Source organism: Neovison vison, chromosome X (assembly GCF_020171115.1).
Source record: "Neovison vison isolate M4711 chromosome X, ASM_NN_V1, whole genome shotgun sequence".
In the NCBI taxonomy this organism is placed as follows: Eukaryota; Metazoa; Chordata; class Mammalia; order Carnivora; family Mustelidae; genus Neogale; species Neogale vison.
The window spans coordinates 85,937,321-86,009,409 of record NC_058105.1 but is presented as its reverse complement, the minus strand read 5'-3'; the positions used below and the strand labels follow the sequence as shown (position 1 = coordinate 86,009,409).

Sequence of the window (72,089 nt, the reverse complement as noted above, 5' to 3'; positions counted from 1 at the left end):
CTTGCATGGATCACTGGGTGTGTTGAAAAAATAATGAATAATGTATTTCTGAATATAAATAAATTGAAAAAAAAAGAAAAAAAAAGGAAAAAAAAAACAATTGACACCCACGAATTAAACTAAATCTTTTCTAGAAAAAAAAAAAAAAAAGAAATGAGAATCCGCCTGAAGCAGATTCCCTGAAAGAGAACGTTGTCTGGTCAAGGGGATGGACGTCTGAGACTAGACTCCTATTCGCGCCTATTCAAGGTTTACCACAGAGTAAGTCCAAAAAGCTTTCTTGTTTGACAGACTCAACACTGCCACGAATCTCTCCTAAGGCACACTTCCCTCCCAATGTTTGAAGCGTTTTTGACACAGAAAGACAGTGTGGATGACCACAGGTCGTGCTCATCCAATATGTGTTTTGGATGCCTAAGCACCATAACCCTCACTTCACTCACAGTACCAAAAGTGCCCATAGTCGATCCTTGTTCTATCTTTATTTCTCAAAGAGGAAGACACTGTTATGAATGAGTATCCACCTAAAGTAGTTTCCCTGAACAGATCCCCATGTATGAATCACCTGTTAGGGCCTAGTTGCGTCACTTCTAGATTTCAACAAAGACAGGTGGCACAGAATCCAGCATTCCACAGACTCAACCCTGTCATGAGTATGTTGTATAGCACAGGTTCCTCACGACATTTGATGTGTTTTGAGCAGAGGTTGACACTGAGGAACATCACACATGCTATACCTGTAGTATGTGTCTTAAAGGCCTCGCTGCCTCACCCTGCCTTTCACTCACAATAGGCAACCTGCCCTACGCCCCTCCTTGCTCTATCTTCTTTCCTCTGAGGGACAGACCTTCTCAGAATTGAGAATCCGCTTGAAGGATTTTCCCAGAAACAGAATTTACTCTGTTCAAGGGATGGATGTCTGAGACTAGACTCCTATATGGCCTAATCCAGGTTACCACACAGTGAGTCCCAACAGCCTCCTTCTTTGACAGACTCAACACTGACACGAATCCCCTCTAACGCACCCTTCCCTCACAATGTTTGAAGCGATTTCCATACAGAATGACAGAGTGGATGACCACAGGTCATGCTCATCCAATATGTGTTTTGGATGCCAAAGCGCCATAACCTTCACTTCACATAGAGTACCTAAAGTGCCCATAGTCGGTCCTTGTTCTATCTTCATTTCTCAATGAGGAAGTCCCTGTTATGAATGAGTATCCACCTGAAGTAGTTTCCCTGAACAGATCCCCTTGTATGAATCACCTGTTAGGGCCCAGTTGCATCACTTCTTGATTTCAACACAGACAGGTTGCACAGAATCCAACATTCCACAGACTCAACCCTGTCGTGAGTATGTTGTATATCACAGTCTCCTCACGACATATGAAGTGTTTTGAGCAGAGGTAGACACGGAACATCACAGGTGTTGTAGTTGCAGAATGTGTCATAGAGGACTAAGTGCTCACCCTGCCCTTCACTCACAGTATGCAACCTGCCCTATGTCTGACCTTGTTCTATCTTCTTTCCTCCACTGGAAAGACACTGTCAGAAATGATATTCCGCCTGAAGCAGTTTCCCTGAAATAGAACTTCCTCTGTTCAATGGGATGGATGTCTGAGACTAGACTCCTATATGCGCCTATTCCAGTTTATCACACAGTCCCAACAGCTTCCTTTTTGACAAAGTCAACACTGCCACGAATCCCTCCTAAAGCCCACTTCCTTCACAAAGTTTGAAGCGTTTTCGAATTACACAGTGTGGATGACCAGAGGTCGTGCTCCTCCAATAGGTGTTTTCGATGCCTAAGAGCCATATCCTGCACTTCCCTCACAGTACCTAAAATGCCCATAGTCAGTCCTTGTGCTATCTTCATTTCTTAATGAGGAAGACACTGTTAGGAATGAGTATCCACCTGAAGTAGTTTCCCTGAAGAGATCCCCTTGTATGAATCACCTGTTCAGGCCCAGTTGCGTCACTTCTTGATTTCAACAAAGACAGGTTGCACAGAATCCAACATTGCGCAGATTCAACCCTGTCATGAGTATGTTGTATAGCACAGTTTCCTCACGACATATGAAGTGTTTTGAGCAGAGGTAGACACTGAGGAATATCACAGGTGTTGTACTTGCAGTATGTGTCTTAGAGGCCTAAGTGCCTCACCCTGCCCTTCACTCACAGTATGGAAACTGCCCTATGTACGAACTTGTTCTATCTTCATTTCTCCACTGGAAAGACACTGTCAGAAATGAGAATCAGCCTGGAGGAGTTTGCCTGAAATAGAACTTCCTCTGTTCAAGGGGATGGACGTCTGCGAATAGACTCCTGTATGCGCCTATTCCAGTATACCACCCAGTCCCAACTGCTTCCTTCTTTGACAGACTCAACACTGCCATGAATCCCTCCTAAGGCCACTTCCGTCACAAAGTTTGAAGCGTTTTCGACTTAGACAGTGTGGATGACCAGAGGTCGTGCTCTTCCAATAGGTGTTTTGGATGCCTAAGCGTTATATCCTGCACGTCACTCACAGCACTTAAAGATCCCATAGTCCGTACTTGTTCTATCTTCATTTCTCAACAGAGAAAACACGGTTTTGAATGGGTATCCACCTGAAGCTATCCGTGAACAGATCCATTTCTATGAATCACCTGTTAAGGCCCTGTTGCGTCACTTCTTGATTTCCACACAGACAGGTTCCACCGATCCAACATTGCACAGACTCAACACTGTTGTGAGTATGTTCTATAGCACAGTTTCCTCACGACATATGAAGTGTTTTGAGCAGAGGGAGATGCTGTGGAACATCACAGGTGCTGTACTTGCAGTATGTTTCTTAGAGGCCTAAGTGCCTCACCATGCCCTTCACTCACAGTATGGAACCTGCCCTATGTCCGTCTTTGTTCTATCTTCTTTCCTCCACTGGAAAGACACGGTCTAAAATGGGAATCCGCCTGAAGCAGTTTCCCTGAATTGGAACGTCATTTGGCCAAGGGGATGGACATCTACGACTAGACTCCTATTCGCGCCTATTCCAGGTTACCACACAGTCAGTCCCAATAGCTTCCTTGTTTGACAGACTCAACATTGCCATGAATCTCCTCTAAGGCAAACTTCCCTCCCAATGTTTGAAGCATTTTCGACACAGAAAAACAGTGTGGATGACCACCGGTCGTGCTCATCCAATATGTGTTTTGGATGCCTAAGCACCATAACCTGCACTTCACTCACGGTACTTAAAAGGCCCATAGTCGGACCTAGTGCTATCTTCATTTCTCAAAGAGGAAGACACTGTTATGAATGAGTATCCACATGAAGTAGTTTCCCTGAGCAGATCCCCTTGTATGAATCACCAGTTGGGGCCAAGTTGTGTCACTTCTTGATTTCAACAAAGAGAGGTAGCACAGAATACAACATTCCACAGACTCAACCCTGTCATGAGTATGTTGTATAGCACAGTTTCCTCACAACATATGATGTGTTTTGAGCAATGGTTGATCCTGAGGAACATCAAAGGTGCTGTACATGTAGCATGTTTCTTAGAGGCCTAAGAGCCACACCCTGCCCTTCACTCACAGTAGGCAACCTGCCCTATGTTCGTCCTTGCTCTATCTTCTTTCCTCCGCGGGACAGACCTTCACAGAATTGAGAACCCGCTTGAATGAGTTTCCCTGAAACAGAACTTACTCTGTTCAAGGGGATGGACGTTGAGACTAGACTCCTATACGGCCTAATCCAGGTTACCACACAGTGAGTCTCAACAGCCTCCTTCTTTGACAGAATCAACAGTGCCATGAATACCTCCTAACACACACTTCCCTCACATTGTTTGAAGCATTTTCCATACAGAATGACAGTGTGGATGACCACAGGTCGTGCTCATCCAATATGTGTTTTGGATGCCAAAGCGCCATAACCTGTGCTTCACTTACAGTACCTAAAGTGCCCATAGTCGGTCCTCGTTCTATCTTCATTTCTCAATGAGTAAGACACTGTTATGAATGAGTATCAACCTGAAGTAGTTTCCCTGAACAGATCCCCTTGTATGAATCACATGTTAGGGCCCAATTGCGTCACTTCTTGATTTCAACAAAGGCAGGTTGCACAGAATCCAACATTCCACAGACTCTACCCTGTCGTGAGCATATTCTATAGCACAGTTTCCCCACGACATATGAAGCGCTTTGAGCAGAGGTATACACTGAGGAATATCATAGGTGTTGTACTTGCAGTATGTTCCTTAGAGGCCTAAATGCCTCACCCTGCCCATAACTCACAGTATGCATACTGCCCTATGTCCGACTTTGTTCTATCTTCTTTCCTCCACTGGAAAGACACTGTCAGAAATGAGAATCCGCCTGAAGGAATTTCCCTGAAATAGAACTTCCTCTGTTCAACGGGATGACTTCTGAGCGTAGACTCCTATACGCGCCTATTCCAGTACACCACACAGTCCCAACAGCTTCCTTCTTTGACAGACTCAACACTGCCACGAATCCCTCCTAAGGCCACTTCCGTCACAAGGTTTGAAGCATTTTCAACTTAGACAGTGTGGATGACCAGAGATCGTGCTCTTCCAATAGGTGTTTTGGATGCTTAAGTGCTATATCCTGCACATCACTCACAGCACTTAAAGAGCCCATAGTCCTTCCTTGTTCTATCTTCATTCCTCAACGGAGAAGACACGGTTTTGAATGGGTATCCACCTGAAGAAGTTTCCCTGAACAGATCCATTTTTTTGAATCACCTGTTAAGGCCCTGTTGCATCAGTTTGATTTCCACACAGACAGGTTCCACCGATCCAACATTGCACAGACTCAACCATGTCGTGAGTATGTTCTATAGCACAGTTTCCTCACGACATATGAAGTGCTTTGAGCAGAGGGAGATGCTGTGGAACATCACAGGTGCTGTACTTGCAGTATGTGTCTTAGAGGCCCAAGTGCCTCACCATGCCGTTCACTCACAGTATGCAACCAGCCCTATGTCTGTGTTTGTTCTATCTTCTTTCCTCCACTGGAAAGACACGGTCAGAAATGAGAATCCGACTGAAGCACTTTCCCTGAAACAGAACGTTGTCTGGTCAAGGGGATGGACGTCTGTGACTAGACACCTATTCGCGCCTATTCCAGGTTACCACACAGTCAGTCCCAATAGCTTCCTTTTTTGACAGACTCAACATTGCTACGAATCTCTCCTAAGGCACACTTCCCTCACAATGTTTGAAGCGTTTTTGACACAGAAAGACAGTGTGGATGAACACAGTCGTGCTCATCCAGTATGTGTTTTGGATGCCAAAGCGCCATAACCTGAACTTCCCTCACAGTACCTAAATTGCCTATAGTCGGTCCTTGTTCTATCTTCATTTCTCAACGAGGAAGACACTGTTATGAATGAGTATCCACCTGAAGTAGTTTCCCTGAACAGATCGCCTTGTATGAATCACCTGTTAGGGCCCAGTGGCGTCACTTCTTGATTTCCACACGAAAGGTTTCACAGATACCAACATTCCACAGACTCAACCCTGTCGTGAGTATGGTGTATAGCACAGTTTCCTCACGACATATGAAGTGTTTTGAGCAGAGAGAGTTGCTGTGGAACGTCACAGGTGCTGTAATTGCAGTATGTGTCTTAGAGGCCTAAGTGCCTCACCATGCCCTTCACTCACAGTATGCAACCTGCCCTATGTCCGTCTTTGTTCTATCTTCTTTCCTCTACTAGAAAGACACTGTCACAAATGAGAATCTGCCTGAAGCAGTTTCCCTGAAACAGAACATCGTCTGGTCAAGGGGATGGACGTCTGCGACTAGACTCCTATGCACGCCTATTCCAGTTTACCAAACAGTCAGTCCCAACAGTTTCCTTGTTTGACAGACTCAACATTGCCACGAATCTCTCCTAAGGCACACTTCCCTCATGATGTTTGAAGCATTTTGGACACAGAAAGACAGTGTGAATGAACACAGGTCGTGCTCATCCAATATGTGTTTTGGATGCTTAAGCACCATAACGTACACTTCACTCACAGTACCTAAAGGTCCCATAGTCGGTCCTTGTTCTATCTTCATTTCTCAAAAAGGAAGACACTGTTATGAATGAGTATCCACCTGAAGTAGTTTCCCTGAACAGATTCCCTTGTATGAATTACCTGTTAGGGCCAGTTGCATCACTTCTTGATTTCAACAAAGACAGGTTGCACAGAATCCAACATTCCACAGACTCAACCCTGTCATGAGTATGTTGTATAGCACAGTTTCCTCACGACATATAACGTGTTTTGCGCATAGGTAGACACTGAGGTACATCTCAGGTGTTGTACTTGCAGTATTTCTCATAGAGGCCTAAGTGCCTCACCCTGCCCTTCACTCACAGTAGGCAACCTGCCCTATGTCCGTCCTTGCTATATCTTCGTTCCTCCGCAGGACAGACCCTCTCAGAATTGAGAATCCGCTTGAAGGAGTTTCCCTGAAACAGAATTTACTCTGTTCAAGGGGATGGACGTCTGAGACTAGACTCCTATACGGCCTAATCCAGGTTACCACACAGTGAGTCCCAACAGCCTCCATCTTTGACAGACTCAACACTGCCACGAATACCTCCTAATGCACACTTCCCTCACAATGTTTGAAGCATTTTCCATACAGTATGACAGTGTGAATGACCACAGGTCGTGCTCATCCAATATGTGTTTTGGATGCCAAAGCGCCATAACCTGCACTTCACTCACAGTACCTAAAGTGCCCATAGTCGGTCCTTGTGCTATCTTCATTTCTCAACAAGGAAGACACTGTTATGAATGGGTATCGACCTGAAGTAGTTTCCCTGAACGGATCGCCTTGCATGAATCAGCTGTTAGGGAACAGTTGTGTCACTTCTTGATTTCAATAAAGACAGATTCCACAGAATCCAACATTGCACACACTCAACCCTGTCGTGAGTATGTTCTATAGCAGTTTCCTCACGACATATGAAGAGTTTTGAGCAGAGGGAGATTCTGTGGAACATCACAGGTGCTGTACTTGCACTTTGTGTCATAGAGGCCAAAGTGCCTCACCCTGCCCTTCACTCACAGTATGCAACCTGCCCTATGTCCGTCTTTGTTCTATCTTATTTCCTCCACTGTAAAGACACTCTCAGAATGGAGAATCTGCCTGAAGCTGTTTTCCTGAAACATAACGTCGTCTGGTCAAGGGGATGGACGTCTGCGACTAGACTCCTATTTGCGCCTATTCCAGTTTACCACACAGACAGTCCCAACAGCTTCCTTGTTTGACAGACCCAACACAGCCACGAATCTCTCCTAAGGCACACTTCCCTCACAATGTTTGAAGTTTTTTCGACACAGAAAAACAGTGTGGATGACCACATGTCTTGCTCATCCAATATGTGTTTTGTATGCCTAAGCACCGTAACCTGCACTTAACTCACAGTACCTAAAGGTCCCATAGTCGGTCCTTTTTCTATCTTCATTACTCAAAGAGGAAGACACTGGTATGAATGAGTATCCACCTGAAGTAGTTTCCCTGAGCAGATAGATCCCCTTGTATGAATCATCAGTTTGGGCCCAGTTGCGTCACTTCTTGATTTCAACAAAGACAGGTGGCACAGAATCCAACATTCCAAGACTCAACCCTGTCATGAGTATGTTGTATAGCACATCTCCTCACGACATATAATGTGTTTTGAGCAATGGTTGACACTGAAGAACATCAAAGGTGCTGTATATGTAGTATGTTTCTTAGAGACCTAAGAGCCTCACCCTGCCCTTCACTCACAGTAGGCAACCTGCGCTATGTCCGTCCTTGCTCTATCTTCTTTCCTCCGCGGGACAGATCCTCGCAGATTTGAGAATCCGCTTGAAGGAGTTTCTCTCAAACAGAACTAATTCTGTTCAAGGGGATAGACATCTGAGACTAGACCCTATACGGCCTAATCCAGGTTATCACACAGTTAGTCCCAACAGCCTCCATCTTTGACAGACTCAACACTGCCACGAATACCTCCTAATGCACACTTCCCTCACAATATATGAAGCATTTTCCATAGAGAATGACAGGGTGGATTACCACAGGTCGTGCTCATCCAATATGTGTTTTGGATACCAAAGTGCCATAACCTGCACTTCCCTCACAGTTCCTAAAGTGCCCATAGGCCATCCTCGTTCTATCTTCATTTCTCAACGAGGTAGACACTGTTATGAATGAGTATCCACCTGAATTAATTTCCCTGAACAGATCCCCTTGTATGAATCACCTGTTAGGGCTCAGTGGCGTCACTTCTTGATTTCAACAAAGACAGGTTGCACAGAACCCAACATTCCACAGACTCTACCCTGTCGTGAGTATGTTCTATAGCACAGTTTCCTCACGACATATGAAGAGTTTTGAGCAGAGGTAGACACTGAGAACCATCACAGGTGCTGTACTGGCAGTATGTTCCTTGGAGGCCTAAGTGCCTCACCCTGCCCATAACTCACAGTATGCATACTGCCGTATGTCCGACCTTGTTCTATCTTCTTTCCTCCACTGGAAAGACACTGTCAGAAATGAGAATCCACCTGAAGGAGTTTCCCAGAAATAGAACTTCCTAGTTCAAGGGGATGGACGTCTGAGACTAGACTCCTATATGCCTCTATTACGGCTTACAACACAGTGAGTCCCAACAGCCTCCTTCTTGACAGATTCAACACTGCAACGAATCCCACCTAATGCACACTACCCACACAATGTTTGCAACGTTTTCCACACAGAATGACAGTGTGGATGACCACAGGTCGTGCTCATCCAATATGTGTTTTGGTTGCCAAAACGCAATAACCTGCACTTCCCTCTCAGTACCTAAGGTGCCCATAGTAGGTGATTGTTCTATCTTCATTTCTCAACGAGGAAGACACTGTTATGAATGAGTATCCACCTGAATACTTTCCATGAACAGATCCCTTCGTATGAATCACCTGTTAGGGCCCTGTTGCGTTACTTCTTAATTTCAACACGGACAGCATGCACAGAATCCAACATTCCCCAGACTCAACCCGGTCATGAGTATGTTCTATAGCACAGTTTCCTCACGACATATGAAGTGTTTTGAGCATAGGGAGATGCTGTGGAACATCACAGGGGCTCTACTTACAGTATGTGTCTTAGAGAGTTGAGTCTGTCAAAGAAGGAAGTTGTTGGGACTGTGTGGTAAACTGGAATAGGCGCGTATAGGAGTCTGTATATATATTCTGTATGGAAAACGCTTCAAACATTGTGAGGGAAGTGTGCGTTAGGAGGTATTCGTGGCAGTGTTGATTCTTTCAAAGAAGGAGGCTGTTGGGACTCACTGTGTGGTAACCTGGATTAGGCCGTATAGGAGTCTAGTCTGAACGTCCATCCCCTTGAACAGAGTATGTTTTGTTTCAGGGAAACTCCTTCAAGGGGGTTCTCAATTCTGAGAGGGTCTGTCCCATGGAGGAAAGAAGATAGAGCAAGGAAGGACATAGGGCAGGTTGCCTACTGTGAGTGAAGGGCAGGGTGAGGCTCTCAGGCCTTTAAGAAACATACTACATGTACATCACCTGTGATTTTCCTCAGAGTCATCCATTGCTCAAAACACACCATATGTCGTGAGGAAACTGTGCTATACAACATACTGACGACAGGGTTGAGTCTGTGGAATGTTGGATTCTGTGCAATCTGTCTTTGTTGAAATCAAGAAGTGACGCAACTGGGCCCTAACAGCTCATTCATACGAGGGGATCTGCTCAGGGAAACTACATCAGGTGGATACTCATTCATAACAGTGTCTTCCTCTTTGAGAAATGAAGATTGAACAAGGACCGACTATGGGCCCTTTGGGTACTGTGAGTGAAGTGCAGGTTATGGTGCTTAGGCATCCAAAACACATATTGGATGAGCACGACCTGTGGTCATCCACACTGTCTTTCTGTGTCGAAACTTTCAAACATTGTGAGGGAACTGTGCCTTAGTAGAGATTCGTGGCAGTGTTGAGTCTGTCAAACAAGGAAGCTGTTGGGACTGACTGTGTGGTAAACTGGAATAGGCGCGAACAGGAGTGTAGTCACAGACGTCCATCCACTTGACTAGATGACGTTTGTTTCAGGGAAACTGCTTCAGGCGATTCTCATTTCTGACAGTGTCTTTCCAGTGGAGGAAAGAAGATAGAACAAAGAACAGACATAGGACAGGTTGCATACTGTGAGTGAAGGGCATGGTGAGGACCTTAGGCCTCTAAGACACATACTGCAAGTACAGCACCTGTGATGTTCCACAGCATCTCCCTCTGCTCAAAACACTTCATATGTTGTGAGGAAACTGTGATATAGAACATACTCACGACAGAGTTGAGTCTGTGCAATGTTGGATTCTGTGGAACCTGTCTGTGTGGAAATCAAGAAGTGATGCAACCGTGCCCTAAAAGGTGATTCATAGAAATGGATCTGTTCAGGGAAACTTCTTCAGGTGGATACCCATTCAAAACTGTGTCTTCTCCATTGAGGAAGGAAGATAGAACAGGGACGGACTATGGGCTCTTTAAGTGCTGTGAGTGATGTGCAGGATATGGCGCTTAAGCATCCAAAACACCTATTGCAAGAGCACGACCTCTGGTCATCCACACTGTCTAAGTCGAAAATGCTTCAAACTTTGTGAAGGAAGTGGCCTTAGGAGGGATTCGTGGCAGTGTTGAGTCTGTCAAAGAAGGAAGCTGTTGGAACTGTGTGGTATACTGGAATAGGCACGTATAGGAGTCTAGTCTCAGATGTCCATCCACTTGAAAGAGGAAGTTCTATTTCAGGGAAAATCTTTCAGGCAGATTCTCCTTTCTGACAGTGTCTTTCCAGTGGAGAAAAGAAGATAGAACAAGTTCAGACATAGGGCAGGTTGCATACTGTGAGTGAAGGGCAGGGTAGGAACTTTGGCCTCTATGACACAAAGTGCTAGTACAGCACCTGTGATATTCCACAGCATCTCCCTCTGCTCAAAACACTTCATATGTCATGAGGAAACTGTGCTATACAACATACTCACGACAGGGTTGAGTCTGTGGAATGTTGGATTCTGTGCAACCTGTCTTTGTTGAAATCAAGAAGTGACGCAACTGGGCCCTAACAGCTGATTCATACAAGGCGATCTGTTCAAGGAAACTTCTTCAGGTGGATACTCACTCATAACAGTGTCTTCCTTGTTGAGAAATGAAGATAGCACAAGGACCAACTATGGGCACTTTAGGTACCGTGCGTGAAGTGCAGGTTATGGAGCTTTGGCATCCAAAACACATATTGGATGAGCACGACCTGTGGTCATCCACACTGTCATACTGTATGGAAAATGCTTCAAACATTGTGAGGGAAGTGTGCATTAGGAGGTATTCGTGGCAGTGTTGAGTCTGTCAAAGATGGAGGCTGTTGGGACTCACTGTGTGGTAACCTGGATTAGGCCGTATAGGAGTCTAGTATCAGACGTCCATCCCCTTGAACAGAGTTAGTTCTGTTTCAGGGAAACTCCTTCAAGTGGATTCCCAATTCTGAGAGGGTCTGTCCCATGGAGGAACGAAGATAGAGCAAGGACGGACATAGGGCAGGTTGCATACTGTGAGTGAAGGGCAGGGTGAGGCACTTAGGCCTCTATGAGAAATACTGCAAGTACAACACCTGTTATGTACCTCATTGTCTACCTCTGCACAAAACACTTTATATGTCGTGAGGAAACTGTGCTATACAACATACTCATGACAGGGTTGAGTCTGTGCAATGTTGGATTCTATGGAATCTGTCTTTGTTGAAATCAAGAAGTGATGCAACTGGGCTCTAACAGGTGATTCATACAAGGGGATCTGTTCAGGGAAACTACTTCAGGTGGATACTCATTCATAACAGTGTCTTCCGCGTTGAGAAATGAAGATAGAAAAAGGACCGACTAAGGGCACTTTAGTTCCTGTGAGTGAAGTGCAGGTTATGGTGCTTAGGCTTCCAAAACACATATTGGAAGATCAGTTCCTGTTCTCATCCACACTGTCTTTCCAAGTCAAAAACGCTTCAAACATTGTGAGGGAAGTGTGCGTTAAAAGGGATTCGTGTCAGTGTTGAGTCTGTCAAGGAAGGAGGCTCTTGGGACTCACTGTGTGGTAAACTGGAATAGGCACATATAGGAGGCTAGTATCAGACGTCCATCCCCTTGACCAGAGCAAGTTCTGTTTAGGGAAACTCCTTCAGGCGGATTCTCAATTCTGACACCGTCAGTCCAGGGGAGGAAAGAAGATAGAAGAAGGACGGACATAGGGCAGGATGCATACTGTGAGTTATGGGCAGGGTGAGGCACTTAGGCCTCTAAGGAATATACTGCTAGTACAGCACCCATGATGTTCCTCAGTGTCTACCTCTGCTCAATACATTTCATATGTCTTGAGGAAACTGTGCTATAGAACATACTCACGAGAGGTTTGAGTCTGTGGAATGTTGGATTCTGTGCAGCCTGTCTGTTGAAATCAAGAAGTGACGCAACTGGATGCTAACAGGTGATTCATACAAAGGGATCTGTTCAGGGAAACTACTTCAGGTGGATACTCATTCATAGCAGTTTCTTCCTCGTTGAGAAATGAAGATAGAACAAGGACCTACTATGGGCAATTTGGTACTGTGAGTGAAGTGCAGGTTATGGCACTTTGGCATCCAAAACACATATTGGATGAGCACGACCTGTGGACATCCACACTGTCATACTGTATGGAAAATGCTTCAAACATTGTGAGGGAAGTGTGCGTTAGGAGGTATTCGTGGCAGTGTTGAGTCTGTCAAAGATGGAGGCTGTTGGGACTCACTGTGTGGTAACCTGGATCAGGCCCTGTAGGAGTCTAGTCTCAGACGTCCATCCCCTTGAACAGAGTTAGTTCTGTTTCAGGGAAACTCCTTCAAGTGGATTCTCTATTCTGAGAGGGTCTGTCCCGGGGAGGAACGAAGATAGAGCAAGGACGGACATAGGGCAGGTTGCCTACTATGAGTGAAGGGCAGGGTGAGGCACTTAGGCCTCTATGAGAAATACTGCAAGTACAACACCTGAGATGTACCTCGGTGTCTACCTCTGCTCAAAACATTGTATATGTCGTGAGGAAACTGTGCTATACAACATAGTCACGACAGGGTTGAGTCTTTGCAATGTTGGATTCTGTGCAACCTGTCTTTGTTGAAATCAGGAAGTGACGCAACCGGGCCGGATCAGGTGATTCATACCAGGGGATCTGTTCAGGGAAACTACTTCAGGTGGATACTCATTCATAACAGTGTCTTCCTCGTTGAGAAATGAAGATAGAACAAGGACCGACTATGGGCACTTTAGGTACTGTGAGGGAAGTTCAGGTTATGGCGCTTTGGCATCCAAAACACATATTGGATGAGCACGACCTGTGGTCATCCACACTGTCTTTCTGTGTCGAAAATGCTTCAAACATTGTGAGGGAAGTGTGCCTTAGGAGAGATTCGTGGCAGTGTTAAGTCTGACAAAAAAGGAAACTGTTGGGACTGACTGTGTGGTAAACTGGAATAGGTGTGAATAGGAGTCGCAGACGTCCATCCCCTTGACCAGACGACGTTCTGTTTCAGGGAAACTGCTTCAGGAGGATTCTCATTTCTGAAAGTGTTTTTCGAGTGGAGGAAAGAAGATAGAACAAAGACAGACATAGCGCAGGTTGAATACTCTGATTGAAGGGCATGGTAAGGCACTTGGGCCTCTAAGACACATACTGCAAGTACAGCACCTGTGATGTTCCACAGTATCTCCCTCTGTTCAAAGCTCTTCATATGTCGTGAGGAAACTGTGCTATAGAACATACTCACGACAGGTTTGAGTCTGCAATGTTGGATTCTGTGTAACCTGTCTGTGTGGAAATCAGACGTGACGCAACATGGCCCTAACAGGTGATTCAAAAAAATGGATCTGTTCAGGGAAACTTCTTCAGGTGGATACCCATTCAAAACCGTGTCTTTTCCGTTGAGGAATGAAGATAGAACAAGGAAGGACTATGGGCTCTTTAAGTGCTGTGAGTGATGTGCAGGATATGACGTTTAAGCATCCAAAACACCTATTGGAAGAGCACGACCTCTGGTCATCCACACTGTCTAAGTCGAAAACTTTTCACACCTTGTGTCGGAAGTGGTCTTAGGAGGGATTCGTGGTAGTGTTGAGTCTGTCAAAGAAGGAAGCTGTTGGGACTGTGTGGTGTACTGGAATAGGCGCGTATAGGAGTCTAGTCTCAGAAGTTCATCCCCTTGAACAGAGGAAGTTCTATTTCAGGAAAACTCCTTCAGGCGGATTCTCATTTCTGATAGTGACTTTTCAGTGGAGGAAAGAAGATAGAACAAAGTCGGACATAGGGCAGTATGCATACTGTGATTTATGGGCAGGGTGAGGTACTTAGACCTCTAAGGAACATAGTGCAAGTACAGCACCTGTGATGTTCCTCAGTGTCTACCTCTGCTCAAAACTCTTCATATGTCGTAAGGAAACTGTGCTATAGAACATACTCACGACAGGGTAGAGTCTGTGGAATATTGGATTCTGTGCAACCTGTCTTTGTTGAAATCAAGAAGTGACGCCACTGAGCCCTAACAGGTGATTCATACAAGGGGATCTGTTCAGGGAAATTAATTCAGGTGGATACTCATTCATAACAGTGTCTACCTCGTTGAAAAAGGAAGATAGAACAAGGACCGACTATGGGCACTTTAGGTACTGTAAATGAAGCGCAGGTTATGGCGCTTTGGCATCCAAAACACATATTGGATGAGCACGACCTGTGGTCATCGACACTGTCATTCTGTATGGAAAATGCTTCAAACACTGTGAGGGAAGTGTGTGTTAGGAGGTATTCGTGGCACTGTTGATTCTGTCAAAGAAGGAGGCTGTTGCGACTCACGTGTGGTAACCTGGATTAGGCCGTATAGGAGTCTAGTCTCAAAGTCCATCCCCTTGAACAGAGTAAGTTCTGTTTCAGGGAAACTCATTCAAGCTGGTTCTCAATTCTGCGAGGGTCTGTCCCGCGGAGGAAGAAGATAGAGCAAGGACAGACATAGGGCATGTTGCCTACTGTGAATGAAGGGCAGGGTGAGGCTCTTAGGCCTCTAAGAAACATACTACATGTACAGCACCTTTGAAGTTCCTCAGTGTCAACCATTGCTCAAAACACATTATATGTCGCAAGGAAACTGTGCTATACAACATACTCATGACAGGGTTGAGTCTGTGCAATGTTGGATTCTGTGGAATCTGTCTTTTTTGAAATCAAGAAGAGATACAACTGGGCCCTACAGCTGATTCATACAAGGCGATCTGTTCAGGGAAACTACTTCAGGTGGATACTCATTCATAACAGTGTCTTCCTCTTTGAGAAATGAAGATAGCACAAGGACCGACTATGGGCACATTTGGTAATGTGAGTGAAGTGCAGATTATGGCACTTTGGCATCCAAAACTCATATTGGATGAGCACGACCTGTGGTCATCCACACTGTCATACTGTATGGAAAATGCTTCAAACATTGTGAGGGAAGTGTGCGTTAGAAGGTATTCATGGCAGTGTTGAGTCTGTCAAAGATGGAGGCTGTTGGGTCTCACTGTGTGGTAACCTGCATTACGTTGTATAGGAGTCTAGTCTCAGACGTCCATCCCCTTGAACACAGTTAGTTCTGTTTCAGGGAAACTCCTTCAAGTGGATTCTCAATTCTGAGAGGGTCTCTCCCACGGAGGAACGAAGATAGAGCAAGGACGGACATAGGGCAGGTTGCCTACTGTGAGTGAAGGGCAGGGTGTGACACTTAGGCCTCTATGAGAAATACTGCAAGTACAACACCTCTGATGTACTTCAGTGTCTACCTCTGCTCAAAACACTTTATATGTCATGAGGAAACTGTGCTATACGACATAGTCACGACAGGGTTGAGTCTTGGAATGTTGGATTCTTTGCAACCTGTCTTTGTTGAAATCAAGAAGTGACGCAACTGGGCCCGAACAGGTGATCATACAAGGGGATCTGCTCAGGGAAACTACTTCAGGTGGATACTCATTCATAACAGTGTCTTCCTTTTTGAGTAATGAAGATAGAAAAAGGACCGACTATGGGACCTTTAGGTACTGTGAGTTAAGTGCAGGTTACGGTGCTTAGGCATATAAAACACATATTGGATGAGCACAACCTGTGGTCATCCACACTGTTTTTCTGTGTCGAAAACACTTCAAACATTGTGAGGGAAGTGTGCCTTAGGAGAGATTCGTGGCTGTGTTGGGTCTGACAAACAAGGAAGCTGTTGGGACTGACTGTGTGGTAAACAGGAATAGGCGCGAATAGGAGTGTAGACGCAGTCGTCCATCTTCTTGACCATACGACCTTATGTTTCAGGAAAACTGCTTCAGGCAGATTCTCTATTCTGAGAGTGTCTTTCAGTGGAGGAAAGAAGACAGAACAAAGATGGTCATAGGACAGGTTGAATACTGTGAGTGAAGGGCATGGTGAGGCCCTTAGGTCTCTAAGACACATACTGCATGTACAGCACCTGTGATGTTCCACATCATCTCCCTCTGCTCAAAACACTTCATATGTCGTGAGGAAACTGTGCTATAGAACATACTAACGACAGGGTTGAGTCTGTGCAATATTGGATTCTGTGGAACCTGTGTGGAAATCAAGAAGTGATGCAACATGGCCCTAACAGGTGATTCATAGAAATGGATCTGTTCAGGGAAACTTCTTCAGGTGGATACCCATTGAAAACCATGTCTTCTCTGTTGAGGAATGAAGATAAAACAAGGACAGACTATGGGCTCTTTAAGTGCTGTGAGTGATGTGCAGGATATGGCGCCTAAGCATCCAAAACACCTATTGGAAGAGCACGACCTCCTGTCATCCACACTGTCTAAGTCGAAAACGCTTCAACCTTTGTGAAGGAAGTGGCCTTAGGAGGGGTTCGTGGCAGTGTTGAGTCTGTCAAAGAAGGAAGCTGTTGGGACTGTGTGATATACTGGAATAGGCGCGTATAGGAGTCTAGTCTCAGATGTCCATCCACTTGAAAGAGGAAGTTCTATTTCAGGGAAAATCTTTCAGGCAGATTCTCCTTTCTGACAGTGTCTTTCCAGTGGAGAAAAGAAGATAGAACAAGTTCAGATATAGGGCAGGTTGCATACTGTGAGTGAAGGGCAGGGTGAGGCACTGAGGCCTCTGAGACACATACTGCAAGTACAGCACCTGTGATGTTCCACAGCAACTATCTCTGCTCAAAACACTTCGTATGTCGTGAGAAAACTGTGCTATAGAACATATTCACGACAGGGTTGAGTCTGTGCAATGTTGGATTCTGTGAAACCTGTCTGTGTGGAAATCAAGAAGTGACGCCACTGGGCCCTAACAGGTGATTCATACAAGGCGATCTGTTCAGGGAAACTACTTCAGGTGGATACTCATTCATAACAGTGTCTTCCTCGTTGAGAAATGAAGATAGAACAAGGACCGACTATGGGCACTTTAGGTACTGTGAGGGAAGTTCAGGTTATGGCGCTTTCGCATCCAAAACACATATTGGATGAGCACGACCTGTGTTCATCCACACTGTCTTTCTGTGTCAAAAACGCTTCAAAGATTGTGCGGTAAGTGGGCTTTAGGTGGATTTCATGGCAGTTTTGAGTCTGTCAAAGAAGGAAGCTGTTGGGACTGACTGTGTGGTATACTGGAATAGGCGCGTATAGGAGTCTAGTCTCAGATATCCATCCCCTTGAACAGAGAATATCTGTTTCAGGAAAAATCATTCAGGTGGATTCGCAATTCTGACAGCATCTTTCCAGTGGATGAATGAAGATAGAACAAAGACGGACATACGGCAGGTTGCATACTGTGAGTGAAGGGCAGGGTGAGGCACTTAGGCCTCTATGACACATACTGCAAGTAGAGCACCTGTAATGTTCCTCAGTGTCTACCTCTGCTCAAAACACTTCATATGGCGTGAGGAAACTGTGCTAAAGAACATACATACCACAGGGTTGAGTCTGTGGAATGTTGGATTCTGTGCAACCTGTCTTTGTTCAAATCAAGAAGTGATGCTACAGGCCCTAACAGTTAATTCATAGAACGGGATCTGTTTATGGAAACTACATCAGTTGCATTCTCATTCATAACAGAGTCTTCCTAGTTGAGAAATGAAGCTAGAACAAGGACGGAGTATGGGCTCTTTAGGTTCCGTGAAAGAAGTGGAGGTTATGGTGCTTGTCATCCAAAGCACATATTGGGTGAGCACGACCTTTGGTCATCCACACCGTCTTTCCAAGTCGAAAACGCTTCAAACATTGTGATGGAAGTGTGCGTTAGGACAGATTCATGGCAGTGTTGATTCTGTCAAAGAAGGAAGCTGTTGGGACTGTGTGGTAAACTGGAATAGGCGTGTATAGGAGTCTAGTCTCAGACGTCCATCCCCTTGAACAGAGGAAATTCTGTTTCAGGGAAACTGCTTCTGGCGAATTCTCAATTCTGACAGTGTGTGTCCAGTGGAGGAAAGAAGATAGAAGAAGGACGGACATTGTGCAGATTGCATAATGTCAGTGATGTGCAGGGTGAGGTACTTAGGCCTCTAAGACACATACTGCAAGTACAGAACCTGTGATGTTCCACAGTGTCTTCCTCTGCTCAAAACACTTCATAAGTCGTGTGGAAACTGTGCTATAGAACATACTCATGACAGTGTTGAGTCTGTGGAATGTTGGATTCTGTGCAACCTGTCTGTGTTGAAATCATGAAGTAACGGAACAGGGCACCAACAGTTGATTCATAATAGGGGATCTGTTCAGGGAAACTACTTCAGGTGGATACTCATTCATTACAGTGTCTTCCTCGTTGAAAAATGAAGATAGAACAAGGACCGACTATGGGCACTTTAGGTACTGTGAGGGAAGTGCAGGATATGGCGCTTTGGCATCCAAAACACATACTGGATGAGCACGACCTCTGGTCATCCACGCTGTCTTTTCTATGGAAAACGCGTCAAACATTGTAAGGGAAGTGTGCTTTAGGAGGAATTCGTGGCAGTGTTGAGTCTGTCAAAGAAGGAGGCTGTTGGGACTGACTGTGTGGTAAACTTCAATAGACGTGTATAGGAATCTAGTCTCACACGTCCATCTCCTTGACCAGAGGAAGTTATGTTTAAGGGAAACTGCCTCAGGCAAATTCGCATTTCTGACAGGTTCTTTTGAGTGGAGGAAAGAAGATAGAACGAGTTCGGACATAAGGCAAGTTGCATACTGTGAATGAAGGACAGGCTGAGGCTATGACACATACTGCAAGTACACCACCTCTGATGTTCCTCAGTGTCTACCTCTGCTCCAAACACTTCATATATCATGAGGAAACGGTGATATAGAACATACTCACGACAGGGTTGAGTCTGTAGAATGGTGGATTCTGTGCAACCTGTCTGTGTTGAAATCAAGAAGTAAGGCAAACAGGGCCCTAATTGGTGATTCATAGAAAGGGTTCTGTTCAGGGAAACTACTTCCTATGGATACCATTCATAACACTGTCTTTTCCATTTAGGAATGAAGATAGAACAAGGACTATGGGCACTTTAGGTACTGTGATTGAGGTGCAGGATATGGCACTTAGGCATCCAAAACACCTATTGGAAGAGCACGACCTGTGGTCATTCACACTGTCTTTATAAGTCGAAAACGCTTCAAACATTGTGAGGGAAGTGGGGTTTAGGAAGGATTCGTGGCAGTGTTGAGTCTGTCAAAGAAGGAAGCTGTTGGGACTGACTGTGTGTTAAACTAGAATAGGTGCGAATAGGGGTCTATTCTCAGACGTCCATCCCTTGAACAGAGGAAGTTCTATTTCAGGGAAACTCCTTCAGGCGGATTCTCATTTCTGACAGTGTGTGTCCAGTTGAGGAAAGAAGATAGAACAAGGAAGGACATGGGGCAGTTTGCATAATGTGAGTGAAGTGCAGGGTGAGGCACTTAGGCCTCTATGACACATACTGCAAGTACAACACCTGTGACGTTCCTCAGTGTCTAGCTCTCCTCAAAACACTTCATATGTCGTGAGGAAACTGTGCTATACAACATACTCACGACAGGGCTGAGTCTGTGGAATGTTGGATTCTGTGCAACCTGTCTGTGTTGAAATGAAGAAGTAATGGAAAAGGGCTCTAAAACGTGATTCATACAAAGCAATCTCTTCAGGAAAACTACGTAAGTTGGATACCATTCATAACAGTGTCTTCTCCGTTGAGGAATGAAGATAGAACAAGGATGGACTATAGGCTCTTTAGGTACTGTGAGTGAAGTAAAGGATATGGCTTTTAGGCATCCAAAACATATTGGATGAGCACGACCTGTGGTCATCCACACTGTCTTTCTGTGTCCAAAACGCTTCAAACATTGTGGGGGAAGTGTGCTTTATGAGGGATTCATGGCAGTGTTGAGTCTGTCAAAGAAGGAAGCTGATGGGACTGACTGTGTGGTGAACTGGAATAGGCGTGTATAGGAGTCTAGTCTCAACGTCTGTCCTCTTGACGAGAGGATTTTCTGTTTCAAAGAAACTCCTTCAGGCAGATTCTAATTTCTGACAGTGTCTTTCCAGGGGAGGAAAGAAGAGAGAACAAGGACAGACAGAGGGCAGGTTGCATACTGATTGAAGGGCAGGGTTATGCCCTTAGGACTCTAGGACCCATACAGGAAGTTCACCACCTGTGATGTTCCACAGTGTCTACCTCTGCTCAAAACATTTCATATGTTGTGAGGTAACTGTGCTATAGAACATAGTCATGACAGGATTGAGTCTGTGCAATGTTGGATTCTGTGGAACCTGTCTGAGTTGAAATCAAGAAGTGACGGAACAGGGCCCTAACAGGTGATTCATAGAAAGGGATCTGTTCAGGGAAATTACTTCAGGTGTATACCCATTCATAACAGTGTCTTCTCCATTGAGGAATGAAGAGAGAACAAGGATGAACTATGGGCTTTTTAGGTACTGTGAGTGAAGTGCAGGATATAGCGCTTAGGCATCCAAAATACATATTGGATGAGCACGTCCTGTGGTCATCCACACTGTCTATCATTGTGGAAAATGCTTCAAACATTGTGAGGGAAGTGTGCGTTAGGAGGGATTCGTGGCAGTATTGAGTCTGTCAAAAAAGGAGGCTGTTGGGACGCACTTTGTGATAAACTGCAATAGGCGTGTATAGGAGTCTAGTCTCAGACGTCCATCCCCTTGAACAGAGGATGTTCTGTTTCAGGGAAACTCATTCCTGGGTATTCTCAATTCTGACAGTGTGTGTCCAGTGGAGGGAAGAAGATAGAAGAAGGACGGACCTAGGGCAGGTTGCATAATGTGAGTGATGGGCAGGGTGATGCCCATAGGCCTCTAAGACACATACTGCAAGTACAACAGCTGTGATGTTCCTCAAGGTCTAATTCTGCTCAAAATACTTCATTTGTCGTGAAGAAACTGTGCTATAGAACATACTCACGACAGTGTTGAGTCTGTGGAGTGTTGGATTCTGTGCAACCTGTCTTCGTTGAAATCAAGAAATGACGCAACTGGATGCTAACAGGTGATTCATACAAAGGGATCTGTTCAGGGAAACTACTTCAGGTGGATACCCATTCATAACAGTGTCTTCTCCGTTGAGGAATGAAGATAGAACAAGGACGGACTATGGGCACGTTAGGTACTGTGAGTGATGTGCAGGATATGGCGCGTAGGCATCCAAAACACCTATTGGAAGAGCACGACCTGTGGTCATCCACACTGTCTTTCTAAGTCAAAAACGCTTCAAACATTGTGAAGGAAGTGGGGTTGAGGAGGGATTTGTGGCAGTGTTGAGTCTGTCAAAGAAGGAAGCTGTAGGGACAATGTGGTAAACTGGAATAGGCGCGTATAGGAGTCTAGTCTCAGACGTCCATCCCCTTGAACAGAGAAAGTTCTGTTCAGTGAAACTCCTTCCGGCAGATTCTCAATTCTGACAGTGTGTGTCCAGTTGAGGAAAGAAGATAGAACAAGGACGGACATAGGGATAGTTGCATAATGTGAGTGATGGGCAGGGTGAGGCACTTAGGCCTCTAAGACACATACTGCAAGTAGAGCACCTGTGAAGTTCCACAGTGTCTACCTATGCTCAAAACACTTCATAAATCATGAGGAAATTGTGCTATAGTATATACTCACGAGAGGGTTGAGTCTGTGGAATGTTGGATTCTGTGCAACCTGTCTTTGTTGAAATCAAGAAGTGACGCAAGTGGCCCTAACAGGTAATTCATACAAGGGGAACTCTTTAGGGAACCTACTTCAGGTGGATTCTCATTCATAACAGTGTCTTCCTAGTTGAGAAATTAAGATAGAACAAGGAACGACTATGGGCTCTTTATGTTCTGTGAGTGAAGTGCAGGTTATTTGCGCTTTGGCATCCAAAGTACGTATTGGATGAGCACGACCTTTGGTCATCCACACGGTCTCTCTAAGTTGAAAACGCTTCAAACATTGTGATGGAAGTGTGCGTTAGGACGGATTCGTGGCAGTGCTGAGTCTGTCAAAGAAGGAAGCTGTTGGGACTGTGTGGTAAACTGGAATAGGCGTATATAGTCTCAGACGTCCATCCCCTTGAACAGAGGAAATTCTGTTTCAGGGAAACTCCTTCCGGCGAATTCTCAATTCTGACAGTGTGTGTCCAGTGGAGGAAAGAAGATAGAAGAAAGACGGACATAGGGCAGGTTGCATAATGTGAGTGATGGGCAGGGTGAGGCGCTTAGGCCTCTAAGACACATACTGCAAGTACAGCACCTGTGATGTTCCACAGTGTCTACCTCTGCTCAAAACACTTCATAAGTCGTGTGGAAACTGTGCTATAGAACATACTCATGACAGTGTTGAGTCTGTGGAATGTTGGATTCTGTGCAACCTGTCTATGTTGAAATCATGAAGTAACGGAACAGGGCACTAACAGTTGATTCATAATAGGGGATCTGTTCAGGGAAACTACTTCAGGTGGATACTCATTCATTACAGTGTCTTCCTCGTTGAGAAATGAAGATAGAACAAGGACCGACTATGGGCACTTTAGGTACTGTGAGGGAAGTGCAGGATATGGGGTTTTGGGATCCAAAACACATACTGCATGAGCACGCCCTCTGGTCATCCACGCTGTCTTTCTGTGTGGAAAACGCATCAAACATTGTGGGGGAAGTGTGCTTTAGGAGGGATTCGTGGCAGTGTTGAGTCTGTCATTGAAGGAACCTGTTGGGACTGACTGTGTGGTAAGCTTCAATGGGCGTTTATAGGAGTCTAGTCTCATACGTCCATCCCCTTGACCAGAGGAAGTTCTGTTTAAGGGAAACTGCCTCAGGCAAATTCGCATTTCTGACAGGTTCTTTAGAGTGGAGGAAAGAAGATAGAATGAGGACGGACATAAGGCAAGTTGCATACTGTGAATGAAGGACAGGCTGAGGCACTTAGGCCTCTATGACAAATACTGCAAGCACACCACCTCTGATGTTCCTCAGTGTCTACCTCTGCTCCAAACACTTCATATGTCATGAGGAATGGTGTTATAGAACATACTCACGACAGGGTCGAGTCTTTGCAATGTTGGATTTTGTGCAACCTGTCTGTGTTGAAATCAAGAAGTAACACAACAGGGCCCTAACAGGTGATTCGTACAATGGGATCTGTTCAGGGAAATTATTTCAGGTGGATACTCTTTCATTACAGTGTCTTTCTTGTTGAGAAATGAAGATAGAACAAGGACTGACGATGGGCTCTTTAGGTACTGTGAGTGAAGTGTAGGTTATGGCGCTTTTGCATCCAAAACACATATTGGATGAGCAAGACCTGTGGTCATCCACACTGTCTTTCTCAGTCGAAAACCCTTCAAACATTGTGAGCGAAGTGGACTTTAGGAGGGATTCATGGCAGTGTTGAGTCTGTCAAAGAAGGAAGCTGTTGGGACTGACTATGTGGTAAACTGGAATAGGTGCGTATAGGAGTCTAGTCTCAGACGTCCATCCCCTTGAACATAAGAAGTTCTGTTTAAGGGAAACTGCTTCAGGCGGATTTGCATTTCTTACAGTGTCTTTCCAGTGGAGGAAAGAAGATAGTACCAGGACTGATATAAGGCAGGTTGCATACTGTGAATGAATGACAGGGTGAGGCACTTAGGCCTCTATGACACATATTGCAAGTACACTACCTGTGATGTTCCTCAGTGTCTACCTCTGCTCAAAACACTTCATATGTTGTGAGGAAACTGTGCTATAGAACATACTCACGACAGGGTTGAGTCTCCGCAACGTTGGATTCTGTGGACCCTGTCTGGGTTGAAATCAAGAAGTGACATAACAGGGGGCGCCTGGGTGGCTCAGTGGGTTAAGCCGCTGCCTTCGGCTCAGGTCATGATCTCGGGGTCCTGGGATCGACCCGCATCGGGCTCTCTGCTCGGCAGGGAGCCTGCTTCCTCCTCTCTCTCTCTCTGCCTGCCTCTCTGCCTACTTGTAATCTTTCTCTGTCAAATAAATAAATAAAATCTTAAAAAAAAAAAAAAAGAAGAAGTGACACAACAGGACCCTAACAGGTGATTCAAAGAAAGGGATCTGTTCAGGGAAACTACTTCAGGTGGATACCCATTCATAACAGTGTCTTCTCCATTGAGGAATGAAGATAGAAAAAGTTTGGACTATGGGCTCTTTAGGTACTCTGAGTGATGTGCAGGATATGGTGCTTAGGCATCCAAAACATCTATTGGAAGAGCACAACCTGTGTTCATCCACAATGTCATTCTGTGTGGAAAATGCTTCAAACATTGTGAGGGAAGTGTGCGTTTAGTAGGGATTCGTGGGAGTGTTGAGTCTGTCAAAGAAGGAGGCTGTTGGGACTCACTGTGTGGTAAGATGGAATAGGTGCGTATAGGAGTCTAATCTCAGACGTCCATCCCCTTGAACAGAGGAAGTTCTGTGTCAGGGAAACTCCTTCAGGAGGATTCTCAATTCTGACAGTGTCTGTCCAGCGGAGGAAGAAGGTAGAACAAGGACGGGCATAGGGCAGGTTGCATACTGTGAGTGAAGGGCTGGGTGAGGCACTTAGGCCTCTAAGACACATACGGCAAGTACAGCATCTGTGATGTTCCTCAGTGTCTACCTCTGCTCAAAACATTTCATATGTCGTGAGGTAACTGTGCTAAGAGCATGCTCACAACAGGTTTGATTCTCTGCAATGTTGGATTCTGTGGAATCTGTTTGGGTTGAAATCAAGAAGTGATGCAACAGGCCCTATCAGGTGAATCAAAGAAAGGGATCTGTTCAGGGAAACTACTTCAGGTGGATACCTATTCATAACAGTGTCTTCTCTGTTGAGGAATGAAGATAGAACAAGGTCTGACTATGGGCTCTTTAGGTACTCTGAGTGATGTGCAGGATATGGCACTTAGGCATCCAAAACACCTATTGGAAGAGCACGACCTGTGGTCATCCACACTTTCTTTCTAAGTTGAAAACGCTTCGAACATTGTGAGGGAAGTGGGCTTTAGGAGGGATTCGTGGCAGTGTTGAGTCTGTCAAAGATGGAAGCTGTTCAGAATGTGTGGTAAACTGGAATAGGCACGTATGAGTCTAGTCTCAGACGTCCATCCCCTTGAACAGAGGAAGGTCTGTTTCAGGGAAACTCCTTCTGGCAGATTCTCAATTCTGACAGTGTGTGTCCAGTTGAGGAAAGAAGATAGAACAAGGACGGACATAGGGCAGGTTGCATACTTTGAGTGAAGGGCAGGGTGAGGCACTTAGGCCTCTAAGACACATACTGCAAGTAGAGCACCTGTGATGTTCCACAGTGTCTACCTCTGCTCAAAACACTTCATAAGTCTTGAGGAAACTGTGTTATAGAACATACTCACGACAGGGTTGAGTCTGTGGAATGTTGGATTCTGTGCAACCTGTCTTTGTTGAAATCAAGAAGTGATGCAACTTGGCCCTAACAGGTGATTCATACAAGGGGATCTGTTCAGGGAAACTACTTCAGGTGGATACTCATTCATTACAGTGTCTTCCTCGTTGAGAAATGAAGATAGAACAAGGACCGACTATGGGCACTTTAGGTACTGTGTGTAAGTGCAGGTTATGGTGCTTTGGTATCCAAAACACATATTGGAGGAGCACGACCTGTGGTCATCCAGTGTCATTCTGTGTGGAAAATGCTTCAACCATTGTGAAGGAAGTGTGCCTTAGGAGGGATTTGTGGCAGTGTTGAGTCTGTCAAAGAAGGAGGCTCTTGGGACTCACTGTGTGGTAAACTGGAATAGGTGCATATAGGATCTAGTCTCAGATGTCCATCCCCTTGAACAGAGGAAGTTCTATTTCAGTGAAACTGCTTCAGGTGGATTCTCATTTCTGACAGTGTCTTTCCAAGTGGAGGAAAGAAGAAAGAACAAAGACGGACGTAGGGCAGGTTGTGTTCTGTGAGTGAAGGGCAGGGTGAGGCACTTACTGCAAGTACAGCACCTGTGATGTTCCACAGCATCTCCCTCTGCTCAAAACACTTCATATGTCATGAGGAAACTGTGCTATCGAACATACTAACGACAGGGTTGATTCTGTGCAATATTGTATTCTGTGGAACCTGTCTGTTTTGAAATCAAGATGTAATGCAACAGGGCCCTAACGGGTGATTCATAGAAAGGGATCTGTTCAGGGAATCTACTTCAGGTGGATACCCATTAATAACAGTGTCTTCTCCATTGAGGAATGAAGATAGAACAAGGACCGACTATGGGCACTTTAGGTACTGTGAATGATATGTAGGATATGGCGCTTAGGCATCCAAAACACATATTGGAAGATTAGGACCTGTGCTCTTCCACACTGTCTTTCCAAGTCAAAAATGCTTCAAACATTGTGAGGGAAGTGTGCCTTAGGAGGGATTCGTGGCAGTGTTGAGTCTGTCAAAGAAGGAGGCTGTTGGGACTCACTGTGTGCTAAACTGGAATAGGCGCGTATAGGATTCTAGTCTCAGACATCCATCCCCTTGAACAGAGCAAGTTCTATTTCAGGGAAACTCCTTCAGGTGGATTCTCATTTCTGACAGTGTCTTTCCAGTGGAGGAAAGAAGATAGAACAAGGATGGCATAGGGCAGGTTGCATACTGTGTGTGAAGGGCAAGGTGAGGCACTTAGGCCTCTCTGACACATACTGCAATTACAACACCTGTAATGTTCTTCAGTGTCTACCTCTGCTCCAAGCACTTCATATGTCGTAAGGAAACTGTGCTATACAACATACTCACGACAGGGTTGAGTCTGTGGAATGTTGGATTCTGTGCAACCTGTCTGTGTTGAAATCAAGAAGTGACGCAACTGGGCCCTAACAGGTGTTTCATACAAGGGGATCTGTTCAGGGAAACTACTTCAGGTGGATACTCATTCATAACAGTGTCTTCCAAATTGAGAAATGAAGATAGAACAATGACCGACTATGGGCACTTTAGGTACTGTGATCGAAGTGCAGTTTGTGGTGTTTTGGCATCCAAAACACATACTGGATGAACACGACCTCTGGTCATCAACACTGTCTTTCTATGTCGAAAATGCTTAACCATTGTGAGGGAAGTGTGTGTTAGGAGGGATTCGTGGCAGTGTTGATTCTGTCAAAGAAGGAAACTGTAGGGATTGACTGTGTGGTAAACTGGAATAGGTGCCTATAGGACTCGTATCTGAGACGTCCATCCCCTTGACCATAGGAAGTTCTGTTTTCGGGAAACGCCTTCAGGCGGATTCTGATTTCTGACAGTGTCTTTCTAGTGGAGGAAAGAAGATAGAACAAGGACGGACGGAGGGCACGTTGGATACTGGGAGTGAAGGGAATGGTAAGGCTCTTGGCCTCTAAGACCCATACTGGAAGTTCACCACCTGTGTTGTTCCACAGTGTCTACCTCTTCTCAAAACACTTAAAATGTCCTGAGGGACCTGTGCTATGGGACTTACTCATGACATTGTTGAGTCTGCAAAATGTTTAATTCTGTGGAACCTGTCTGTGTTGAAATCATGAAGTGATGCATACAGGGCCCTTACAGGTGGTCATAGGAAGTTATCTGTTCAGGGAAACCACTTCAGATGGATACTCATTCATAACAGTGTCTTCTCCTTTGAGGAATGAAGTTAGAACAAGGACCTACTATGGGCACTTTAGGTTCTGTGAGTGAATTGCAGGCTATGGCGCTTAGGTATCCAACACACATTGGATGTTCATGACTGGTCATCCACACTTGTTTCTCTGTCGAAAACGCTTCATACATTGTGAGGGAAATGTGCTTAAGGAGGAATTCGTGGCATGTTGAGTCTGTCAAAGAAGGAAGCTGTTAGGACTGACTGTGTGGTAAACAGCAATAGTGGCGTATAAGGCTCTAGTCTCAGACGTCCATCCCCTTGACCATAGGAAGTTCTGTTTTAGGGAACCTCCTTCAGGCGGATTCTGATTTCTGACAGTGTCTTTCCATGGAGGAAAGAAGATAGAACAAGGAAGGACAGAAGGCAGGTTGGATAGTGGGAGTGAAGGGCAGGGTAAGGCTCTTAGGCTTCTAAGACCCATTCTGGAAGTTCACCACCTGTGATGTTACACAGTGTCTACCTCTCCTCAAAACACTTCAAATGTCGTGAGGGAACTGTGCTATAGGACGTACTCATGACAGGGTTGATTCTGGGAAATGTTGGATTCTGTGGAACCTGTCTGTGTTGAAATCATGAAGGGACGCATAAAGGTCCCTTACAGTTGGTTCATAGGAAGTTATCTGTTCAGGGAAACTACTTCTGTTGGATACTCATTCATAACAGTGTCTTCTCCGTTGAAGAATGAAGATAGAACAAGGACAACTACGGACACTTTAGGTACTGTGAGTGAAGTGCAGGCTATTATGCTTAGGCATTTGAAACACTTATTGGATGTTCATGACCTGTGGTCATCCACACTGTCTTTCTGTGAGGAAAATGCTTCAAACATTTTGATGGATGTTTGCTTTAGGAGGAATTCGTGGCAGTGTTGAGTCTGTCAAAGAACGAAGCTGTTGGGATTGACTGTGTGGTAAAGTGGAATAGGCGCATATAGGATTCTAGTCTCGGATGTCCATCCCCTTTGACTATAGGAAGTTCTGTTTCAGGGAAACTCCTTTAGGTGGATTCTGATTTCTGACAGTGTCTTTCCAGTGGAGGAAAGAAAATAGAACAAGGACGGACAGAGGGCAGGTTGGAAACTGGGAGTGAATGGCAGGGTAAGGCTCTTAGGCATCTAAGACCCATACTGGAAGTTCACCACCTGTGTTGTTTCACAGTGTCTACCTCTGCTGAAAACACTTCAAATGTCGTGAGGGAACTGTGCTATAGGACGTACTCATGACAGGGTTGAGTCTGTGAAATGTTGGATTCTGTGAAACCTGTCTTTGTTGAAATCAAAAAGTGACGCATACAGGGCCCTTACAGGTGATTCATAGGAAGATATCTGTTCAGGGAAACTACTTCAGATGGATACTCATTCATAACAGTGACTTCTCTGTTGAGGAATGAAAATAGAACAAGGACAGACTATGGGCACTTTTGGTACTGTGAGTGAAGTGCAGTCTATGGCGCTTAGGCATCCAAAACACATTGGATGTTCATGATTGTGGTCATCCACACTCTGTTTCTCTGTCGAAAACACTTCAAACATTGTGTGGGAAGTGTGCATAAGGAGGAATTCGTGGCTTGTTGAGTCTATCAAAGAAGGAAGCTGTTAGGACTGACTATGTGGTAAACAGGAATAGTCGCATATAAGACTCTAGTCTAAGATGTCCATCCCCTTGACCTTAGGAAGTTTTATTTTAGGGAAACTCCTTCAGGCGTATTCTGATTTCTGACAGTGTCTTTACAGTGGAGGAAAGAAGATAGAACAAGGACGGACAGAGGGCAGGTTGGAAACTGGGAGTGAAGGGCAGGGTAAGGCTCTTAGGCATCTAAGACCCATACTGGAAGTTCACCACCTCTGATGTTCCACAGTGTCTACCTCTGCTCAAAACACTTCAAATGTCGTGAGGGAACTGTGCTATGGGACGTACTCACGACGGGTTTGAGTCTGCAAAATGTTTAATTCTGTGGAACCTGTCTGTGTTGAAATCATGAAGTGATGCATACAGGGCCCTTACAGGTGGTCATAGGAAGTTATCTGTTCAGGGAAACCACTTCAGATGGATACTCATTCATAACAGTGTCTTCTCCTTTGAGGAATGAAGTTAGAACAAGGACCTACTATGGGCACTTTAGGTTCTGTGAGTGAATTGCAGGCTATGGCGCTTAGGTATCCAACACACATTGGATGTTCATGACTGGTCATCCACACTTGTTTCTCTGTCGAAAACGCTTCATACATTGTGAGGGAAATGTGCTTAAGGAGGAATTCGTGGCATGTTGAGTCTGTCAAAGAAGGAAGCTGTTAGGACTGACTGTGTGGTAAACAGCAATAGTGGCGTATAAGGCTCTAGTCTCAGACGTCCATCCCCTTGACCATAGGAAGTTCTGTTTTAGGGAACCTCCTTCAGGCGGATTCTGATTTCTGACAGTGTCTTTCCATGGAGGAAAGAAGATAGAACAAGGAAGGACAGAAGGCAGGTTGGATAGTGGGAGTGAAGGGCAGGGTAAGGCTCTTAGGCTTCTAAGACCCATTCTGGAAGTTCACCACCTGTGATGTTACACAGTGTCTACCTCTCCTCAAAACACTTCAAATGTCGTGAGGGAACTGTGCTATAGGACGTACTCATGACAGGGTTGATTCTGGGAAATGTTGGATTCTGTGGAACCTGTCTGTGTTGAAATCATGAAGGGACGCATAAAGGTCCCTTACAGTTGGTTCATAGGAAGTTATCTGTTCAGGGAAACTACTTCTGTTGGATACTCATTCATAACAGTGTCTTCTCCGTTGAAGAATGAAGATAGAACAAGGACAACTACGGACACTTTAGGTACTGTGAGTGAAGTGCAGGCTATTATGCTTAGGCATTTGAAACACTTATTGGATGTTCATGACCTGTGGTCATCCACACTGTCTTTCTGTGAGGAAAATGCTTCAAACATTTTGATGGATGTTTGCTTTAGGAGGAATTCGTGGCAGTGTTGAGTCTGTCAAAGAACGAAGCTGTTGGGATTGACTGTGTGGTAAAGTGGAATAGGCGCATATAGGATTCTAGTCTCGGATGTCCATCCCCTTTGACTATAGGAAGTTCTGTTTCAGGGAAACTCCTTTAGGTGGATTCTGATTTCTGACAGTGTCTTTCCAGTGGAGGAAAGAAAATAGAACAAGGACGGACAGAGGGCAGGTTGGAAACTGGGAGTGAATGGCAGGGTAAGGCTCTTAGGCATCTAAGACCCATACTGGAAGTTCACCACCTGTGTTGTTTCACAGTGTCTACCTCTGCTGAAAACACTTCAAATGTCGTGAGGGAACTGTGCTATAGGACGTACTCATGACAGGGTTGAGTCTGCGAAATGTTTAATTCTGTGGAACCTGTCTGTGTTGAAATCAAAAAGTGACGCATACAGGGCCCTTACAGGTGATTCATAGGAAGGTATCTGCTCAGGGAATCTACTTCAGATGGATACTCATTCATAACAGTGACTTCTCTGTTGAGGAATGAAAATAGAACAAGGACGGACTATAGGCACTTTTGGTACTGTGAGTGAAGTGCAGGCTATGGTGCTTAGGCACCCAAATCACATTGGATGTTCATGACTGTGGTCATCCACTCTGTTTCTCTGTCAAAAACGCTTCAAACATTGTGCAGGAAGTCTGCTTAAGGTGGATTTCGTGGCAAGTTGAGTCTGTCAAGGAAGGAATCTGTTCGGACTGACTGTGTGGTAAACAGCAATAGTCGCGTATAAGGCTCTAGTCTCAGACGTCCATCCCCTTGACCATAGGAGTTTCTGTTTTAGGGAAACTCCTTCAGGCGGATTCTGATTTCTGACAGTGTCTTTCCAGTGGAGGAAAGAAGATAGAACAAGGACCGACAGAGGGCAGGTTGGATACTGGGAGTGAGGGCAGGGTAAGGCTCTTAGGCCTCTAAGACCCATACTGGAAGTTCACCACCTGTGATGTTCCACAGTGTCTACCTCTGCTCAAAACATGTCAAATGTCGTGAGGGAACTGTGCTATACGACATACTCACGACAGGGTTGAGTGTATGAAATGTTGGAATCGATGGTACCTGTCTGAGTTGAAATCATGAAGTGATGCATACAGGGCCCTTACAGGTGGTCATTGGAAGGTATCTGTTCATGGAAATTACTTCAGGTGGATACTCATTCATAGCAGTTTCTTCTCCGTAGAGGAATGACGATAGAACAAGGACGGACTATGGGCACTTTAGATAATGTGAGTGAAGTTCAGGCTATGGCACTTAGGCATCCAAAACTCATTGGATGTTCATGACTGTGGTCATCCACACTCTGTTTCTCTGTGGAAAACGCTTCAAACATTCGGAGGGAAGTGTGCTTAAGGAGGAATTCGTGCCATGTTGATTCTGTCAAAGAAGGAAGCTGTTAGGACTGACTGTGTGGTAAACAGAAATAGTCGCATATAAGGCTCTAGTCTCAGATGTCCATCCCCTTGAACAATGGAAGTTCTGTGTTAGGGAAACTCCTTCAGATGGATTCTTATTTCTGTCAGTGTCTTTCTAGTGGAGGAAAGAAGATAGAACAAGGACAGACAGAGGGCAGGTTGGGTACTGGGTGTGAAGGGCAGGGTAAGGCTCTTAGGCGTCGAAGACCTATACTGGAAGTTCACCACATGTGATGTTCCACAGTGTCTACCTCTGCTCAAAACACTTCAAATGTCATGAGGGAACTGTGCTATAGACATACTCACGACAGGGTTGAGTCTGCGAAATGTTGGATTCTATGGAACCTCTCTGTGTTGAAATCATGAAATGACACATACAGGGCTCTTACAGGTGATTCATAGGACGGTATCTGTTCAGGGAATCTACTTCAGATGGATACTCATTCATAACAGTGTCTTCTCCTTTGAGGAATGAAGAAAGAACAAGTATGGTCTATGGGCACTTTAGGTACTGTGTGTGAAGTACAGGCTATGGCACTTAGGCATCCAAAACACATTGGTAGTTCATGACTGTGGTCATCCACATTCTGTTTCTCTGTTGAAAACTCTTCAAACATTGTGAGGGAAGTGTGCGTAAGGAGTAATTCATGGCATGTTGAGTCTGTCAAAGAAGTAAGCTGTTAGGACTGACTGTGTGGTAAACAGCAATAGTCGCATATAAGGCTCTAGTCTGACATCCATCCCCTTGCCATTGGAAGTTCTGTGTTAGGGAAACTCCTTCAGGCGAATTTTTATTTCTGACAGTGTCTTTCCAGTGGAGGAAAGAAGATAGAACCAGGACGGACAGAGGACAGGTTGGATACTGTGACTGAAGGGCAGGGTAAGCCTCTTAGGCCTCTAAGACCCATACTGGAAGTTAACCACCTGTGATGTTCCACAGTGTCTATCTCTGCTCAAAACACGTCAAATGTCGTGAGGGAACTGTGCTATAGGACGTACTCACGACAGGGTGAGTCTGTGAAATGTTGGATTCTGTGAAACCTGTCTGTGTTGAAATCATGAAATGACCCATACAGGGCCCTTCCAGGTGGTTCATAGCAAGGTATCTATTCAGGGAAACTACTTGAGGTGGATACTCATTCATAACAGTGTCTTCACTTTTGAGGAATGAAGAAAGAACAAGGATGGACTATGGGCACTTTAGGTACTGGGAGAGAAGTGCAGGCTATGGCACTGAGGCATTCGAAACACTTATTGGATATTCACGAACTGTGGTCACCCACACTGTCTTTCACTGTGGAAAACGCTTCAAACATTGTGAGGGAAGTTTGCTTTAGGAGGGATTCGTGGCAGTGTTGAGTTTGTCAAAGAAGGAAGTTTGGGACTGACTGTGTGTTGTTCTGGAATTGGCTCCTATAGGACTCTTTCCTGAGACGTCCATCCCCTTGACCATAGGAAGTTCTGTTTCAGGGAAACTGCTTCAGGCAGATTCTGGTTTCTGAAAGTGTCTTTCCTGTGGAGGAAAGAAGATAGAACAAGGACAGACAGAGGGCACGTTGGATACTGAGAGTGATGGGCAGGGTAAGGCTCTTAGGCCTCTAAGACCCATTTTGGAAATTCACCACCTGTGGTGTTCCACACTGTCTAACTCTGCTAAAAACCCTTCAAATGTCATGAGGGAAGTGTGCTATAGGACGTACTCATGACAGGGTTGAGTCTGCGAAATGTTGGATTCTATGGAACCTCTCTGTGTTGAAATCATGAAGTGACTCATACAGGGCCCTTACAGGTGATTCATAGGAAGGTATCTGTTCAGGGAATCTACTTCAGATGGATACTCATTTATAACAGTGTCTTCTCCTTTGAGGAATGATGATAGAACAAGAACGGACTATGGGCACTTTAGGTACTGTGAGTGAAGTGCAACCTATGGTGCTTAGGCATCCAAAACCCATTGAATATTTATGACTGTGGTGATCAACACTGTTTCTCTGGCAAAAATGCTTCAAACATTGTGAGGGAAGTGTGCTTAAGGAGGAATTCGTGGCATGTTGAGTCTGTCAAAGAAGGAAGCTGTTAGGACTGACTGTGTGGTAACAGTAATAGTCGCGTATAGGGCTCTAGTCTGACGTCCATCCCCTTGACATTGGAAGTTCTGTTTTAGGGAAACTCCTTCAGGCGGATTCTTATTTCTGACACTGTCTTTCCAGTGGAGGAAAGAAGATAGAACAAGGAAGGACAGAGGGCAGGTTGGATACTGGGAGTGAAGGGCAGGGTAAGGCTCTTGGGCCTCTAAGACCCATACAGGAAGTTCACCACCTGTGGTGTACCATAGTGTCTTCCTCTGCTCAAAACACTTCAAATGTTGAGGGATCTGTGCTATAGGACGTACTCACAACAGTGTTGAGTCTGCGAAATGTTGGATTCTGTGGAACCTGTCTGTGTTGAAATCATGAGTGACAATTACAGGTCCCTTACAGGTGGTTCATAGGAAGGTATCTGTTCATGGAAACTACTTCAGATGGATATTCATTCATAACAGTGTCTTCTCCGTTGAGGAATGAAGATAAAACAAAGATGGATATGCGCAATTTAGGTACTGTGAGTTAAGTGCAGGCTATAGCGCTTAGCATTTGAAACACTTATTGGATGTCACGACCTGTGGTTTTCCACAATGTCTTTTTTTGGAAAACGCTTCAAACATTGTGAGGGAAGTTTGCTTTGGAGGGATTCATGGCAGTGTTGAGTTTGTCATAGAAGGAAGCTTTTGGGACTGACTGTGTGGTGAACTGCAATAGGCGCCTATAGGGCTCTTTTCTCAGACTTCCAACCCCTTGACCATAGGAGTTCTGTTTCAGGGAAACTCCTTAAGGCAGATTCTGATTTATGACAGTGTCTTTCCTGTGGAGGAAAGAAATAGAACAAGGACGGACAGAGAGCACGTTGGATACTGAAAGTGATGGGGAGGGAAGGCTCTTAGGCCTCTAAGACCCATACTGGAAGTTCACCACCTGTGATGTTCCGCAGTGTCTGCCTCTGCTCAAAACGCTTCGATGTCTGAGGGAACTGTGCTATAGGACGTACTCACGACAGGATTGAGTCTGCGAAATGTTGTTTTCTGTGGAATCTGTCTGTGTTGAAATCATGAGTGACGATTACACGGCCCTTAAAGGTGGTTAATAGGAAGGTATCTGTTCAGGGAAACTACTTCAGGTGGATACTCATTCATAACAGTGTCTTCTCCGTTGAGGAATGAAGATAAAACAAAGATGGATATGCGCAATTTAGGTACTGTGAGTTAAGTGCAGGCTATAGCGCTTAGCATTTGAAACACTTATTAGATGTCACGACCTGTGGTTTTCCACAATGTCTTTTTTTGGAAAACGCTTCAAACATTGTGAGGGAAGTTTGCTTTGGAGGGATTCATGGCAGTGTTGAGTTTGTCACAGAAGGAAGCTTTTGGGACTGACTGTGTGGTGAACTGCAATAGGCGCCTATAGGGCTCTTTTCTCAGACTTCCAACCCCTTGACCATAGGAGTTCTGTTTCAGGGAAACTCCTTAAGGCAGATTCTGATTTATGACAGTGTCTTTCCTGTGGAGGAAAGAAATAGAACAAGGACGGACAGAGAGCACGTTGGATACTGAAAGTGATGGGGAGGGAAGGCTCTTAGGCCTCTAAGACCCATACTGGAAGGTCACCACCTGTGATGTTCCGCAGTGTCTACCTCTGCTCAAAACACTTCAAATGTTGTGAGGGAACTGTGTTATAGCACATACTCATGACAGGGTTGAGTCTGTGAAATGCTGGATTCTTTGGAACCTCTCTGTGTTGAAATCATGAAGTGATGTATACAGGTCCCTTACAGGTGATTCATAGGAAGGTATCTGTTCAGGGAAACTACTTCAGATGGATACTCATTCATAACAGTCTCTTCTCCTTTGAGGAATGAAGATAGAACAAAGACGGACTATGAGCACTTTAGGAATTGTGAGTGAAGTTCAGGCTATGGCGCTTAGGCATCCAGAACACATTGGATGATCAATACTGTGGTCATCCAAACTCTGTTTCTCTGTTGAAAACGCTTCAAACATTGTGAGGGAAGTGTGCTTTCAGAGGGATTCATGGCATGTTTTGTCTGTGAAAGAAGGAAGCTTTTAGACTGTGTGGTAAACAGCAATAGTCGCATATAAGGCTCTAGTCTCAGAAGTCCATCCCCTTGACCATATAAGTTCTATTTTAGGGAAACTCCTTCAGGCGGATTCTGATTTCTGACAGTGTCTTTCCAGTGGAGGAAAGAAGATAGAACAAGGACCGACAGAGGGCAGGTTGGATACTGGGAGTGAAGGGCAGGGTAAGGCTCTTAGGCCTCTAAGACCCATACAGGAAGTTCACCACCTGTGGTGTTCCACAGTGTCTAGCTCTGCTCAAAACACTTCAAATGTTGTGAGGAAACTGTGCTATACAACGTACTCGGGACAGGGTTTTGGCTGTGAAATGTTGGATTATGTGGAACCTGTCTTTGTTGAAATCATGAAGTGATGCATACAAGGCCAATACTGGTGGTCATAGGAAGGTATCTGTTCAGGGACATTATTTCAGGTTGATACTCATTCATAACAGTGTCTTCTCCGTTGAGGAATGAAGATAGAACAAGGTCGAATTATGGACACTTTAGGTACTGTGAATGAAGTGCAGGCTATGGCTCTTAGCATTCGAATCACTTATTGGATGTTCACGAACTGTGGTCATACACCGTCTTTCTGTGTGGATAACGCTTCAAACATTTTGAGGGAAGTTCAAAACACATCAAATATCGTGAGGGAACTGTGCAATAGGACGTACTCACGACAGGGTTGAGCGTACGAAATGTTGGATTATGTGGAAACTGTCTGTGTTGAAATCAAGAAGTGACGCGTACAGGGCCCTTGTAGGTTGTTTATTAGAAGATATCTGTTCAGGGAAACTACTTCAGGTGGATACTGATTTTTAACAGTGTCTTCTCCGTTGAGGAATGAAGATAGAACAAGGACGGACTATGGGCACTTTAGGTATTGTGAGTGAAGTGCAGGCTGTGGCACTTAAGCATTCGAAACACTTATTGGATGTTCACGAACTGTGGTCATGCACACTTTCTTTCTCTGTGGAAATGCTTCAAACATTGTGAGGGAAGTTTGCTTTAGGAGTGATTCGTGGCAGTGTTGAGTTTGAAAAAGAAGGAAGCTTTGGGGACTTACTGTGTGGTGTACTGGAAAAGGCGCTTATAGGGCTCTTATCTCAGACGTCCAAAAGTTTTTTGCTACAAAAGTTGGGTATTCATCCTTTCTGATGGAGGCATAATACTCCATAGTGTATATGGACCACATCTTCCTTATCCATTCATCCGTTGAAGGGCATCTTGGTACTTTCCATAGTTTGGCGACTGTGGCCATTGCTGCTATAAACATTGGGGTACAGATGGCTCTTCTTTTCACGACATCTGTATCTTTGGGGTAAATACCCAGGAGTGCAATTGCAGGGTCGTAGGGAAGCTCTATTTTTAATTTCTTGAGGAATCTCCACACTGTTCTCCAAAGAGGCTGCACCAACTTGCATTCCCACCAACAGTGGAAGAGGGTTCCCCTTTCTCCACATCCTCTCCAACACATGTTGTTTCCTGTTTTGTTAATTTTGGCCATTCTAACTGGTGTAAGGTGATATCTCAATGTGGTTTTAATTTGAATCTCCCTGACGGCTAATGATGTTGAACATTTTTTCATGTGTCTGATAGCCATTTGTATGTCTTGATTGGAGAAGTGTCTGTTCATATCTTCTGCCCATTTTTTGATGTGTTTGCCTGTTTCGTGTGTGTTGAGTTTGAGGAGTTCATTATAGATCCTGGATATCAACCTTTTGTCTGTACTGTCATTTGCAAATATCTTCTCCCATTCCGTGGGTTGCCTCTTTGTTTTTTTGACTGTTTCCTTTGATGTGCAGAAGCTTTTGATTTTGATGAAGTCCCAGAAGTTTATTTTTGCTTTTGTTCCCTTTGCCTTGGAGACGTATCTTGAAAGAAGTTGCTGTGGCTGATATCAAAGAGATTACTGCCCAAATTTGGGTAAATTGGAAGGGGAGGTGAACCATGAGAGACTATGGACTCTGAAAAACAGTCTGAAGGGTTTGAAGTGGCGGGGGGTGGGAGGTTGGGGTACCAGGTGGTGGGTATTATAGAGGGCACAGCTTGCATGGAGCACTGGGTGTGGTGAAAAAATAATGAATAATGTTTTTCTGAAAATAAATAAATTGGAGAAAAAAAAAGAGATTACTGCCTATGTTCTCCTCTAGGGTTCTGATGGATTCCTGTCTCACGTTGAGGTCTTTTATCCATTTTGAGTTTATCTTCATGTATGGTCTAAGAGAATGGTCGAGTTTCATTCTTCTACATATAGCTGTCAGGTTTTCCCAGCACCATTTATTGAAGAGACTGTCTTTTTTCCACTGTATATTTTTTCCTGTTTTGTCAAAGATTAATTGACCATAGAGTTGAGGGTCCATATCTGGGCTCTCTACTCTGTTCCACTGGCCTATGTGTGTGTTTTTATGCCAGTACCATGCTGTCTTGGTGATCACAGCTTTGTAATAAAGCTTGACATCAGGTAAGGTGATGCCGCCAGTTTTATTTTTGTTTTTCAACATTTCCTTAGCGATTCGGGGTCTCTTCTGATTCCATACAAATTTTAGGATTATTTGCTCCAGCTCTTTGAAGAATGCCGGTGGAATTTTGATCGGAATGGAATTAAAAGTATAGATTGCTCTAGGCAGTATAGACATTTTAACAATGTTTATTCTTCCGATCCAAGAGCATGGAATGGTCTTCCATCTTTTTGTGTCTTCTTCAATTTCTTTCATGAGTGTTCTGTAGTTCCTCAAGTACAGATCCTTTACCTCTTTGGTTAGGTTTATTCCCAGGTATCTTATGGTTCTTGGTGCTAGAGTAAATGGAATCGATTCTCTAATTTCCCTTTCTGTATTTTCATTGTTAGTGTATAAGAAAGCCACTGATTTCTGCACATTGACTTTGTATCCTGCCACGTTGCTGAATTGCTGTATGAGTTCTAGTAGTTTGATGGTGGAGTCTTTTCAAATCTGTCTATGAAAGACCCACAGCAAATATCATCCTCAATGGGAAAAAGCTTGCAGCCTTCCCGTTGAGATCAGGAACAAGACAAGGATGCCCACTTTCACCACTCTTGTTCAACATAGTATTAGAAGTCCTAGCAACAGCAATCAGACAACAGAGAGAAATAAAAGGTATCCAAATTGGTAATGAAGAAGTCAAACTCTCTCTCTTCCTAGATGACATGATTCTTTATAAGGCTATGGTTTTATATAATAGTGAAGTGTTTATCTCTCGCTGGAAAAGTCAGAATGGTTGCTGGGTGGCTAACTACCTGGACTCTTTTCCCCTTCCCAGTTTAACACACTGAGCCTCAGTTAGCTATAGACTTAATTAAACTTCTTTTTCAGTGGTGCACATGGGTACTTTAGCTTCTCCTCCAATGAAGGATTTCTCTGGGCCCCTCTACATGGCAAGGTCCTTTTTCCTCAGTGGCTCAATTTCCTGAACACACATCTTCGGTTGAGAAATACAGACTGCAAAGAATGAGGTAGGAAGCTCAACTACCTTCAGAATTCACCCTCTTCACCCTTCATCTCACTTCCCTTTTTTCCCTTCTGAGGTTCAAATCCTGTCACATTGAGGTTCTGTAACCCATATTTAATTTTTCCTTGGTTTATTGCCTTGCCATTATTTGAAGCTCTTTTTTTTAAACAGCAGGCAGTATGAAAAGGCATTAGGAGGTTGTTAACTACACACTCAATGTGAGTCAGCAGTGTGACGTGGCTGTCAAAAAAGTTAAAGCAATTTCATTAGAAATAGAGGGCCCATAAGGAGGGTGATGAAGGCTCTTGCTCTGCTTTACTCTTCCACCCTGGGAGTCAGCTTCTGTTGCCTCAGCATCCTGCTTAAGAATGCTGCAGATGGAGAAGGAAAGGGCCATTGTCCTGAGAGGCTTCAATTGCATTGGCCTCCTGATAGTTCCTCAACAGACCAGGGCTATTAAAGGGCTCTTCTCTGCCTGAAATGCATCCCTCAGTTTCTGACATAGCTCACTCCTTTACTTCATTAGACCTCTGCATGGATATCTTCTTTCCAGAGAGGCTGCCTCTGACCTCATTGTTCAATAGTTTCTCTCATCATTCTTTATATCCCTTTATACTTTCTTGTTTGTCTCTGTAACATTAATCATTTCCTGATATACATTATGTTTCTCCCATTAGAATATAAGCTCCATGAACATAAAGTTTTGTGTATTTTGTCTATCAATATATCTAAAACTGTGCCTGACACATAGTGGGAGCGCAATACATGTTTGAATAAGCAAAGAACCATGAGAGACTATGGACTCTGAAAAACAGTCTGAGGGGTTTGAAGTGGCGGGGGGGGGGTGGGAGGTTGGGGTACCAGGTGGTGGGTATTATAGAGGGCACGGCTTGCATGGAGCACTGGGTGTGGTGAAAAAATAATGAATACTGTTTTCTGAAAATAAATAAATTGGAAAAAAAATTAAAAAAAATAAAGTAAAATAAAATGTATACCATTGTAAAACACAAGAAATATAAGAAAAAAAAAGTACTTCATAACATTTACTTCATGGTACTATAATTTATCCTTTCACTTATCTTGTCCCCACTAAAATCTAAGAAACCTCTTTTTTGACATTTAATTACCTAGCTAATGCCTAGCATGGAATGTATTGGATGAATGGTTGGGTGACTTGCCAGAGATGTTGTAGAGGGGTTTCAAACATTAGATGTGGTTGGCCTAAACCCATGCTACCCAGATATTAGATACACATGGCTATGGAACATTTGAAGCTTTTCTGAATTGAGATACATTTACAATAGCAAATGCAAAATTTTCAAAAGATTTTGAAACCTTGACATAGAAACATGTAAAATATCTCATCAGCAATATTTTCATTGAGTATATGTTTAAATAGCAGTATTTTGATGTACTGGGTTTAATAAATTATATTCTTAAAATTAAGTTCACCCATCTTACTTCTTCTTTAATCATCAAGAGCAAAAGCTTCTGCACAGCAGAGGAAACAGTCAACAAAACAGAGGCAACCCACAGAATGGGAGAATATATTCACAAAGGACACTACAGACAAAGGGCTGATATCCAAGATCTATAAAGAACTCTGCAAACTCAACACACAAAAACAGATAATCATGTCAAAAAAGGGGCAGAAGACATGGACACTTCTCCAAAGAAGACATACAAATGGCTAACAGACACATGAAAAAATGTTCATCATCACTACCCATCCGGGAGATTCAAATCAAAACCACATTGAGATACCACCTTACACCAGTTAGAATGGCCAAAATTAACAAGACAGTAAACAACTTCTGTTGGAGAGAATGTGGAGAAATGGGAACCCTCTTACACTATTGGAGGGAATGCAAGTCGGTGCAGCCACTTTGGGGAACAGTGTGGAGATTCCTTAAGAAGGTAAAAATAGAGCTTCCATATGATCCTGCAATTGCAGTACCGGGTATTTACCCCAAAGATACAGATGTATTGAAAAGAAGGGCCATCTGTACCTCAATGTTCATAGCAGCGATGGCCACAGTCACCAAACTGTGGAAAGAACCAAGTTGCCCTCCAACGGATGAATGGATAAAGAAGATATGGTCCATATATACTATGGACTATTATGTCTCCATCAGAAAAGATCAATATGCAACTTTTGTAGCAACATGGATAGGACTGGAAGAGATTATGCTGAGTAAAATAAGTCAAGCAGAAAGAGTCAATTTTCATATGGTTTCACTTATTTGTGGAGCATAAGGAATAACATGGAGGACATGGGGAAATGGAAAGGAGAGGGCAGTTGGAGGAAATTGGAGGGGGAGATGAAGCATGAGAGACTGTGGACTCTGAGGAACTAAGGGTTTTGGAGGGGAGGGGATGGGAGGTTGGCTGAGCTTGGTGGCGGGTATTATGGAGGGCACGTAATGCATGGAGCACTGGGTGTGGTGCATAAACAATGAATTCTGGAACACTGAAAAGAAATTGAAAAAATAAATAAAAATTATAAAAAAGAAAATCTTAAATTACATATGTGACTAGAATTATATTTGCATTGAGTAGAACTGCCCTAGATATTTTGACAACCTTCATGTTTAAACTTTGATATTTACAAGCTTGTGAGGTTAGGTGTTGGGGGTGTTGTATAGGTGGGTCCATGTAATTAACACAGAAGATGATTGATTCTCTCTAATCACTGCTCCTGAGGGATTGGTGACAGTAGGACCAAATAAGTACCAGGACAAGTAAGCGCTATGATTTATTACTCGACCTCATCTTTCTAATTCTGCCTTCTCTCGCCCCATAGTCCTCAGAGCTGCTATCAAAAAGCCAGACTGAATGGTTAGAATTTTTCACCTCCTTTCTTAGTTTCATGCCCATCCTGGCAGTGAGAACAATAAACAGTTTAAATGATCCAAAGGTGAGCTGCAAATTCAAAAAGGAAAATATAGTCACCTTGCATCACCTATACCCAGTAGACTCTCTACTTTGGAAAGTCTCTTGCTTCCTGTAATTTTAGTGATGCAGCCAATTCCCCTGTCAGAGCTCTGTGCTGAGTTATCCAAATATAGGAAAGTAGAAGACACATCATCTGCCCTTTAAGGTGATTATAATGAAGTTGGGAAACAAAATTTATGTGTGTGGAAAGTTAAATAAGAACACAAAATAGTCATCCAAGAAATGTTGGGCAGAGTGTGATTAAGGGCCAAATAAATGACCCAGGGAGTTAATGCTTTAGGAATTCAAATCAGTGTCAACCCCAAGGGTCAAGAAAAGTAGAGAAAACTTCCTCACGGAGGTAGTACCTAAGCCCCAGCTTAAGTACCTAAGTACTTAAGGTACCTTGGGATGATCTGTGTGCTGTTACAAAATCCTAGGTTTCCAGAGGTTAAATGGCCCTTAGAGACATAGTGTACTCCCCATTATGTAGATAAGGAAATTGAGATCCAGAGAGAAAAGTCTCATAATGAGTAAGGAAAAAGTTGGGATTAAAACCAAGATTTCTTAGTTCCCAATCTACTACCCTCTCCTTCAGGTGCTAAGGAAGGATGGTGTTCTAGGTCCAAAAAAGGCCCAGAAGCCTTAACACTTACTTCTCAATCTGCCCCCCTCCCAACACACACACACACACACACACACACACACACACACACACACACACACACACAACACACACACACACACCCCACACCATCACATATACACACACACATCCTCAAACCTTATATGGGATCTCTTCCTGGTTTTTTTTTTTTTTCAAGACCAGTTTAACTTAGCAGGTAATACAGATAACACTGAATTCAAATTCCAGGTCAAACACCAATTCCTTTTTATTTATTTAGAAACGGGCCATGTGTTGATGAATGGCCTCTCTGATGTAACCTGCCATTTCAAAAGCTTTAAGGTTGAGAGGCCCTCCTTCTGTTCCTTTTTGTCCCATCACCACAAGGTATACAGATTCAATCTGAACTACAGTCACTGCCTGGCTGCCCCGACTCTGGCCTTTGGTGCGGAGGTCCATGGTGTTGTTGCCCTCAGTGTAAAGGTTGTCCCGAATCAACAAGCATTTGGTCCCTGCAAGGGTGATTCCCTGAAGAAACAACTTCTCTCTCCCCTCTCTCGCCAGCAAGATCTGAATTTCTTCCTGGGTCAGTTGGAACAAGTTGCCTTCGGGGTAAGAAGCTAACAACCAGGGTGGAGAATTGGTGATAATCGCTGCATCACAGCACATCCCAGTTTGTAGGAAGAGGGTAATGCAGTCTTGCCAGACCTCTTCGCTGATATCCCCTATGCACTGCATGATTCAAGTAAGCTGTCTCTGAATGATGAATAATGTGCTTTCTAGTAATTTGGTCTGCAAAGAAGTTTTTTAGCAGTTGGCTTAAGATGACTGATAAGCTGAGACTGAAATAGCCTAAGAATAGTCTGTTTCTGATGGCCACTCCCCAGAAGCAAAGTAGAGGAGGTCTTGGTGGCTTGTATGACCCAGCTGTCCTCTGCTGTGATTTATCAAGCTACCTCTTGAGCATGAGTGAGGTCACAAAGGCTCTGTGACTTTTTAGTCATCATCCACCACATCATGGGTGACTTTTGGTAGCAGCTTTCTGTGGCTGTACCTCTAGCTATTGAGATAGACAGTGGAGCAAAGTATACCTACTTCCCTAGGATACTATAGGAAGAACACCCACCCCCAACAGTGGAAAAGCTCTCAAAGTAGAATATAGGTGGGCAATATAGGGCAATATATAAGTGGGCAATATAGTTGGAAGTTTGTTTATAAAACAGGACAGATGTGCTGCAGTAACTAGCATTTCAGATGTTGGCTAATCTTGCTGAGGCCTGAGCTCTAGGTACAAAGTCAAAAACCCCAGAGACTCAGAAGTTCACAGATCTTTTTGGGAAAACCACAATAGCTTCTTTATGGTTTCCCTGCCTCCAGATTCCTTCCCTCTAGTTTATCTTCTGGCTCACACCAGTTGTGAGTCTAGAGTTATTCATTCTTATCTAGCCATTCAGCAAGTATTTATCAAGCATTCATTATGTGCCAAGTGTTAGGGTCCATAATCAAAGGAGTGAGACTGATACAAAGCGAAGGTCAAGCAAAGCTTTCATCAAGAATCAAACTGACCGGTCAGGGCCGTCTCTTGCAAAGATGCAACCCCTCCCAGCCTCACAGACTAACTTTTATAGAGGTAGTTTAGCCGGGCTATACACAGGTGGTCAATGAAATTGCAATACAAAGAGAAAACTGCACAGTCATACTAGGTCTGCCACACAGAGAAAAAACTGCTAGGTAACACTCGGGTGGCCAATTGAATTTCAATTTACTCTAGTAGATATATGCATGCCCCACTGATTAGGATGTCTTCACCTGGCCTGACCTGCCCTCGTATCTAGGCTTTGCAAGTAAGTTCCTCTGGGAGGGGCGGAGTCAATCTAAGTTCACTGCATAAACACAAAATTACTCCCTCTGGCTAACCAGGCCCTTATACAAAGTACTCTTCTAAGCACTGGGACACAGCAGCAAACAGAGAAAAACCTCATGGAAGTGACATCAGAATGGGGGAGAAAAACGAACAATTTGAGGCCCATACTTTCCCCCCCCATATTTCCCCTTTTTAACCCCAGGCTTTCTTTACTCTAGTGGGGGTCCAATTTGACTTCTGATTCTTCTGAAACCTTTGGCAAGCTACTGCCTGTCCCTTAATTTCCTCTGAAATGACGTCAACTTGCTTTAAGAAGGAAATGTTAGGGGAAATGGATAAAGCTAATGGTAGATAAAATCTTGGGTAGCTTTGAAAATTTATTTATGCAACAAGTATTTATTAAGTATCTACTGTATGCCAAGTCTTTTCTTTTCTTTTTTTTTTGTGTGTTTTTTTCCAATTTATTTATTTTCAGAAAAACATTATTCATTATTTTTTCACCACACCCAGTGCTCCATGCAAGCCGTGCCCTCTATAATACCCACCACCTGGTACCCCAACCTCCCACCCCCCCTGCCACTTCAAACTCCTCAGATTGTTTTTCAGAGTCCATAGCCTCTCATGGTTCACCTCCCCTTCCAATTTACCCAAATTCCCAAGTCTTTTCTAGACTTTGGAGATCTAGCAGTGAACAAAAGTTCCTGCCTCACAATTTGACAAAAAATAAAAGACATTTATATCAGGCTTTCCAACACCCAGACATTATTTTTTCCATCACAAGTCTGATTCAGAGAATACCACTGAATGCCTGCACCTGTCCACACCTCATTTGTGGTCATCTGTGATGACAAAAATTATGAGGTTACTGCAATCGTCCAGGACTTAACTAGGCTAATGATAATAGACTAGTAGAAGAGGGGAATAAGAAGAGAATATGATTTTCAGAAAGTATTCTACTGTGACTTGTCCAAGTTCTCACAGCTAGGAAGCTTTTCAGAAGTCCCTTGCCAGAATGGGATTGTTCGTCCTATCGGTAGGGTGTCATCACTGTTAACATTAGACATTAGTGGAATTATTTAGGTGCCCAGAACACCTACAGCATTAAAGTGTGTGAGAAGGGAGACAGTACTGGAGTCTGGGACTTATCTCCCAGGCCAAACATGTAGCCCAAACCAGAAAACCATCAGCTTTCCATCACAAAGGGCATTTGCCAAGAAGCAAGATGGCGAGAGGCCACAGACAAAGTATCACAATAGAAACCGCCTGGAGGGTCACGTGACAAGAGTTTGTGCTGGGGCAGAGAGGGTAGTGGGGGTGGCAGAGTTGAGCAAGTAGAAGCTGGAGTCTGGAAGCTGTGGGAGTAGTGGCTGCAGTGACAGCCCAAGTAGTACTGAGGACTTCAGGTGGAGGGAACATGGACCATGTCACGGTGCCCAAGGTAAGGAGGAGAGCTAGGAGAGGCTGGGAGCCTCAAGCTCTCTTCAGGTGTCCAACAGAGAGCCCAGGCACACCCTTTCAGACCTTTTCTGGGAGCTCTTTGATGCCGTCTTCCTGCGCTGGGATCCGCATCGTTCTCCATGAGTCACACCCCCTTTCAACCAAATTGTACTTTTCTCAGGGCCGCCTTCTGGCTGCCACGCGTTGGAGAGGTGGTCTGCGCCAACTGTAGCCTCACACGATGCAGGGTGCGTGCCTGCCAGGTCCCTCCCTTCCCTGTCCCTCAGATTCCAGTTCCTTCTGGCACCCCAGCAGTCACCTCACACTCCAGCCTTTTAATACACACTGGCCACTCTTGTAACCCCTTTCTCAAATACCCCACAAGCTATCGCATCCTAGAGTTACTTCCTATATCCTGCATTTTCCTACCCTCCTCTAGACTCCCTCTGACCCTAACCTGCCACGATGGCTGCCCAGACCACCACCACTGCCCCTGATTTAGTGCAGTTTTAGGTATGGGGGCTACTGCATCTCTACAGCCCAAGCTGGGCTATGTGCAAAAGAAGGAGGTGTAGCACAGTAGACCTGGCCCTCCTCAGCCAGGAGGAAAAATCCAAAAGGTGGCACCACCAGACCAGTTGGCGCCTGCTTACAGCATTTCCCAGTTAGAGCCGCTTCTACTTTTTTTTTTTTTAGATCCTACTTCTTCCCTCCACATTGCTACATTGCTAGGCTCTTTTTATTCTAAATCCATCTACTTCCTGTCCGCTTTCTTTCTGCTGTCTGAGACTGAGGATCAAGAAGAGTTCACACAACTAGTCTCTGCTGATTGTTTTTTTTTTCTTTCAATCATAATGAACGAACCCAGGCTAATTGAAGTACACATAGAATTCCAGTATGTTTTAATTGAAGAAAAAAAAAAGGTTTTGAACCTAGAACACTTGAATTAGAATGCTGGTGCCCCCAGCTACCAGCTGATGGCTTTGGACAAATTATTTTACTTCTTTAAGTCTATCTTTCTTCCTGTATTAAATGGGGATAATGAAATTTTCTCTGTTCACTCCACAGGATGGTTATGAGGACTAAATAAAAAACCATGTGTGAAAACTTTTTGTAACTAGAAAAATGTTCTACCTATATGTTAACTTAAGATTATGATGCTACCTGTTGGGCAAATAAGGAAATATAATCTTCAAACCTCTCCTTTATTGACTCCCTCTTTGGGTTCTTTCTCTGTTGAAGATCATAACATCCTTTGTAGTATACAGCCTTACCTTATTTTGGGTCCTTTCCTCTGCAGGTCACGTCATCTGCCCCGGGTTTTCTGTCATGATATAGAAAGGTGGCATCATCAGAGCAAATCATCTGCTACCCAGACTCCCTCTTCTCCCAACCTACTTAACCCTGGGCCACCCTACTTTCCTAGCCCCAGATTACTACTTTTTGTACCTGGGTGGTTCAGTCGGTTAAGCATGGGACTCTTGATTTCAGCTCTGGCTTCTATTGTGATCTCAGGGTCCTGGGGACAAGACCTGCCTCAGGCTCCATGCTCAGCAGGCAGTCTGTTTGAGATTCCCTTGCTCCCTCTCCCTTTGGTCCTCCCCCTTGTGCCTATGTGCTCTTTCTCTCTCCAAAATGAATAAATGAATTTTTTAAAAAAATTACTCCCTTTTTCTTATTTGAACTCAGAGAGAGCAGGGAGGCAGAACTGACCTTTTGCTTGAGTATTAAAACATTAAAATCCTCATGTTGGGAGATTAAAGCTATAAACTGGGCTAGCTATATGGTAAAGTAGAAAATGCCATTATCCTACTTATATCTAGATAATAATAGCAGCTAATACATTGAATATTTAACTATGTGGCAGGCACTGTGCTAAGTGCTTTACATGAAACTGGTCTTCAATCCTTACATCAACCTATATGGGAGGTACTATTATTATTCCCATGTTACAGATGAGGAAATAGATGTATAGAGGTGAAGTGTGTTGTGTAATAGAGATAGGAGTGCTCAGTTTCAGACTGTTATAGAGTTGAGGTTAATGCTCAAGAAAACTTTAATTGGCATCATGCCCAGACTCCATTTGTATTGCATGGATGATGGCATTGTTACTCTTGGAATATAAATAAAAACTCCAAATGAAGACTTAGTTCCTCTAATAAAATTGGCATTTCATTTTGTGTCTGGCGGAGCTGAGTGCCCACAAGTTGTATGCTGCCACAAGTCTGTTTTTTCTCCTATTATGAGTTTCTGGGAAGGATTAGGGTTGCACTGATGGCTAGGGATTAAGGTGGCCTCTCTCGGTAACTCTCTGTATCCACAAAAGGAAAAGATTATATTGTCCGTCTCAGGACAAAGAGATAACCATGAGCTTGTCAGTCATTAGTTCTGTATGTCAAGTGTAGAAGTAACTTTTATTTTTGGTTTTCATTTGTCTTTTTCTTCTCTTGGAAAGACTTTTTAAACAACAATTGAAGTACAACATACATAGAGAAAAGTTTATGTCTACATAATGTAATTTGTTATGAATTATTAATATAAATGCATACTCCATGAATGTTCGCAAATTGCATGCACTCGTGTCATCCTCACCCAGATCAAGAAACAGATTCATCTTCTACTCAGTACCCCTCCCAAGGGTAACCATTATCTTGACTTCTAATAGAATAGTTTTGCCCTTTTTTTGGTACTTAATATATGTGAATTCATATAGTATATACCCTTGTGTCTGGCTTCTTTTGCTCAACATTATGTGTGAAAGATTCATCCGTATTATTCTTTGTAGTTACTGATCATTCCCATTGCTGTATTTTGTTTTGTTAACATGCCACGTGTGATTTCATCCATTCTTTTGTTGATGGGAATTTCTAGTTCTGGCTATTACAACTAGAACTTATTTTTGGTGGATATGCATAAACAATTTTGTTGGGATATATACAGGAATGGAATTTCTGGATCACAGGGTATGCATATATTTACCTAGAGTAGAAACTACCAATTTTGCACTATCACCACTTATGTATGAGAGAGGAATTATCTTTGTAAATTATAACCTTAGGGTTTAACAAACAAAGTACCTCAGGGCCAACCCACAAGTTTAGTGACTCTCCTGTCCAAATCAGAATTTGTCCTTTTTACTTCTGTGTCAGCACCTAGAATTCTTTTTATTTATTTATTTGACAGGCAGATATCACAAGCAGGCAGAGAGGCAGGCAGAGAGAGAGAGGGAAGCAGGCTCCCAGCTGAGCAGAGAACCTGATGCAGGACTTGATCCCAGGACCACGAGATCTTGACCTGAACTGAAGGCAGCGGGTTAGCCCACTGAGCCACCCAGGCGCCCCAGCACCTAGAATTCTTAATTACCTTTCCTTCCCAGAAATGGAACCTTATTGATTAGGATTTTTTCAGTTAACATTTACTGTTTCATCTGGCTTAGAGATGTACTGTAGTGGTTAAGAGTGTATGTTAGAGCCAGACTGAATGCAAATCTCAACTCTACTTCTTAACCTTTTTATCTTGGCAAATGTATACCTTCTCTGTGCCTCAGTTTCTTTTTTGTAAAATGGTGGTAATAATAATAGTACCTATTACACTGGGTGAAATGAGTTAATATTTATAGAAGTGCTTAGAACAGTGCATGGCACATTATTGGTGCTTAATTTAGCTACCAATTGCTATCATCACCATCATTAATTGTTATTTACAAAGTGAAACATTGGGAGTTGTTAAGGATACATACATAGCTCTCTTAGTTACAGCAACTGACTGCCTTCTAAGATAATCAAATAAGAAGTTGGGATATTGACACCGTCTTTGGGGTGATCCGTGGTGGACGTTTTGAGGGCAGCTGACCTGCAGCCTGCGCGTCCCGGACTGCGTCCCATGGAAGCCTGAGCCGGACGTCTTTCTCCCTTTGTCTCATAACCATGTCCACCAACGAGAATGCTAATTCACCACCTTAACAGATTCAAGAACAAGGGGAAAGACAGTACAGAAAGGAGGCAGCGCCGAATAGAAGTTAATGTGGAGCTGAGGAAAGCGAAGAAGGACAGCCAGATGCTGAAAAGGAGAAACGTAAGCTCTTTTCCCGATGATGCTACCTCTCCACTGCAGGAAAACCGCAACAACCAGGGCACTGTAAATTGGTCAGTTGATGACATTGTCAAGGGCATAAATAGCAACAATTTGGAAAGCCAGCTCCAGGCTACTCAAGCGGCTAGGAAACTGCTTTCTCGGGAAAAGCAGCCCCCCATAGACAACATAATCCGGGCTGGTTTGATTCCAAAATTTGTGTCCTTCTTGGGCAGAACTGATTGTAGTCCCATTCAGTTTGAATCCGCTTGGGCTCTCACCAACATTGCTTCCGGGACCTCCGAACAGACCAAGGCTGTGGTCGAGGGAGGCGCGATCCCAGCGTTCATTTCCCTGTTGGCATCTTCCCACGCCCACATCAGCGAACAGGCTGTGTGGGCTCTTAGGAAACATTGCAGGGGACAGTTCCGTTTTTCGAGACTTGGTTATCAAGTACGGTGCGGTTGATCCGCTTCTGGCTCTCCTCGCGGTTCCTGATATGTCATCGTTAGCATGTGGCTACTTACGTAACCTGACTTGGACACTTTCAAACCTTCGTCGCAACAAGAACCCCACAACCCCGCTAGATGCCGTGGAGCAGATTTTTCCTACCTTAGTTCGTCTCCTGCATCACGATGATCCAGAGGTCTTGGTAGATACTGCTGGGCCATCTCCTACCTGACGGATGGTCCAAACGAATGGATTGAAATGGTCGTGAAAACAGGAGTTTTGTCCCAGCTTGTGAAGCTTCTAGGAGCTACTGAATTGCCCATTGTGACTCCTGCGCTAAGAGCCATAGGAAATATTGTCACTGGGACAGATGAACAGACTCAGGTTGTAATAGATGCAGGAGCGCTTGCTATCTTTCCCAGCCTGCTAACGAACCCCAAAACTAATATTCAGAAGGAAGCCACGTGGACAATGTCAAACATCACAGCTGGCCGCCAGGACCAGATACAGCAAGTTGTGAATCATGGATTAGTCCCATTCCTTGTTGGTGTTCAATCTAAGGCAGACTTTAAGACACAAAAGGAAGCTGTCTGGGCTGTGACCAACTATACAAGTGGTGGTACAGTTGAACAGATAGTATACCTCGTCCATTGTGGCATAATAGAACCATGGATGACCCTCTTAACTGCGAAGGATACCAAATTTATTCTGGTCATTCTGGATGCCATTTCCAACACCTTTCAAACAGCTGAGAAACTAGGTGAAACTGAGAAACTTAGTATAATGATTGAAGAATGTGGAGGTTTGGACAAAATTGAGGCTCTGCAAAACCATGAAAATGAGTCTGTGTACAAAGCTTCATTAAACTTGATTGAGAAGTATTTCTCTGTAGAGGAAGAGAAAGATCAGAATGTTGTGCCAGAAACTACCTCTGAAGGCTATACGTTCCAGGTTCAGGATGGCACTGCTGGGACCTTTAACTTTTAGCTTGTACAGCCAACACAGAAAGTTGTTTGTGGTGTGCTTTGTTTGGTAGAAGTTTGTCTTACTGTTTCTCTACTAAGAACTCTTTTTAAATGTGTTTTGTTATTGTAGCACTTTTTACAACAAAACTCTACTTGACCAGTTCCAAACTGTAAAAACTGTATGAAGCTCCTCCTGCCAGTGGGTTTCTTATTTCTATGTGGACTCTCCTCTCTTGCAGTGTCCTGTAAATAAAGATTAAATTCCACCCTTTAAAAAAAAAAAGAAGTTGATATATTAAGCATAAGATCCACAAATGAAAGTAAGAACTTTCACGAGTGGGGCAAATGAAATACTATCAGAGATTAGAGGAAAATAAGGTCTTGTTTCAGATGAGTGTGAGGGGTATGAAATGAAGTTTTATGGAAGAGTGGCATTTAGACTGAATCTGAATAATAGGATTTTACTCCTCAGAGACTGGGGAGGTGAGAGGGACCAAGGGAACTGCAAGACCATAAACTCAAGGTGGTAACTCATTAGGGCAAGGGAGTGAGAGGAACAGAGAGGTATTGTAGATTGTAGAGGCTTGATTGTTACACAGAGAATTTGAACTTAGTTCTAAGTTAACCCTTGAACAACATGGGTTTGAACTACATGGATCAACTTACATGCATTTTTTTCTCCTAAATGCAGTACAGTACTATAAAAGTATCTTATTTTCCCTCTGATATTTTAAATAATATTTTATTAATTTAATTATTTTAAATAGTTTAAATAATAAAAATATTATTTTAAATAATATTTTATTAATTCATTGTAACAATAGAGTATATAATACACATAGCATAAAAATATGTGTTGATCAACTGTTTATATTATTGGTAAGGCTTCCAATAGTAGTTAAGTTGTGGGGGAGTCAAAAGTTTTATGTGGATTTTCAACTGTGTGGGTTTTGGTGCCCCTAATCCCCTGTGTTGTTCAAGAGTCAACAGTATAGGTAGCAAAGAGTTGCTAAAGTTTGGTAAGTCTAGAAACTTGAATATAAAAGTTAGAAAGAAACTTTTAAATATTCTTAATAAGGAATGGGAATGCACTTTTTTTTCCAGCATGATGTAAGTGTTCTAAAATTATATATTGTGGTGATGGTTATACAAACTCTGTAAATTTACTAAAAATCAGAGAATTTTACACAAATGATTTTTATGGTAAGTTCAATAAAGCTGCTAACAAATAAATACAGAAAGTGGTAAAAAATAAGATGGTCTAGTGATAATCCAAACCTCTCATGTCACAAATATGGAAGCTGAGGCTCAGATAGCTGAATTTTCTTGATCAAGATCAACCATATAGCTAGTGGCAAAGTAGTATTGTCTTTTTGTTGTTTAGTGTATGTAGCAGGTTCAGACTATGATAAATTGTGTGAAATTGCCATCAGAACAACAGCCAAAATAATTGGAGTACTGGCTGGGTATAGAATGCCTTTCTGGATAATAATAATAGCAATAATAATAACAATAATAACAATAATGCTTTATAGTACTCTACTGTTTACAAAGTGCTTTTCAAGCCACCATACCTGCTCTCAAGATTATGATTCACATGAAACTTTCCTAAAACCAGATAAGTTTTGGCTTGAGTGCCAGGAAACTAATAACCAAATTTAGTATTCAATTATATTAACTATATTTGCCCTTGTAGTTAGTATAATAACTTCCTACTCCACTTCATGACTTTGATTTTCTGTTCTAATAACCTAATTATAGATCTGGGTGGCATTAAATTTTTTTTTGTTTTGATTTTACTGTAAACCACTTCAAATTCATTTAAGATATAAGCAGGGTCAAACTGAATCAAGATAAAACTGGGTAAAGTGTTTTTTCCTTATCAAGTAGATGTGATTTTATTTATACATATACATGTATATTTTAAAACTTTATTTAAATTTTAGTTACTATACAGTACAATATCAGGAGAGTATTCACTGATTCATCACTTACATACAACAACAGTGCTCATCACAAGTGCTCTCTTTAATACCTATCACCCATTTAGCTCATTCTCCACCCATGTTTCTTCATCAGCTCTCAGTTTGTTCTCTACCATTAAAGGTCTCTTATGGTTTGATTCATTCTCTCCTTTTTTCCCACCTTCCCATATGTTCATTTGTTTTCTTTCTTAAATTCTGTATATGGTCACTCGGCATCAGGGAAATACAAATCAAAACCACAATGAGATATTACCTCACACCAGTCAGAATGGCTAAAATCAACAAGTCAGGAAATGACAGATGCTGGCAAGGATGCAGAGAAAGAGGAACCCTCCTACACTGTTGGTGGGAATGCAAGCTGGTGCAGTCACTCTGGAAAACAGCATGGAGGTTCCTCAAAATGTTGAAAATAGAACTGCCCTATGACCCAGCAATTGCACTACTGGGTATTCACCCTAAAGATACAAACGTAGTGATCCAAAGGGGCACGTGCACCCGAATGTTTATAGCAGCAATGTCCACAATAGCCAAACTATGGAAAGAACTTAGATGTCCATCAACAGATGAATGGATAAAGAAGAAGTGGTATATATACACAATGGAATACTATGCAGCCATCAAAAGAAATGAAATCTTGCCATTTGCGACAACATGGATGGAACTAGAGCATATCATGCTTAGCGAAATAAGTCAAGCAGAGAAAGACAACTACCATATGATCACCCTGACATGAGGAAGTGGTGATGCAACATGGGGGCTTAAGTGGGTAGGAGAAGAATAAATGAAACAAGATGGGACTGGGAGGGAGACAAAATTAAGTGACTCTTAATCTCACAAAACAAACTGAGGGTTGCTGGGGGGAGGGGAGTAGGGAGAAGGGGGGTGGGGTTATGGACATTGGGAAGGGTATGTGCTTTGGTGAGTGCTGTGAGGTGTGTAAACCTGGCAATTCACAGACCTGTACCCCTGGGGATAAAAATATGTTTATAAAAAATAAAAAATTAAAAAAAAATCTGTATATGGGTGAAATCATATGGTACTTATATTTCTCTGACCTATTTTGCTTAGCATAATACAATCTACCTCTATCCACATTGTTACAAATGGCAAGATTCATTCTTTTTGATGGCTGAAAAATTACATAAAAATTATCTATCTATATATCTATGTCTATATCTAGATATTATCTATCAATCTATCTATTTATCATCTATCTATAGCACATCTTCCTTATCCATTTGTCAGTTGATGGACATTTGGGCTCTCTCCATAGTTTTGCTATTGTTACTAATACTGCTCTAAACACTGGAGTGCACGTACCCCTTCAAGTGTGTATTTTTGTATCCTTTGGTAAATAAATACCTACTAGTGAAATTACTGGATCATGGGGTAGTTCTATTCTTACCTTTCTGAGGAACTGCCATACTGTTCTGCAGAGTTGTTGTACCAGTGCACCACCACTGGTGGTGCATCCCCACCAACAGTGCAAGAGGGCTCCCCTTCCTCCACATCCTGGCCAACCCTCTTGTTTCTTGTGTTGTTAAGTTTAGTCATTCTGACAGGTGTGAGGTGGTGTATTATTGGGTTTTGATTTGTATTTCCCTGATGATGGGTGATGTGAGCATCTTTTCATGTGTCTGTTAGCCATTTAATATAAATGGAGAGAGGGGCACCTGGGTGGCTCAGTGGGTAAAAGCCTCTGCCTTCGGCTCAGGTCATGATCTCAGGTCCTGGGATCCAGCCCCGCATCAGGCTCTCTGCTCCACAGGGATCCTGCTTCCTCCCCTCTCTCTCTGCCTACTTGTGATTTCTCTCTCTCTGTCAAATAAAATCTTTAAAAAAATAAAAAATAAATGGAGAGAGAAACCCCTGGATGTCTTCTTTGGAAAAGTGTATATTCATGTCTTCTGCCAATTTCTTAACTGGATTATTTGTTTTTTGTGGGGGCTGTTGAATTTGATAAACTCTTTATAGATTTAGGATACTAACCCTTTATCAGTTTGCAAAAATCCTCTCTCATTTTATAGTCTGCCTTTTAGTTTTGTTGATTTTTTCCTTTGCTGTACAAAAGCTTTTTATCTTTTTTAAAAAAGATTTTATTTATTGACACAGAGAGAGAAACCAAGAGAGGGAACACAAGCAGGGGGAGTGTGAGAGGGAGAAGCAGCTTCCTGCAGAGCATGGAGCCTGACATGGGGCTCGATCCCAGGACCCTGGGATCATGACCTGAGCTGAGGGCATACACTTAATGACTGAACCACACAGGTCCCCCTAAATACTTTTTATCTTGATGAACTCCAAGTGGTTCACTTTTGCTTTTGTTTCTTGAGCCTTTGGAATCATATCTAGCAAGAAGTTGCTGGGGATAAGGTCAAAGAGGTTGCTGCCTGTGTTCTCCTCTAGGAGATACTTTCCTGTATTATATTTAGGTATTTAATCCATTTTGAATTTGTTTTTGTGTATGATATAAGTAAGTGGTCCAGTTTCATTCTTCTGCCTGTTGCTATCCAGTTTTCCCCACACCATTTGTTGAGGAGACTTTTTACCTTTTTAAAAAATATTTGTGCTGAGTGGAATAAGTCAAGCAGAGAGAGTCAGTTATATGGTTTTGCTTCTTTGTGGAGCATAAGGAATAACACAGAGGATATGGGGAGATGGAGAGGAGAAGGGAGTTGGGGGAAATTGGAGGGTGAGAAGAAGCAGGAGAGACTGTAGACGCTGAGAAACAAACTGAAGGTTTTGGAGGAGAGGGGGTGGGAGGTTGAGTGAGCCTGGTGGTGGGTATTATGGAGGGCACGTATTGCGTGGAGCACTGGGTGTGGTGCATAAACAATGAATTCTGGAGCACTGAAAATAAATTAAAAAAAATAAAAATAAAATAAACGATCTTATTTTTTTAATTATTTATTGGAGAGAGAGAAAGAGAGAGAAGGATCATAGGCAAATGGAGTGGCAGGCAGAGGGAGAGGGAGAAGCAGGCTTTCTGCTGGGAAGAAAGCCTGATGCAGGGCTTGATCCCAGGATCCTGGGACCATGACCTGAGACACCCAGGCACCCTGAGAGTGTCTTTTTTCCATTGGATATTCTTTCCTGCTTTGCTGAAGCTGAATCGACTGTATAGTTGTGGATTCATTTCTCTGTTTTCTATTCTGTTCCATTGATATATATCTCTATTTTTGTTCTAGTACTATACTAACTTGATGACTACAGCTTTGTAGTGTAACTAAAAAATCCACAATTGTAGATGCCTCCCATTTTGTTTTTCTTCTTAAGATTTGCTTTGGCTATTCGGGGTTTTTGGTGGTTCAATACAAATTTTAGAATTGTTTGTTCTAACTCTGTGAACAATCCTGGTGGAATTTTTTTGAATATTATTTCACTACAAAATTGAGGGTCCATATCTGGGCTCTCTACCTGTTCCACTGGTCTCTATGTCTGTTTTGGTGCCAGTACCATGCTGTTGTAGTGATCATAGCTTTGTAGTAAAGCTTGGAATGAGGCCAAATCATGCCCCCAGTTTTGTTTTTCTTTTTCAACATTTCCTTAGGAGTTTGGCATCTCTTTTGCTTCCATACAAATTTTAGAATTGTTTGTTCCAGCTCTTTGAAAAATGCCAGTTGGATTTTTTTTTGTCTGTTTAAAAGTGGATTTCTTTTATTTTTAATTTTTTTTTCAAATTTATTTATTTTCAGAAAAACAGTATTCATTATTTTTTCACCACACCCAGTGCTCCATGCAAGCCGTGCCCTCTATAATACCCACCACCTGGTACCCCAACCTCCCAACCCCCCGCCACTTCAAACCCCTCAGACTGTTTTTCAGAGTCCATAGTCTCTCATGGTTCACCTCCCCTTCCAATTTACCCCAATTCCCTTCTCCTCTCTAACACCCCTTGTCCTCCATGCTATTTGTTATGCTCCACAAATAAGTGAAACCATATGATAAATGACTCTCTCTGCTTGACTTATTTCACACAGCATAATCTCTTCCAGTCCCGTCCATGTTGCTACAAAAGTTGGGTATTCATCCTTTCTGATGGAGGCATAATACTCCATAGTGTATATGGACCACATCTTCCTTATCCATTCATCCGTTGAAGGACATCTTGGTTCTTTCCATAGTTTGGCGACTGTGGCCATTGCTGCTATAAACATTGGGGTACAGATGGCCCTTCTTTTCACGACATCTGTATCTTAGGGTAAATACGCAGGAGTGCAATTGCAAGGTCATAGGGAAGCTCAATTTTTAATTTCTTGAGGAATCTCCACACTGTTCTCCAAAGAGGCTGCACCAACTTGCATTCCCACCAACAGCAAAGGAAACAGTCAACAAAACAAAGAGGAAACCCACAGAATGGGAGAAGATATTTGCAAATGACAGTACAGACAAAAGGTTGATATCCAGGATCTATAATGAACCCCTCAAACTCAACCCACACGAAACAGACAAACACATCAAAAAATGGGCAGAAGATATGAACAGACACTTCTCCAATCAAGACATACAAATGGCTATCAGACACATGAAAAAATGCTCATCATCATTAGCCGTCAGGGAGATTCAAATTAAAACCACATTGAGATATGACCTTACACCAGTTAGAATGGCCAAAATTAACAAAACAGGAAACAACATGTGTTGGAGAGGATGTGGAGAAAGGGGAACACTCTTCCACTGTTGGTGGGAATGCAAGTTGGTGCAGCCAGTTGGATTTTTTTTTTTTTTTTTGGATTGTGGAAGGTATTTTTTTTTCCAATTTATTTATTTTCAGAAAAACAGTATTCATTATTTTTTCACCACACCCAGTGCTCCATGCAAGCCGTGCCCTCCACAATACCCACCACCTGGTACCCCAACCTCCCACCCCCCCGCCACTTCAAACCCCTCAGATTGTTTTTCAGAGTCCATAGTCTCTCATGGTTCATCTCCCCTTCCAATTTACCCAAGGGGGTAGGGTTATGGACATTGGGGAGCCAGTTGGATTTTGATTGGAATGGCATTGAAAGTATAGATTGCTCTAGGCAGTATAGACATTTTTTTAAAAAGATCATTTATTTATTTATTTGAGAGAGTGAGATCACAAGTAGGCAGAGAGAGAGAAAGAGAGTGGGAAGCAGGTTCTCCACTGAGCAGAGAGCCGGACATGGGCTTGATGCCAGGACCCTGAGATCATGACCTGAGCCGAAGACAGATGCTTAACACACTGAGCCACCCAGGCAACCCCAGTATAGACATTTTAACAAAGTTTATTCTTCGGATCCATGAGCATGGAATGCTTTTCCATCTTTCTGTATCTTCTTCAATTTCTTTTTTTTTTTCAATTTATTTATTTTCAGAAAAACAGTATTCATTATTTTTTCAAAAAACCCAGTGTTCTATGCAGTCCTTGCTCTCTATAATACCCACCACCTGCTACCCCAACCTCCCACACCCCCGCCACTTCAAACCCCTCAGATTGTTTTTCAGAGTCCATAGTCTCTCGTGGTTCACCTCCCCTTCCAATTTACCCCAACTCCCTTCTCCACTATAACACCCCTTTTACTCCATGCTATTTGTGATGTTCCACAAATAAGTGAATCCATATGATAATTGACTCTCTCTGCTTGACTTATTTCACACAGCATAATCTCTTCCAGTCCTGTCCATGTTGCTACAAAAGTTGGGTATTCTGCTTTTTGATGGAGGCATAATACTTCATAGTGTATATCGACCACATCTTCCTTATCCATTCATCCGTTGAAGGGCATCTTGGTTCTTTTCATAGTTTGGCAACCATGGCCATTGCTGCTATAAATATTGGAGGACAGATGGCCCTTCTTTTCACTACATCTGTATCTTTGGGGTAAATACCCAGGAGTGCAATTGAAGGGTCATAGGGAAGCTCTATTTTTAAATACTTGAGGAATCTCCACACAGTTCTCCAAAGAGGCTGCACCAACTTGCATTCCCACCAACAGTGTAAGAGGGTTCCCCTTTCTCCACATCCTCTCCAACACATGTTGTTTCCTGCTGTGGTTAATTTTGGCCATTCTAACTGGTTTAAGGTGATATCTCAATGTGGTTTTAATTTGAATCTCCCTGAGGGCTAATGATGATGAACATTTTTTCATGTGTCTTATAGCCATTTGTATGTCTTGATTGGAGAAGAGTCTGTTCATATGTTCTGCCCATTTTTTGATATGTTTGCCTGTTTTTTGTGTGTTGTGCTTGAGGAGTTCATTATAGATCCTGGATATCAACCTTTTGTCTGTACTGTCATTTGCAAATATCTTCTCCCATTCCGTGTGTTGCCTATTTGTTTTTTTGACTGTTAACTTTGCTGAGCAGAAACTTTTGATTTTGATGAAGTCCCAAAAGTTTATTTTCGCTTTTGTTTCCTTTGCCTTTGGAGACATATCTTGAAAGAAGTTGCAGTGGCTGATATCGAAGAATTACTGCCTTTGATCTCCTCTAGGATTCTGACGGATTCCTGTCTCACGTTGAGGTCTTTTATCCATTTTGAGTTGATCTTTGTGTACGGTCTAAGAGAATGTTCGAGTTTCATTCTTCTACATATAGCTGTCCAGTTTTCCCAGCACCATTTATTGAAGAGACTGTCTTTTTTCCACTGTATATTTTTTCCTGTTTTGTCGAAGATTAATTGACCATAGAGGTGAGGGTCCATATCTGGGCTCTCTACTCTGTTCCACTGGTCTATGCGTCTGTTTTTATGCCAGTACCATGCTGTCTTGGTGATCACAGCTTTGTAATAAAGCTTGAAATCAGGTAAGGTGATGCCGCCAGCTTTATTTTTGTTTTTCAACATTTCCTTAGTGATTCGGGGTCTCTTCTGATTCCATACAAATTTTAGGATTATTTGCTCCAGCTCTTTGAAGAATGCCAGTGGAATTTTGATCGGAATGGAATTAAAAGTATAGATTGCTCTAGGCAGTATAGACATTTTAACAATGTTTATTCTTCTGATCCAAGAGCATGGAATGGTCTTCCATCTATTTGTGTCTTCTTCAATTTCTTTCATGAGTGTTCTGTAGTTCCTCAAGTACAGATCCTTTATCTCTTAGGTTAGGTTTATTCCCAGGTATCTTGTGGTTCTTGGTGCTATAGTAAATGGAATTGATTCTCTAATTTCCCTTTCTGTATTTTCATTGTTAGTGTATTTGAAAGCCACTGATTTCTGTACACCAACTTTGTATCCTGCCGTATTGCTGAATTGCTGTATGAGTTCCAGTAGTTTGGGGGTTGAGTCTTTTGGGTTTTCCATATAAAGAATCATGTCCTCTGCGAAGAGAGAGAGTTTGACTTCTTCATTACCAATTTGGATACCTTTTATTTCCCTCTGTTGTCTGATTGCTGTTGCTAGGACTTCTAATGCTATGTTGAACAAGAGTGGTGAAAGTGGGCATCCTTGTCTTGTTTCTGATCTCAATGGGAAGGCTGCAAGCTTTTTCCCATTGAGGATGATATTTGCTGTGGGTCTTTCATAGATAGATTTGATGAGGTTCAGGAATGTTCCCTCTATCTCTATCATTTGAAGCGTTTTAATCAGGAACGGATGCTGGATTTTGTCAAATACTTTTTCTGCATCAATTGAGAGGACTGTGTGGTTCTTTTCTCTTCTAATATTAATTTGTTGTATCACATTGATTGATTTGTGAATGTTGAACCATCCTTGTAGCCCAGGGATGAATCCCACCTGATCATGGTGAATAATCTTTTTAATGTGCTGTTGGATCCTGTTGGCTAGGATCTTGTTGAGAATCTTAGCATCCATATTCATCAGTGATATTGGTCTGAAATTCTCCTTTTTGGTAGGGTCCTTGCCTGGTTTGGGGATCAGGGTAGTGCTGGCTTCATAGAAAGAGTCTGGAAGTTTTCCTTCTGCTTCAATTTTTTGAAACAGCTTCAGGATAATAGGTGTTATTTCTTTTTTGAAGGTTTCGTAAAATTCCCCAGGGAATCCGTCAGGTCCTGGGCTCTTGTTTTTTGGGAAGATTTTGATCACTGCTTCAATCTCGTTATTAGATATCGGTCTATTAAGGTTGCCAATTTCTTCCTGGCTCAGTGAGATAGTTTATATTTTTCCAGGAATCCATCCATTTCATCTAGGTTGCTAAGCTTATTGGCATATAACTGTTGATAATAACTTCTGATGATTGTTTCTACTTCCTTGGTGTTAGTTGTGATCTCTCCCTTTTCATTCATAATTTTATGAATTTCGGCTTTCTCTCTTTTCTTTTGGATTAGTGTGGCCATGGTTTATTGATCTTATTGATTCTTTCAAAGAACCAGCTTCTAGTTTCACTGATATGTTCTACTGTATCTCTGGTTTCTACCTCATTGTTCTCAGCTCTAATCTTGATGATTTCCCTTCTGATGTGTGGAGTTGGTTTGATTTGTTGTTGATTCTCCAATTCTTTAAGGTGTAGAGACAGCTGATGTGTTCTAGATTTTTCAATTTTTTTGAGGGAGGCTTGGATGGCTATGTATTTTCCCCTTAGGACCGCCTTTGCTGTATCCCATAGGTTTTGGACCAAAGTGTCTTCATTCTCATTGGTTTCCATGAATTGTTTCAGTTCTTCTTTGATCTCCTAGTTGATCCAAGCATTCTTAAGCAAGGTGGTCTTTAGCTTCCAGGTGTTTGAGCTCCTTCTGAACTTTTCCTTGTGATTGCGCTCCAGTTTCAAAGCATTGTGATCTGAGAATATGCAGGGAATAATCTCAGTCTTTTGGTATCGGTTGAGTCCTGATTTGTGACCCAGTATGTGGTCTATTCTGGAGAAGGTTCCGTGTGCACCTGAGAAGAATGAGTATTCTGTTGTTTTAGGGTGGAATGTTCTGTATATATCTATGAGGTCCATCTGGTCCAATATGTCATTCAATGCTCGTTTCTTTATTGATTTTCTGCTTTGATGATCTGTCTAAATCTGAAAGAGGCATGTTAAGATCTCCTACGATTAGTGTATTCATATCAATATGAATCTTTATCTGGATTAACAGTTTTCTTAAGTAATTGGCTGCTTCCATATTGGGAGCATAGATATTTACAATTGTTAGGTCATCTTGGTGGATAGTCCCTTTAAGGATTATGTAGTGTCCTTCTGTATCTCTGACTACAGTCTTTAGTTTGAAGTCTAATTTATCTGATATGAGAATCGCTACCCCAGCCTTCTTTTGAGGCCCATTGGCATGAAAGATGCTTCTCCATCACTTCACTTTCAGTCTGCGTGTATCTTTAGGTTCAAAATGGGTCTCTTGTAGACAACATATGGATGGGTCCTGTCGTTTTATCCTATCTGCAGCCCTGTGTCGTTTAATGGGTGCATTTAGGCCACTTACATTGAGAGTGATTATTGATAGATTCATTTTTATTGACATCGAGTTACTTTTGAAGTCTTTCTTTCTGTAGACTATCTCTATATTTCTGTTCAATGCTACTCTTGGGATTTTTCCCCTTTTATAGAATCCCCCTTAATATTTCCTGCAGTGTCGGCTTGGTGGTTGCATAGTCTTTTAAGCCTTGCCGGTCTTGAAAACTCTTTATCTCTTCATCCATTTTGAATGTCAGTCTTCTTGGGTAAAATATTCTTGGCTGCATGTTCTTCTCATTTAGTGCCGTGAATATATCTTGCCAGCCTCTTCTGGCTTGCCAGGTCTCTGTGGACAGGTCTGACGTTATTCTTATGGGCTTCCCTCTGTAATTAAGGAGCCTCTTTACCCTGGCGGCTTTCAAGAGATTATACCTACAATTATAATTCCTCAATTTGACTATCAGGTGTCGTGGTGTTTTTTTTGGAATGTATAATCTTGGGTGGAGACCGTTCAGCCTCTAGTACATGAACGCTGGTTTCATTCGCGAGATTCGGAAAATTTTCATGAAGGACTTGTTCCACTATATCTTCTAGACTTCTTTCTTTCTCCTCCCCTTCAGGGATTCCAATAATTCTGACATTGGAACGCTTCATTGCATCATTTATTTCCCTGATTTTGTTTTCGTGATTTCTTAGCTGTTTGTTCCAGGCTTCCTCCTGATCCTTTCTCTCTATCTGTTTGTCTCCATATCACTAATTCTATCTTCTCTCTCAGTTACCCTAGATTTGAGAGAGTTTAGATTAGATTGGAACTCATTGAGAGCATTGTGAACCTCCTCCCTGGTAGCTTTAAACTCCGCCCCAACATTGTGAACATCCTGTCTGGTCGCTTTCAGTTCGGCCCTAATCAATTCCCTTTGGTCATCCATGGCTTTCTCCAACCTAGCTATTGCCTGGAGAATTGTTAGCCTGAATTCTCTTTCCGACATATTGTCTATGTTGATAGCCATAGCTCTGTTGCAGAAGGTCCATCCTCTGTATTTTTCTTCTGTTGGGCATTCCTCCTCCTAGTCATTTTGGTGGGAGGTGACTGAACAGATGTAGCTGGATGTATCAACTCTGGTGCAGTCAAGGTGCACCCTGGAACACTTCTGAGCAATCAGGATTCCCCACCCAAACGAGAGACAAAAGATAGAAAAAGAAAAAGAAAAAAAAAAGAAGACAAAGAAAAAGAAAAAAGAGAGAGAGAGAGACAGGAAAGAAAGGGAAAATGAAATAGAAGGTTCAGCCCAGCAGGGCCCCAAGGTAAGATTTATGAAGTAGACAAACAAAAAGAGATAAAACGGTCTGATACAAGTATATGACAAGAGAAAAAAAAATATATATATATATGTGAATAAAGGAAGAACCTCGTCAAAAGAACCCCAGGTGTAAGATTTATATGCTATCAGGACAAACACAAAAACACAGAAACACTGGTGGAAGAAGAAGATGGGAGAGTTCTTATAAATTCTCAGTGTGTGGGGGGAAGTTTGTTTTGATTCTTCCTGGATGTATCTTGATATCTTTGTTAAAGGACTCAACTTTCCTAAGATAAAGGGGATTAAAAATTGGTTTACCTATAGGGGTAGTATTGATTGGGGAAAGGGGATTACATTGAAGTTTAACTCTATATGAATATTAGAGCATAAAAATAAAAAGGAATAAACTAGACTAAACTAAACTAAAATTTTAAAAAAAGGAATTCAAAAAATAAAAATGCCAAAGAAAAACATAGGTGTATGTATCAAAAAGTTCAGTTTAGAAGGTTATTATGGAATTTGATGTACTGTACAGCTCGCTGTGATGGTAAATAGGTTAAAAAAATTGCCTATGTGTAAAAAAAAAAAAAAAAAGTGAACCGGTATAGTGGGAACGAGTGAACAATACAAGTTTTCCTATGAAGTAGTGGTTGTTCTATTGTAGTCCTTTTTTTTTTTTTTCTTTCTTGGTTTGTTTTCTGGGGGAGGGGCCTGCCACTTGTGTTGTCAGTCAATGAAGTTTCCTGAGTTAAGTCCTCCTGCCTCCCTCAAGGGGGTGGGCTCCGAAGAAACTGTTTTTTTTCAGGCTTTTGTTCTCTGGAGGTTTTTATGCTTGTTCACTTTTTTTTTTCTCTCACCTTTACTGCCTTTGATGGTTTTTGTAGTATTAGAAGAAATCAAACCGCACCCTGATCTCCCTCTCAGAGAGAAGCCTCAGTCTGGGTGCAGAAGCTGAATAAGTTCCCCCTTGGCCACTGGCAGAGCAGGTTCCAAGTTGCAGACCCTGGGGGCGCAGGATTTTTTGCTTGTACCCAAAGCCAAGGCAGTGGCAGCTGTCTGGGAGCTCCCGACCACCAGAGAGATTCCAAGCAGCAATCGCACACTGAGATTTTGACGCTGGCCCGGGCTGGGAGTGCCTGGTTTGCGCGCACCTCTTTTCAGAGGTGGCTATGGATCGGGCGCACATCTCGGGCACTGAGAACGGGGCGCTGGTCCGTAAGCCCCAGGCTGGGCTTTTGTGCACCTCTGTCGGGGGAAGAGTTTCAGGCGCGCGGCTTAGGCTTTGAAACAATGGCATGGGTCAAAGTGCTCCGGCCGGGCCTTTGTAACTCAGGGGAGCATGAGGGACGTGCGCACGTATCTCAACCTTTGTGGTAGGGCTAGCGCGCGTCATGCCGAAGTTCTCCACCGCACTCTCTCTACCTCAGGGCCAGGGAGGCTGTCCTGGGACCAAGGACTTAAGTCCCTGTCCCTAGCCACCCCAATTCCTACAATTTCCCTCCACGATCCTTTGCTCTTTTGGAGTGCTTTCAACCAGTCTCCAAGTTATTGCTGGTCCCCAGACGCAGGGCACTCTCGCTTGTATTGGGGTATTACTTTCGAACCGGTCACCTCTGGAAGCTCCCTACCCCTTTTGCTTATCTTCCGATATCAGTCTGCCTTCCCACTCTGCTTTACCTGCCCACTGGTGTCTTCTGCCCCTGTAGAGATCCAGACGTGTATAATTCTGATCTCAGGATGATTTCCTAGGTGATCGGAGTTCTTTGGTAGGTAATCAGCTCACTTTGGGGTACCGGCTGAAAAGGCGCCTCCTCTTACTCCCCCGCCATCTTTCATTTAATCTCTCTTCTTCGATTTCTTTCTTGAGTGTTCTGTAGTTCCTTAAGTACAGATCCTTTACCTCTTTGGTTAGGTTTATTCCCAGGTGTCTTATGGTTCTTGGTGCTTAGTAAATGAAATCGATTCTCTAATTTCACTTTCTGTATTTTCATTGTTAGTATATAAGAAATCAACTGATTTTTGTACATTGATTTTGTATCCATCCATGTTACTCATTGCTGTATGAGTTCTAGTAGTTTGGGGTGGGGTCTTTTGGGTTTTCCATATAAAGTATCATATCATCTGCAAAGACAGATAGTTTGACTTATTCATTGTCAATTTGAATGCTTTTTATTTCTCTTTGTTGTCTGATTGCTGTTGCTAGGACTTCTAATACTATGTTGAACAAGAGTGGGGTAAGTGGGCATCCTTGTCGTGTTCCTGATCTCAAAGGGAAATTGTTATCATTTCTCCATTGAGAATGCTATTTGCTGTGGGATTTTCATAGATCTATTTTATGAAGTTTAGGAATGTTTCCTCCATCCTATAGTTTGAAGCATTTTAATCAGGAACAGATGCTCTATCTTGTCAAATGCTTTTTCTGCATCCATTGAGAGGACCATGTGGTTCTTCTCTCTTCTCTTATTGATTTGTTCTATCACCTTGACTGATTTGCGAATGTTGAACCACCCTTGCATCCCATGGATAAATCTCACCCAGTCGTGGTGGATAATCTTTTTAACATAGTGTTGGATCCTATTAGGTTGGATCTTGTTGAGAATCTTAGCATTCATATTCATCAGGGATATTGGTCTGATATTCTCCTTCTGGATGGGGTCTTTGCCTGGTTTGGGGATCAGGGTAAAACTGGCTTTATTAAAAAAAAAAAAGTCAAGAAGTTTTCCTTCTGCTTCAATTTTTTGAAACAGCTTCAGGAGAATAGGTATTATTTCTTCTTTGAATGTTTGATAGAATTCCCCAGGAAATCCATGAGGTCCTGGGCTCTTGTTTTTGGGAGGTTTTCGACCACTGCCTCAATCTCGTTACTAGATATCAGTCTATTCATGTTGTCAGTTTCTTCGTGATTCAGTTTTGGAAGTTTATAGGTTTCCAGGTTTATAGGTTTCATCTAGGTTGCTTAACTAATTGGCATATAATTGTTTATAATAATTTCTGATAGTTGTTTCTATTTCCTTGGTGTTACACATGATCTTTCCCTCTTCATTCATAATTTTATTAATTTGAGTTTTCTCTCTTTTTTCTTTTGGATTAGTTTGGCCAATGGTTTATCGATGTTATTGATTCTTTCAAAAAAAAAAAACAGCTTCTGGTTTTGTTGATGTGTTCTACTGCATCTCTAGTTTCTATCTCATGGATCTCTGCTCTAACCATGATTATTTCCCTTCTTGTCTGTTGGGTTGGCTTAATTTGTTGTTGATTCTTTCATTCTTTAAGGTGTAAGAATAGCTGGTGTAGTGTGGATTTTTCCTTTTTTTTAAATTGTCCACCATTTTTTAAAAATTTCTTTTCAGGGTAACAGTATTCATTGTTTTTGCAAAAAAAATAGTTGGATGGCTATGTGTTTCCCTCTTAAGACCACATTTGCTGTATCCCATAGGTTTTGGACTGAAGTGTCCTCATTGTCATTGTTTTCATGAATTGTAAGTTATTCTTTGATGTCCTTCCTTGTTGATCCAAACGTTCTTAAGCAAGGTGGTCCTTAGCTTCCAGGTGTTTGAATTCCTTCTAAGCTTTTTCTTGTTATTGAGTTCCAGTTTCAAAGAATTGTGGTATGAGAATATGCAGGGAATAGTCTCAATATTTTGGTACTGGGCAAGTCCTGATCTGCGACCCAGTATGTGGTCTATTCTGGAGACAGTTCCTTGTGTGCTCAAGAAGAATGAGTATTCTATTGGGTTAGGGTGGAATATTCTGTATATATCTAGGATGTCAATATGGTCTGATGTGTCATTCAATGCTCTTGTTTCTTTATTGATTTTCTGCTTGGATGATCTATTACCAAGAGAGGTGTGTTAAGGTCCCCTACTATTAATGTATTCATATCAATATGACTCTTTATCTTGATTAACAGTTGTCTTATGTAGTTGGGTTCAGGTGGCATATTGGTAGCATAAATATTGGTATTGGTGGCATAAATATTTACAAATGTTATATCTTCTTGGTGGATAGACCCTTTTAGAATGATGTAGTGGTCTTCTTTATCTCTGAAGACAGTCTCTAGTTTAAAATCTAACTTATCTGATATGAGAATCACTACGCCAGCCTTCTTTTGAGGCCTATTGCAGGAAAGAGTCTTCTCCATCCCTTCACTTTCAGTCTGGATGTATCCTTAGGTTCTAAATGGGTCTCTTGTAGACAGCATATAGATGGGTCCTATCATTTTATCCAGTCTGCAGCCCTGTGCCATTTGATGGGAGCATTTAGGCAGTCACATTGAGAGTGATTCTTTTTTTTTTTAATTTATTTTCAGCATAACAGTATTCATTATTTTTTCACCACACCCAGTGCTCCATGCAATCCATGCCTTCTATAATACCCACCACCTGGTACCCCAACCTCCCACCCCCCCGCCACTTCAAACCCCTCAGATTGTTTCTCAGAGCCCATAGTCTCTCATGGTTCACCTCCCCTTCCACTTTACTCCAACTCCCTTCTCCTAACTCCCCTTGTCCTCCATGCTATTTGTTATGCTCCACAAATAAGTGAAACCAGATGATAACTGACTCCTCTGCTTGACTTATTTCACTCAGCATAATCTCTTCCAGTCCTGTCCATGTTGCTACAAAAGTTGGGTATTCATCCTTTTTGATGGAGGCATAATACTCCATAGTGTATATCGACCACATCTTCCTTATCCATTCATCCGTTGAAGGGCATCTTGGTTCTTTCAACAGTTTGGCGACCGTGGCCATTGCTGCTATAAACAATGGGGTGCAGATGGCCCTTCTTTTCATGACATCTGTATCTTTGGGGTAAATACCCAGGAGTGCAATTGCAGGGTCATAGGGAAGTTCTATTTTTAATTTCTTGAGGAATCTCCACACTGTTCTCCAAAGAGACTGCACCAACTTGCATTCCCACCAACAGAGTAAGAGGGTTCCCCTTTCTCCACATCCCCTCCAACACATGTTGTTTCCTGTCTTGTTAATTTTGGCCATTCTAACTGGTGTAAGGTGATATCTCAATGATTGGCAGGGGGAACAAATGGTGGGGAAGTAGGAGGAGGCGTCTTTTCAACCTGTACCCTAAAGTGAGCTGATTACCTACCAAAGAATTCCGATCACCCATTAAATCAGCCTGAGATCAGAATTATACACGTCTGGATCTCTACAGGGGCAGAAGACGCCAGTGGGCAGGTAAAGTGGAGTGGGAATGGCAGACTGATATCGAAAGATAAACAAAAGGGGGAGGGAGCCTGCAGAGGCGACTGGTTGGAAAGTAATACCCCCAATACGAGCGAGAGTGCCCTGCATCTGGGGACCAGCATTAACTTGGAGACTGGTTCAAAACACTCCAAAAGAGCAAAGGATTGCGGGGGTGGGGGATATTGTGGGCATCAGGGCGACTAGGGACAGGGGCTTAAGTCCCTGGCCCCAAGACCGTCTCCCCTGGTGCTAAGCCAGAGTAAGTGTGGTGGAGAAACCAGGTCTTGGTCCCTAAGCCACCAGCATACCCGAGAACGCGTGGGGTCCAGTTCCTGTGAGGGGCTGGGAGCCACGCCAGTTGGCAGAATGCGCGAGCCCTACTATAGATCCTGAGATGTGTATGCCCATCATCCTCCCCTTAGAGAGGTACAAAGGCTCAGCTGGTGCCATTTGATACGCGCCATTGTTTCAGAGCCCAAGGAGCATGCACCAAACTCTCCTCCCAGAGAGGTGCGTGAAGGCCCAGCCTGGTGCTTTTGGACCTGCGCCCCGTTCTCAGAGCCTGAAACGCGTGGGCGACCCACAGCCTCCCCTGAAAGAGGTGCATGCAAGCCGGGCGCTCTTAGACCCAGAAAGGCCAGGCACTCCCAGCCCGTGCCAGTGGGAAAATCTCAGTGTGCAATCACTGCTTGGAACCTCTCTGGTGGTCTGGAGCTTCCCAGACAGCCGCCGCTGCCATGACTTTGGGTACAAGCAAAAGATCCTGCGTCCCCAGGGACCGCGACTTGGAACCTGCTCTGCCAGCGGCCAAGGGGGAACTTATTTGGGCTCTGCAGCCAGACTGAGGCTTCTCTCCAAGAGGGAGGTCAGGGTGCACTTTGTTTTCCTCTAAAACTACAAAAACCATCAAAAGCGGTCAAAGTGAGAGAAAAAAATAAAAGTGAACAAACATAAAAACCGCCAGAGAACAAAAGCCTGAATAAAACCAGTTCCCTCAGAGCCCACCCCCTTGAGGGGCCTGGTAGCACTTTACTCAGGGAACATCATTGATTGAAAACCCACGTGACAGACCCCTCCCCCCCAAAAAAAACCAAGAAAGGAACAAAAAAAAAGGATGACAAGAGAACAACCACCACTATTTCATAAGAAATTTTTTATTTTTTACTCGTTCCCACTGTTCTGGTTATTTTTTTTATATATAGATAATTTTTAACCTATTTACCATCACAATGAGCTGTCCAGTACATTAAATTCCATAATAATCTTCTAACCTGAACTTTTTGATAATACACCTATGTTTTTCTTTTGCATTTCTATTTTTTTTAATTTCTTTTTTTTTAAATTTTAGTTTAGTTTAGTCTAGTTTTTTTTAATATTTTTTCAATTTATTTATTTTTAGAAAAACAGTATTCATTATTTTTCACCACACCCAGTGCTCCATGCAATCCGTGCCCTCTATAATACCCACCACCTGGTACCCCAACCTCCCACCTCCCCGCCACTTCAAACCCCTCAGATTGTTTTTCAGAGTCCATAGTCTCTCATAGTTCACCTCCCCATCCAATTTACCCCAATTCCCTTCTCCTCTCTAACACCCCTTGTCCTCCATGCTATTTGTTATGCTCCACAAATAAGTGAAACCATATGATAATTGACTCTCTCTGCTTGACTTATTTCACACAGCATAATCTCTTCCAGTCCCGTCCATGTTGCTACAAAAGTTGG

General features: G+C 43.0%; 1 protein-coding gene and 1 pseudogene across 1 annotated transcript; one reads left to right on the top strand and one right to left on the bottom strand.

Moving 5' to 3' along the window:
- Window positions 1-44,055: 44,055 nt before the first annotated feature.
- LOC122896634 (profilin-2-like) lies at window positions 44,056-44,517 on the bottom strand. The gene has a single exon (XM_044234730.1). It carries the CDS (start codon window positions 44,515-44,517, stop codon window positions 44,056-44,058), a length of 462 nt encoding a protein of 153 aa, XP_044090665.1.
- A 6,469-nt stretch (window positions 44,518-50,986) lies between these two features.
- Window positions 50,987-52,616, top strand: LOC122896424 (annotated as a pseudogene).
- The last annotated feature ends 19,473 nt before the right edge of the window (window positions 52,617-72,089 follow it).

Excerpts from the sequence above, each read along its gene's own strand:
- LOC122896634 (XM_044234730.1), bottom strand. The coding sequence starts at position 44,517 with ATGCAGTGCATAGGGGATATCAGCGAAGAGGTCTGGCAAGACTGCATT.